This window comes from Rhinatrema bivittatum, chromosome 1 (assembly GCF_901001135.1).
Source record: "Rhinatrema bivittatum chromosome 1, aRhiBiv1.1, whole genome shotgun sequence".
Classification (NCBI taxonomy): Eukaryota; Metazoa; Chordata; class Amphibia; order Gymnophiona; family Rhinatrematidae; genus Rhinatrema; species Rhinatrema bivittatum.
In genome coordinates this window covers 382,478,578-382,550,666 of record NC_042615.1, presented here as the reverse complement: position 1 = coordinate 382,550,666, position 72,089 = coordinate 382,478,578, and the positions used below count along the sequence as shown (strand labels likewise).

General features: G+C 43.9%; 1 protein-coding gene across 1 annotated transcript; it reads left to right on the top strand.

Moving 5' to 3' along the window:
- The first annotated feature begins 27,854 nt into the window (after window positions 1–27,854).
- On the top strand, window positions 27,855–64,216 carry SPINK2 (serine peptidase inhibitor, Kazal type 2). The gene is made up of 4 exons (XM_029585333.1): window positions 27,855–27,916; window positions 36,716–36,753; window positions 58,452–58,561; window positions 64,030–64,216. The coding sequence occupies exons 1-4, from the start codon at window positions 27,874–27,876 to the stop codon at window positions 64,073–64,075; spliced, it is 237 nt and encodes a 78-aa protein (XP_029441193.1). The 5' UTR covers window positions 27,855–27,873; the 3' UTR covers window positions 64,076–64,216.
- The last annotated feature ends 7,873 nt before the right edge of the window (window positions 64,217–72,089 follow it).

The following is a 72,089-nucleotide window of genomic DNA, read 5'->3' as shown; positions in this document are numbered from 1 at the left end:
AAGATCATACAAGAGACTAAATGCTCAGTAGAATCTATATGGGTAGAAATCCCATGTGTGTTGGGTAAGAGTATAGTGATAGGAGTATACTACCGTCCACCTGGACAAAATGGTCAGACAGATGATGAAATGCTAAGAGAAATCAGGGAAGCTAACCAGTTTGGCAGTGCAATAATAATGGGAGATTTTAATTACCCCAATATTGACTGGGTAAATGTAACATCAGGAGTTGCTAGAGACATAAAGTTCCTGGATGTAATAAATGACTGCTTCATGGAGCAATTGGTTCAGGAACCAGAAAGAGAGGGAGCTATTTTAGATTTACTTCTTAATGGAACGCAGGATTTGGTGAGAGAGGTAACAGTGGTGGGGCCATTTGGCAACAGTGATCATGACATGATCAAATTTAAACTAATAACTGGAAGGGGGACCATAAGTAAATCTACAGCTCTAACACTAAATTTTCAAAAGAGAAACTTTGATAAAATGAGGAAAATAGTTAGAAAAAAACTGAAAAGTGCAACTGCAAAGGTTAAAAGTGTTGAACAGGTATGTAAATTGTTTAAAAATACAATCCTAGACGCTCAGTCCAGGTGTATTCCACGCAATAAGAAAGGTGGAAGGAAGACAAAATGATTACCGGCATGGTTAAAAGGTGAGGTGAAAGAGGCTATTTTAGCCAAAAAAAATCCTTCAAAAATTGGAAAAAGAATCCGTCTGAAGAAAATAGGATAAAGCATAAACATTGTCAAGTTAAGTGTAAAACATTGATAAGACAGGTGAAGAGAGAATTTGAACTGAAGTTGGCTGTAGAGACAAAAACTCATAATAAAAACTTTTTAAAATATATCCGAAGCAAGAAACCTGTGAGGGAGTCGGTTGGACCATTAGATGACGGAGGGGTTAAAGGGGCTCTTAGGGAAGATAAAGCCATTGCAGAAAGACTAAATTAATTCTTTGCTTCTGTGTTTACTAATGAGGATGTTGGGGAGATAACAGTTCCGGAGATGGTTTTCAAGGGTGATGAGTCAAAAGAACTGAACCAAATCACTGTGAACCTAGAAGATGCAGTAGGCCAGAACTAAAAAATGAATTTTCTGATCTATTAGTTAAAATGTGTAACCTATCATTAAAATCATCTATTGTACCTGAAGACTGGAGAGTTGCCAATGTAACCCCAATATTTGAAAAGGGCTCCAAGGGCGATCTTGGAAACTATAGACCAGTAAGCCTGACTTCAGTGCCAGGAAAAATAGTGGAAACTATTCTAAAGATCTAAATCATAGAGCATTTAGAAAGACATGGTTTAATGGAACACAGTCAACATGGATTTACTCATGGGAAGTCTTGCCTAACAAATCTGCTTCATTTTTTGAAGGGGTTAATAAACATATGGATAAAAGTGAACCAGTAGATGTAGTGTATTTGGATTTTCAGAAGGTGTTTGACAAAGTCCCTCATGAGAGGCTTCTAAGAAAAAGTCCCTCATGAGAGGCTTCTAAGAAAAAGTCATGGGATAGGAGGCAATGTCCTTTTGTGGATTACAAACTGGCTAAAAGACAGGAAACAGAGAGTAGGATTAAATGGACAATTTTCTCAGTGGAAGGGAGTGTGCAGTGGAGTGCCTCAGGGATCTGTATTGGGACCCGTACTTTTCAATATATTTATAAATGACCTGGAAAGAAATACAACAAGTGTGGTAATCAAATTTGCAGATGATACTAAATTGTTCAGAGTAGTTAAATCACAAGCAGATTGTGATAAATTGCAGGAAGACCTTCTGAGACTGGAAAATTGGGCATCCAAATGGCAGATGAAATTTAATGTGGATAAGGGCAAGGTGATGCACATAGGTAAAAATAACCCATGCTATAGTTACAAAATATTAGGTTCCATATTAGGAGCTACCACCCAAGAAAGAGATCTAGGCATCATAGTAGATAACACATTGAAATCATTGGTTCAGTGTGCTGCGGCAGTCAAAAAAGCAAACAATATGTTTTATTAGAAAGAGAATGGTGAATAAAACAGAAAATGTCATAATGCCTCTGTATCGCTCCATGGTGAGACTGCACCTTGAATACTGTGTACAATTTTGGTCGCCGCATCTCAAAAAAAATATAGTTGCGATGGAGAAGGTACAGAGAAGGGCGACCAAAATGATAAAGGGAATGGAACAGCTCCCCTATGAGGAAAGACTAAAGAGGTTAGGACTTTTCAGCTTGGAGAAGAGATAGCTGAGGGGGAATATGATAGAGGTGTTTAAAATCATGAGAGGTCTAGAATAGGTTAATGTGAATCAGTTATTTACTCTTTCAGACAATAGGAAGACTAGGGGGCACTCCATGAAGTTAGCATGTGGCACATTTAAGACTAATCGGAGAAAGTTCTTTTTCACTCCACACACAATTAAACTCTGGAATTTGTTGCCAGAAGATGTGGTTAGTGCAGTTAGTGTAGCTGTGTTTAAAAAAGAATTGGATAAGTTCTTGGAGGAGAAATCCATTACCTGCTATTAATTAAGTTGACTTAGAAAATAGCCACCGCTATTACTAGCATGGGATATACTTACGGGCGGATTTTAAAAGCCCTGCTCGCGTAAATCCGCCCGGATTTACGCGAGCAGGGCCTTGCGCGCCAGCGCACCTATTTTCTATAGGCCGCCGGCGTGCGTAGAGCCCCGGGACGCGTGTAGGTCCCGGGGTTTTTGGAAGGGGGCGTGTCGGGGGGCGGGACCCGATGACGCGGTGGTTTCGGGGGCGGGGCGCGGCGTTTCGGGGGCGAGACCGGGGGCGTGGTTTCGGCCCGGGCATTTCTGGGGCATGGCCGCGCCCTCCGGAACCGCCCCCGGGTCGAGTCTCGGCACGCCAGCAGCCTGCTGGCGTGCGTGTATTTACGTCTCCCTCCGGGAGGCGTAAATCCGTGGATAAAGGTAGGGGGGGGTTTAGATAGGGCCGGGGGGGTGGGTTAGGTAGGGGAAGGGAGGGGAAGGTGAGGGGAGGGCGAAAGAAAGTTCCCTCCGAGGCTGCTTCGAAATCGGAGACATGCTGCGCGGCTCGGCGCGCGCAGGCTGCCCAAAATCGGCAGCCTTGCGCGCGCCTATCCAGGATTTTAGAAGATACGCACGGCTACGCGCGTATCTTATAAAATCCAGCGTACTTTTGTTTGCGCCTGGTGCGCAAACAAAAGTACGCGAACGCGCTTTTTAAAAAATCTACCCCTTAGTTTTTGGGTACTTGCCAGGTACTTGTAGCCTGGATTGGCCACTGTTGGAGACAGGATACTGGGCTTTGAGGACCCTTGGTCTGACTCAGGATGGTTGTTTATGCCCTTATAATTATTTGTTGTTTACATAAGTTACCACCCAGATGGGCTAAAAACTGATAAAAGATTCTATGAAAGCAAAAAAAAAAAGCCTTTAATGTCAGTGATGATCTTATAACTTTAATAGCATATATATTTTTTTTTTTTGCTGCAGAACCTCAAACTGATATTTTTTCATGCTGTTTTCTATATATTGCATCTACCCAGAATATTACAATATAAATATGTTGGGGGTTTTTATGGTTGAAGCTCAGTGAACAGGAATGGTGTTCCATGCCATCAGTAAGGTGTGATGTAATATGTGTCAGCAGGGCGAAAGTGGGACAGAAACTCTTGGCCGCTCTTCATGTAGCTCTAAAAGTCACTGCATTGCACTGATCAGTTAGAAAAGGTCTTACTTTATCTTCCCATTCCAAAGAGCAAATATTCAGCCACGTGTGACTGCAGACTGTCTTTGGAGACCATCTGGGTGAAGGATGGAATTCACTTGAAGGTCAGTATTCATAGCAAGCCGGCTACACTGCCAAGGAGCCCAGAGTACGAAATGTGCCTGGAGATCCAGGGAACGGCAAAGCACATCCAATTGATATAACAAAGCAGGCGATGGTACCATTACCGGGTTGTGTGAGGCAGCCAGTTTAACTGTGACAACTAGATTTGTTTATAGACAGCTGCAAATATTTGCCTGATACAGACTATGCTGCCCTAATGTGCACCTTCCAGCAACCCCCCCCCAAAAAATACATTTTTATATATAATTTTTTTCCCTATAGTGGAGAATCAGTGAAAACTGCTTTGTGGCAGGAATAAGTAGTTTAAAAGAAACTCTCTCTCTCTCTGTTGTATTCTTATGCCAGGATCAAAAAAAGTTATGGATCATGAAACAGAAACAAAAATAAACACAAGGTGCTGCTGCTTGAGGGCTTTGAAGTGACTTTGGTGGCATAGCGCAGGGCTCAAAATATGGAGCTCTTTATATTCCGCTTAATATTTGGTTCTCTCAATGTTCTTATAATTGACAAGAAAATATTATTTCCTCCTTAATTAAGGATTTGAAATTCAGATATTGTAATGATTTTCTTCTTTATTTCATTGTTTAATTTTCAATGTAAATTGTTGAAACTTTAATAAATAAAAAATTAAAAAAAAAATATGGAGCTCTTTGTTTTATTTCTTTAACTCATTCTATAGTCTGATGCTCTGATAGCTGTATCAGTTCTTGAGAAAGCTGAATGCTTTTGCAATCTTTGATACCTAAAGCAGGGCTTTCCAAACCTGTCCTGGGGATCCCATAGCCCGTCGGGTTTCCAGGAAGTCCACAAAGAATATGCTTTAAAAAAAAAAGTCATACATTGGAAACCCAATATATGTAAATTTATCTAATGCATATGTAGGGTCCTCTAGGTTCCCACTAACTTTTTTCTTGTCCCTAGTCCAGGTAAGAGGTAGGAGTGGTTTGCAGATCATCCCTTGCAGGCCCCTCCTGTGAGCCTGCCTGAACTCATCTGCAGCCTGTAGGCCCAGCATGAGGAGGAGTAGGACATTCTGAGTTGGTATAGTGGTATTTATTTGCAGTTTCTCGATTCCCCATATTTTACGCCCCACAACCTGATATAGGGGATGAAACATCTTTCTGAACAATGTCCCCTTGGTCTGACAGGGAGTATCTCTGGGAGGGGAGTGGAAGAAGAGTTTTGAGAGACAGATTTTTATGAAGAGCATTGCTGTCGGAAAGGGGTGATCCACCTGGGCCATGGCACCACCAATTTTTCATGGCGCCATCCTGGAAGCACTCAGGTCAGTCTGGCACAAGTCTGCAAGTTTGAGCTGTGCAGTTAATGTCTGCATTCAGCGCAAGAAAACATGCATTGATTGCACAGCTAAAACTCGCAGAACTGTGCCATGCCTGTAGGAGTGCTTCTGGAACAGTGCAGGGTAAGTGGCTAAGGGCTGCAGGTTTGACGCTGGCTGCAGGGTATGGGAGATCTGAGGCTGGGGGTTGTGGGTGTCAGGCCGGGGTTTAAGGTTGGCTGGGGTCCAAGACTGATGGTGAGGGGGTCTATGACTGAGGCTCCAAAGCTGGGATTTCGAGGTTGGAGGTTGGAGGGGAGATCCAAGGCTGGCTTAAGGATCTGAAGCTGTGAGCTGTGGGTGTGAGGCAGGCTGGGGAGGATTTGATGCTTGGAGATGGGGTCCAAGTCTGATTGTGATGGTACCAAGGCTTGGAGTCTGAGGTTGGTACGGTGGGAATTTGAAGGGGGGGGGGGGGGGGGGATCCAAAGCTAGGATCTTCAGGGCTGGGGTTTGAAGCTGGGGACTGAGGATCTGAAGTAGGCAGGGTGTCCAAGGCTGGCTGGGGGTATCTGAGGCTGGGGGGTGTGTCTGAAGCTAGAGGATGGAATCCAAGGCTAGCTGTAGGGTTCTGGGGCTGGCGGTGTGGCGCTAAGGGTTGGGGTCTGAAGCTGGCTGGGTGGGTTCCAAGGCCAGGGAATGGGTTTCAATGATAAGTGTCTGAGATAGGCTAGAGGTTGGCATTCTGTCCCCATCCTTGGTCCCCTGGTAGGGTGGGAGTGGGGAGAAAGAAGAGGCAAGAGAGGGTAGCTGCTGAGCATGGGGAAAGAGACACGGTTTATTTATTTATTTATTTATTTATTTAAATTCTTTTAATATACCGATGCTCAAGACCAGGTCTTATCGTACCGGTTTACAGTAAACAAGGGGTAACCAGTTAACAGAGCAAACAACAACAAAAGTTACATTATAACAGGGAATGTAGAACTAGGCTGTTAGAGAGAAAATAGGTTAAACAAATTCTAACAAATTTTAAAAGTTAAGTTAAACAAATTCTAACTGGAGGGAAGAGCAAAAGGAGGAGAGGGTGCTTACAGGATAAGAATTATGTACGATTTTATCTAGTATATATGCAAAATTAAGCATATTTACAAATTTACATAGAGAATATGAAATTAAGCAAATTATAAGATAGTGCAATTGGTTGGACAACAGTTCCTTTGGTTGGACAACTAGTTGGACAACAGTTTAGGGAGATGATAAAAACATAAAATAATTTCACACAATAAAACAGTTATAAAATAGTAAAACAAATGAGCGAAATAAAATTTATACACAACTAAATAAATCGGGAACAAACTCTGCATGTCCAGTCAAGATGATAGTAAATAATACAAGGCCTGGTCAATTAATGCCCATGGTGATATAAATACACAAAAACGAACAAAACAAAATATTTAACAAAAACTCAACCAATGGCATTAAATAAAAGACTAGATATAAGGGGAGTCCATATTCAAATGCTATTTAGTACAGTATTAGCTCCGAATATCTGGCAGTCCCATGTCTCCCTGGCATTTAGGTCAATACAAGACAACAAGATTAATGTGTGCCACTCTATTATGCCATATGAAACTCCCCAGCTGTCCACATAAGGAGTCAAAAGCATGTTGTGGGACTGAACAAAGAACATGTTGAAATAAGTACATTAACTTGGGGAATATACACATCTTGATAAGGTTAATTTGACCTGACCATGAAATAAACAAGTCCATCCAATCCCTACAGTCTTTGTGGATGGCTGCTAGTAAGGGACCGTAATTTACAATATCTTTCAAGATCTCTCAGGTTGGTAGAGATCCTAATACCCAATAAGTAACATCGTCAGAGACAATTGAAACTGATGTAGACCATTGGGTAGAGGAGTCCCTTTGCCCAGGAGAACTTCTGATTTTGTATAGTTAATTTGATAACCCGAGAACTTCCCATACTCTTCTAGCACTAGCATTAATTGAGGGGCTGATCTGTCTATCTGGGTCAGAAAGAATAAGACATTGTCTACATACAACAAAATGTTATGGTTTACACCCTTTATTTTGATCCCCTTAATCTCTTCACATTCCCGTATAGCCTGAGCCAGGGATTCAATTGCCATGTCACATAGCAGGGGAGAGAGGTGGCATTCTTGTCTCACTAGAAATACAGAAGGGGCCAAGAGTCTTCCATTTACCAGGATATAAGCCTTAGGGGACATATAAAGGGTGTGTATCCTATTGAACTCCTCTGGAAATCGAAGCCTCATGAGCACCTTAAAGAGCTAGAGCCACTGGATTCTGTCAAAAGCTTTATGAGTATCCAGTACAAGAATTTCACCAGATATCTTATGCATTTGGTTAGCTGAATTATATTAAACAGTTGTCTGGTATTATACACAGACCACTGGCTCTTAATAAATCATAAAAACAAAAACATGTTGCTAAGCTAAATAAATCATACCATGAATGCAATGGTTGTTGTAAATGGACCTTCATACCACCCCAAATATATTTATTTATTTATTTATTTAGGATTTTTATATACCGACATTCTCGATACAAATATCAAATCAGGTCGGTTTCCATAGAACAAAACTGTTGCGGTTACAATAAACATATTTTCTGAACATAAGAACATAAACATCAGTTACAATAAAAACATAAGTTACAATAAACAGATTTTCTGAACATGAGAACATAAATATTAAATATAAATATAAATAGACAACAATAAGTATATGAACAATAATCTATGTTCTTAATAAACAGACAAGTCCTATATAATCATCAATCCGTTTGCCTTCAAATCATACAGTTTTAAGAATTTAAGTGCAAGTATCTAATAAAATGTCCTTCCCCTTGTTTTTTCTTTTTTCATCTCTTTATGCAACGTTGTCAAACCAACGAACAAGCCCAACACAATATCATGTTTCGCTGTCGCTGCTTCAGGGACTGTGGATAAGATTCTCAAGAAACTTAAACAAGCATAAATTGTATAGGGCTCCACAGGAAATTTACATAATAACTTTTTCTGAAAAGAATAATAAACAGAGCTTAAATGCCACTTCACAAGGGAAATTATTTTGTTACAGGATCAACTAAGAGATACTTACTGGATGCCAGATAGCTTCTCAAGTGCGCCAAAATGTTGTTTGACGGGCCCCTGCGTATAGATGCTATTTTTAACATTAATGTTGGTAGGCGTAAATCATGCCTGGTCTGGGTGGACAATGTGAGTTATAATGTCTTCTAAGCACAATTGCAGAGTTTTAGCCACAATTTTAACATCTGAGTTAATCAAGGAAATAGGTCTATAGGCGTGGACCTCCAGTTCATCACCTTTCTATTTTTTTTGGATTAGCGTAAAATGAGCATCATTGGGCTCACCCATAGAGACAGGTGAGTCCTGTAAGTAATTAAATAGATTCTTGAGTCTGGGCAAGAATAGAGCACTGCATTTTGTTTTTTAAAAAAAGATCAAAAGGGTATCCATCAGGTCCAGGGCTTTTACCAGATGCTTATTGCCCATTGAATCTTTAGTTCTGTTATTGGGGCTTTTAGGCCATCAGTTACCTCAGCAGTTTTGTTCAGGAGGGTGACCCTCTTTAGAAAGGAGTTAATTCTGTCCAAGTTGCAGTTCAAAGTCATAACATTGACATAGGCCTGGCGCAATCAGGTGTGCATACCATGCATTTGCATAGAGAAGTACACCTGGGGTAGTGGTGGTAGAAGCAAGCAGATCCATGGCAGCCTCATCCTTGTGAGTCCTGGTTGGCTGGTGTGTTGAAAAGAGGAGCTTGTGACAGATAGTAGAAGGGCAGACTAACAGTGGAACAATGAGTAGGAGAGCATGTTCCTCCCCCTCCCTCCATCCACCACTGAAGCCAGCTTTTTTTTTTAGATTTCCCTGCGCATCTCTGAGCATCCCTTCCATGTGCTTCTAGTGGAGGTGCGTGGAGCAGCGTCACAGAACACCTCTGAGTAGCTTGCTTTGTTCTAGCCAGTTCCTGCTGTGTGCCACTGGCACTGACAGCCGAGAACGGAAGGGGCTGTATCAGCAGGGTAGGCAGAATTGCCTTTAGGCCTATTTAAGCTGGTAGGGGGCTTGTCCTGCAGAGAAACTGATCAGAAGAGGAAAAAGAAATAGAAGAAGCAGCTACAGACGTTTTGAGCCAGGTGGAGAGTCCTGTAAAAAGAGGAACGGAAGCAGTGGTATGTCAGTGTGTGTTTGTGTGAATGTGAGCCTGCCTGGGGAAATAATTTTAACTTGCACCAGCATAAGGTAAGTTAAAGACTAGGAGCACAATTCATATGGGACTCACATTACCATTGCAAGAGACTATCCTTCCTCTAAAAAGTAGTGTGTGATTGTCTAGTTTAAAAATGAAAACACTCCCCCCTCCGCCCCATCTAACACCTTATTAATGCTCCCTCCCCAACTAGAATGCACCAATGTCCCCTCCCACAACCTATTGTAAGTAAAAACCTATAACACACCTGGGCAGTTAAACTCCTAAGAACAGAAGAAAAGCTGGCAACTACTGACACACCCAAAAGATTTACTTTATGGGCCATCTCTAAGTGGGTCAAAATGTCGAGACTTGGAGACCACCTGTAGCAGCTCCAAGCCTAGGGGACATGTCAAGATGGTGCCCTGAGCAGTTGCTTGAATTGAGACTCCTGCATTTTATGTCCCAAAATATTTTCTTAGTGCTTTTTTCTCATTATACGCACATTATGGGGTAAAGAAAAGATGTCGTGAGATCTTACCCATCAGCAGGAGCATCCCAGGCAGATTACTACGCTGGAGTTTTCGGCTGCTCTACCTTCATTGTCACTGGATGCCGACTTTCTCAGTATTGAGGCTTCCCATCTGTTGGCTGCTGAATTATCGCATAGCCCGGTGGAGTGGTCCACACCAAGGTCTCCTGGAGTTCCCACTCGAGGCGGGGCTGGATCGCCGGAGTTAGAGTGACATGCTGGCATTATTCCCGCTGTTCCGAGTGATGCCAGAGAGAGAAAGCAGGAATCTATAGAAACAACCCTTCTTCTCCAGGAGCCTGAGAGGTTTGCTGGAGCGATGCCTCTGGAGTATGATCGTTGCGTGAGATTCCCTCAGCATTTGGGGTTTCAGGTGCCGATCTGCAGGAGGTTCAGGTGGCTATCAACTCACTTCAGGTTAGATCTGCTGTTATTAAGCCTAATTTGGTGACCCTGGACAGTCTATGGGGTGTTATGGCTTCTATTGAACTGTCCGTGTCATCATTGGTTTCCGTTATACTGGATATTCATTAAAACATTTTGAATCAAGTGCAGTATTTACAGCTGTGCAAATTTAAGATATCTAACCTGAAGGACTCTGTTTCCAAGGTTAAAGATGTTCAAGCTAAGCAAATTGCAGATTCTCTGATGGTTTCCCATAGACTGATCATCCAGGCAGAGCTCAGCAAGAATCTTCACTTAATATAACTGATTTTCTTGATAACTCTGCTGCTCAGTCTTTTTCTCGAGTTAATTTATTAATCTCATTTGTTTTTCCTGCAAGATAGAAATAATATTCTTTGCTTGTTTTTCTCTCTTTGTGATGTTTTGTTTAAAGGAGAGAAAGTTTGGATTTTTCCAGACTTAGCTAAATCTACGTTGGAAAGAAGAAGAAAGTTTCTCATTATGAGACCTGAGGTTATTGCCTTGGGGGCATCCTACATCATTAGACACCCATGTAAATGTCTTGTGACTTTGAATTCTATACATTATCTCTTTTTGACCCTTCACAGTTGAGGGATTTCATTGATGCCTGACTTAATGCATCTCCCCCTTCCTCTTAATGGTTGGTCTATATAGAGTAGGTAGTACCTGTTCAGGGCATTTGTCATTATTATTTTAAAATTTGTTTAATAAGTATAGTCTTTGCCCTAAGACCATTTTCTAATTCCCGTGGTATATGATGATATATAACGAGGATACTGTTATTTATTTATTTATTTATTTATTTAACAGTTTTTTATACCGACCTTCATAGTAAATAACCATATCGGATCGGTTTACAATATAACAAGGGAATAACTGGAGTAGCAATTCAAGTAAAATGACAGATAACAATGGTAGGAATAAGTCAAAGTTTACAATCAACAGGGAGAGAGAACTTGGAAGCTTACAACAAGCTGGAAGGAAGAAAGGCCGGTAATAATAAGTAGTGTTACCATAGAACGTACGAGTGTAACAGCTTAAACGGTGCTTTGACCTGAAAGTCTCAGAGTCCATTTCGTGCAACATGATTGCCAGACCGGGTAGGAGTGAAGGGCAACTAGTAATTGTCTGGAGGATCAGGAAAGGCTTGGTGAAATAGCCAGGTTTTAAGTCTTTTTCTGAAAGTTAAAAGGCAAGGCTCCAGTCTGAGATTTGATGGGATGCTATTCCAAATAGATGGGCCTGCTATCGAAAAAGCTCTGTCTTGGTCGTAGCGAGGCGTGTGGCTTAGTGGGGGGAAAATTCAGAGTGCCTTTGTGAACATCTCTAATTGGTCTGTTAGAGGAGTAGAGTTTTGAATGGTATTTCCAGGTCAAGTTGAAGTTGATGATGGATGGTTTTGTGGATTAAGGTGATTGATTTGTATAGAATTCTGAAATTCACAGGTAACCAATGTAGGTTCCTGAGTATGGGTGAGATGTGTTCGCCGCGGTTGGTACTGGTCAACAATCTCGCTGCCGCATTTTGTATCATCTGTATAGGTTTGGTGGTAGATTTGGGGAGTCCTAGGAAAAGGGCACTGCAGTAGTCTATTATTAGTTTTAATTGCAGTTTTAATTGCAGTTTTAATTGCAGTAGTCTATTATTAGTTTTAATTGTTTTTTTTTTGTTACTGTAACTATGCAAGTATCTTTGTGTTTTCCTATCAAATGTTTGTATTCAAATTAATTTCAAATTGCAATAAAAATAATATAAAAAAAATTAAAAAGGAGACTACCTGTAGCATATCAATAACAAACATACACTTCCTAAACCTTTGCTCTCTTCCATATCAGTAGCACAACTTGCCCCTCCCTCATCTCTTCCTTTTAGTTGCTTTGATCCCCAGACCTCTCCCCCGCCTCCTTACCATCTCAAGCCCACCCACCCCACACCTTAAACCTAATACACAAATGAAATAAGAAAGTAACTTTGCATATGTAAAACCCCAATAAACAAGCCATGGCCCTTTCTTAAAAGGCAAGTCAGCAAAGAGCACCTCTATGTTAGGAATAGTACTGCTAGCAAAGAAAGTCCCTGCCCGAAGATCATGTAGAAAAAAACCCCAAAACACATATTGCTGTGTTCTCCAGGCCCTGAGGTTTAGATGGCTTGGACTGGTATAAAGGAAAACCCTCCCATCCTGCATGAGATATGGCCAGAGAGGCAGAGAGATCGGTGGAGCTACAAAAAGTCGCCTTATCCAGGGAAACCAAGCTTGATGGGGTTAGTCTGGTGCGATGAAGATATCCGAGCTTTGTCCCTTGCATATTTCAAGTAGAGCTCTGTCGATGAGAGGTAGAGGTGGAAACACATACATGAGAGGCCCTGACCATAAAATGGCAACTGCATGTTTATCAGTGCACCCTGGACAGGAAGATTTGAACAGTATTGGGAAGGTGATGATTCTAAAGGTCTATGTGTGAAACTGCCCAGTATAGAAAAAGGTGATGAACCAAATCTGGGTACATTCTCCGCTCGTGGGGCTGAAGCCGTTGACTGAGTGCATCTGCAAGGACGTTCGACTGTCCTGGAAGGTAAAAACTGCCAACAGGCAAATACCTTGATGAAAGACCCACTTCTAGATGATCAGGGCTTCTACACACAACTGAAGTGAACCTATCCCACCTTGCTTGTTTAGGTAGTACATGATGACTACATTGTCCAAACAGACCTGTACTGATCATTGAAGGAGCTGGGTCAGTCCAAGAGTCCATCAAGCCCAGCATCCTGTTTCCACAGTGGCCAAACCAGGCTACAAGTACCTGGCAAGTATCCAAACACTAAGTAGATCTCATGCTATTGATGCCAGTATTAGCAGTGGCTATTCCCTAAGTCAACTTGATTAATAGCAGTTAATAGACTTCTCCAAGAACTTATCCAAGCCTTTTTTAAACCCAGCTACACTAACTGCACCAACCACATCCTCTGGCAACAAATTCCAGAGTTTAATTGTGCATTGAGTGAAAAAGAACTTTCTCTGATTAGTTTTAAATGTGCTACTTGCTAACTTCATGGAGTGCCCACTAGTCCTTCTATTACCCAGAAGAGTAAATAACTGAATCATGTTTACCCGTTCTAGACCTCTCATGATTTTAAAGAACTCTATCATATCCCCCCCTTAGCCATCTCTTCTCCAAGCTGAACAGCCCTAACCTCTTAGCCTTTCCTCATAGGGGAAGCTGTTCCATCCCCTTATCATTTTGGTTACTCTTCTCTGTTACATTCTGCAGTGCAACTATATCTTTTTTGAGATGTGGCGACCAGAACTGTACACAGTATTCAAGGTGCAGTCTCACCATGGAGCGATATAGAGGCATTATGACATTTTCCGTTTTATTCACCATTCCCTTCCTAATAATTCCTAACATTCTATTTGCTTTTTTTGACTGCTGCAGCACACTGAGCGGATGATTTCAATGTATTATCCATTATGATGCCTAGAACTTTTTCCTGGGTGGTAACTCCTAATATGGAACCTAACATCATGTAACTACAGCATGGATTATTTTAAATCCAGCTAAGTTACTAATGGCCAGGTTTGAATATTGACCTCCTTGAAATTAGGAAAAAGGCAAACCTTCTATCTTTTCCAAACCCAGGCCTTAATCCCTAAGGCCAAAAGAGTCCGCTCCCAAAAGTAAGAAAAAATAAATAAAAAACAGGAGCAGGACAAACAATATCCTGCCTCCTTTGAAGTCTAACTAAAAATTCAACCCTTTCTAGATGACTTTTTTTATATAATGGTAAGAAGCAACTAATACTGCAGCCCAAATGGTGGAGCTGTAAACCACTTGGAATGCTTTGTCTCCACCTATCCTAATGGTCTGTTCATCTTAGTAGACCCTCAGTAGAGCTCTCTACATTAGTAGGCCACACTTCTTAGTAGGAATCCAAATTGGGCCCAAAACACACAACATTTGTGCAAAATACTGAATGTGTGTCTGCCCATATTCCATTATAGACTTGAGATTCATATGGTTCAAGTCCTGGCAAAGTCAACTTGGTTTTTATTCTTCCAAGATTGATAAAGTGGGACACTGTGTATAAAGTGGTCTAAGACATTAAGAACAATGTACTACATTAGCAAAACACAATTTCTGTCTGCATGTTGATAAAGCAAGGTGTTGCTCTAGAGTTGGGGAGCCCATTAGCATACTTACATGCTTGTCTCTGCTTAACAGCTGACAGAAATAGAAGATTTTGCAAATGGCTACTAAAGAATCATACACTACATATATGCTGATGACATTCAAATATTACTAGCCATCAAAGACACAATGGAAAAAACATGTACCTAGACATCATCAAACAGCTACTAAACCAAATGGAGCTAGTTATTAACATCAAAAAAACGGAATTCCTACATTTAGAACGGAAAAATCTGACAGTTATTCAAACTCCAATACTGCTTAAAAATAAACAGAAAATAGAATTAACTGAGAAAGTACGGAACCTCGGTGTGATAATTGACACGGAACTCAGCCTCAAACAACACGTTTCACTAAAAGTCAAAGAAGGATACGCTAAACCTATGGTTCTCAGGAAACTAAAACCTTTACTAACACTCACATACTTTCGAACAGTCCTACACGCACTATTTGCTAGTACCGACTACTGTAACGCCCTTTTCTTAAGATTACCAGACACAACAGTAAGACCATTCCAAAATACTGCAAAACTCTGCCGTAAGAATACTGACTGGCAAAAGAAAAAGGGATCACATTACTGAAACTCTAGCAGAAATACACTGGCTACCCATAGAACACAGAGTACAATACAAAACACTTTGCACAATACATAAATTAATTCACGACGAAGAAGCAGAATGGCTGAACACAGCACTACGTGTACATGTCCCACATAGAAACCTGAGATCAGCTAACAAAGACCTCCTAACTATTCCTTCTGTTAAAACTGCAAGATTGACCCAAGTTAGAGAACGGGCATTATCCTTTGCTGGACCGGTACTCTGGAACACCATGCCCCTAGAAATTAGACTACAGAAAGATTTCAAATTTTTCAAAAAGAGTTTAAAAACCTGGCTATTTAAACAAGCTTTTTATGAAGAGAACGGAGAATAGTGGAATAATGAAAGCTGGCAGCAGAACATCAGCACACAGCACATAGCTCAAAATGTGTGATTTTATTATTTTATTTCACCTTTAACATAAAATATACAATCCAATAGAGCCATACATGTAATTAATACTGATACATGAAGTAAAAGGACAAGATTTATAACATTCAGCAAATAGTCTTTATTATGAAACTATGTTACCGGACTTTAATGGCACTTCTTATAGATAAGTATTAACATATACAATTACCAAATTTATATATGAGCCTTTCTGTAAACTGTTGTGACGGTAATATAACTTAAAGACGGTATAGCAAAGATTTTAAAGAAAGAAAGAGAAGTTGTGATTGTTGAAGAGCCCTTGGTAAAATTCTGAGTGGGTAATTTTTGACGCATCAGAAAAAAAAATCATAAGATTTTTTCAGTTGTGTATAATTAACTTGGATGATATTGAATTTTGACAATTCTTAGCATCCATTAGCTCAGGAGCTGATTTCGGTAACATGCTTCTCTGTTTCTGGTTTATTGAGTAGCGACTTGCCAAAACCATCCCCAGGAATTCAGCAGCAAGAATAATGAATGGGATGGAAGCCAACGGGCACATCTCCTCTACTTATCTTGACTTTTAATCCATCAAAACTGCAATTACAAGATTTCACTCTCGGCCTTTGTTCAGCATTGTTTGGTGCCACTGTAATTAAAGGATTTGTAGTTATAATATAGGTGCATAACTACTGCTCTTTATTTTGAGATGAGATCACCAGAAGAAGTCAAACTTTTTATACAGTATATACAGTGTTTGGCCCCACTGCAACTGAGAACAAAACAAAATGGAATACTTTCAACAGAACACCTTTTAGAAATACAAGTTTTGACCTAATATGGGTGTTCCTGTGAGCACAAAATATATTTATTTTCAAAGCCATTTATACAGATTAACTAGTGATTTATCTATGCAAATCAGCTGTCTGAAAATTGCCATCCCTGAATTACAGCTAAAAGTATACATGGTGATTGACAATGTGCCTACTTTTAGCCTCGTTTAGGGGAAGTGTTCTTAGAGGCTTTCTGGAGTGGGGTTGGGAAATAATGTGCACAGACTGTATTTTCAAGTGTACTTGGATTTTCAGAAGGCATTTGACAAAGTTCCTCATGAGAGGCTTCTAGGAAAAATAAAAAGTCATGGGATAGGTGGCGATGTCCTTTCGTGGATTACAAACTGGCTAAAAGACAGGAAACAGAGAGTAGGATTAAATGGACAATTTCTCGGTGGATGTTCTGGATTTGCTAGGGAGTTAGCAATGTGTTCTGAATCTGATGCTTGATGGGAGGAGCAATCAGATAGTAGTTAGCAATCCGTTCGGGATTTGTAGTTATATATGAGAGTTGAGGGTGGATCCTTGGACCAGTGGCAGATGACCATGCCCTCAGGGAATGATCCCGAGAGGGACCACCGGTCAGGCTCAGAGTTAGGAGACAAACACACACTAGTTCTTTATTAGACAGTATACTGAACCACCAGAGATGGCAGTAGTGAGCTGGTAAGCCCGGCTGGGCTGTAGTCCCTCAGATACTGGAACAGCAATCCCTGGAGGCTGAGCTGAAGAGAGACTGAGATATAGTGAGTAGGCAGGGTATGCAGATGGTAACATTCACCCAATGTCCCAATGAAGCCCATGAGCTGGAAAGTATAGGCCCTCGAGGAACGAGTACCTGGTTCCAGGGAAAGCTCAGAGAGAATGATGCTAACTCACTGATATAGCTGATATAGTTGGTAGTGAAGACTTCCAGGCAGAGGAGTATACGAAGCAAGTCTGGGATCAGGGCCCTCGAGGAGCGAGTACCAGTTCCAGACTGTCACCTGAAAAAACAAGGAGAGAGCGAGGCCCCCGAGGAGCGGGTACCTCTGATAGGTCCGAGGAGACAGAGTAGCTTAGGTAGCGAAACCCCATGCTAACTCGACATATTAGCAAATTCCAAGACCTTAAATATCCGTCACGGGTGACGTCATCTTCGGGGGACGCCCCCGAGGTTCATGCCAATGCCGGTGCTTCAATCGGGGTGTGCCCCTAGGCCTCCAAGAAACATGGCGATTGCAGCATCGAGCCGGTCCAGGAACACTCGAGGACAAGTGGCAGGAGAACGCCGCGGTAGCCAGTCTTCCTGCGGACGGAGAGGGAGGCACCAGAGAGGTAAGGAGGGTGGAGAGAGGGCGTCGGGCACCGACGGACACAACAGTGGAAGGGAGTGGGCAGTGGAGTGCCTCAGGGATCTGTATTGGGACCCTTACTTTTCAATATATTTATAAATGATCTGGAAAGAAATACGACGAATGAGGTAATCAAGTTTGCAGATGATACAAAATTGTTCAGAGTAGTTAAATCACAAGCAGATTGTGATAAATTGCAGGAAGACCTTGTGAGGCTGGAAAACTGGGCATCAAAATGGCAGATGAAATTTAATATGGATAAGTGCAAGGTGATGCATATAGGGAAAAATAACCCATGCTCTAGTTACACAATGTTAGGTTCCATATTAGGTGCTACAACCCAAGAAAGAGATCTAGGCGTCATAATGGATAACACATTGAAATCATCGGTTAAGTGTGCTGCAGCAGTCAAAAAAGAAAACAGAATGTTGGGAATTATTAGAAAGGGAATGGCGAATAAAACGGAAAATGTCATAATGCCTCTGTATCACTCCATGGTGAGACCACACCTTGAATACTGTGTACAATTCTAGTCGCCGCATCTCAAAAAAGATATAGTTGTGATGGAGAAGGTACAGAGAAGGGTGACCAAAATGATAAAGGGGATGGAACAGCTCCCCTATGAGGAAAGTAAAGAGGCTAGGACTGATCAACTTGGAGAAGAGACGACTGAGTGGGGATATGATAGAGGTGTTTAAAATCATGAGGTCTAGAACGGGTAGATGTGAATCTGTTATTTACTCTTTCGGATAATAGAAAGACTAGGGGGCACTCCATGAAGTTAGCATGGGGCACATTTAAAACTAATCGGAGAAAGTTCTTTTTCACTCAACACACAATTAAACTCTGGAATTTGTTGTCAGAGGATGTGGTTAGTGCAGTTAGTGTAGCTGGGTCTAAAAAAGGCTTGGATAAGTTCTTGGAGGAGAAGTTCAATACCTGCTATTAATTAAGTTGACTTAGAAAAAAGCCACTACTATTACTAGCAACAGTAGCATTGAATAGACTTAGTTTTTGGGTACTTGCCAGGTTCTTATGGCCTGGATTGGCCACTCTTGGAAACAGGATGTTGGGCTTGATGGACCCTTGGTCTGACCCAGTATGGCATGTTCTTATGTTCTTACCCGCCGTAATTTCTGTTCAAAATCTATTCCCATAACAAAAAGGTGGCCCCTCCGAAAGTTTCAAAGGGAAAGGATGCAAAATCTTTCTCTTTGAAACTTGGCACAAAGTCTTTAGACTGTCCCAGGGCAGACAATCTGAACATTGTTCCATAAGCACTGGGGTAGATCTGCAATAAGCTGCTGAGTGATGACATAGACATCTAGATTTTAACCAGCTGAGTTTAAGTAAATTTTCAGCTACAATCTAGCCAGATAGTTTGTGTTTGGAAATAAGACTACATCTGGCTGGATAAAACATAGCCAGCTAGATTTATGCACTGTGCACGGGGATAATTATATAACTTGACTGGCTAGATCTGAGATTTAAACACTAGCCAGCTAAATCCCTCTTCCCTGGTATAACTATGCTTCCTGGAATGCTTGATTTTTTGGGGTTTGTTTGTTTTTTGCAGCAATACATTTTCAAAACCTCTATTCTAGCTACTTAACTCCCTAATTAGGAAGCTAGAATGTTTTGAAAATCTATCCCATTAAGGCCACGGTCCCTCCATGATCTCCTGTTGCTGCCATCAGTCTGAGGCCTGAGGAGACACAATCAGGGAAGGATTGGAGGAAAATTTCAGCCTGGGGGATTTTTCTCAAAACTGGCCCATGAGCTACCTGAATCCCTTATATACTTCAATAGCTAAGCCTTTAGAAAGATTTCATGTGACCTGGAGCCTGGCAGTTCCGAGCCAAAAAATCTCCAAAATGTTACATTTTTACTAAATAAGAAGTAGTGGACACACTTGAACAGGGATGAGCAAACAGAGTTGTAGACCCCTTCCATCCATTCAATTGGTTGGGTCCCCCCCTGCAAGTGTGATTACATCTCTTATATATAAATAGATATCATAGTACAGTGTTAAAGTTTCTTGTCAATCAATTAGCTCTTGAACCAATTGCCAAGTAATGAACCACACTGCCAACCAGTGTCAGACACACACACACACACACACACACAAACTTACACACACATATGCTCAGTTACTCAGACATATCTTCAGATTGAGGAAACTTTATTGGCACATAAACACTGATACACACATACTGTTAGTGTGAGGGTGTCGCTCACAAAAACACATGCATTCTCTAGCTCTCAGACACAAAAACACACCCACTCACTGACAGCAAGAAAAAGTGTGTGCATCTTTGTGTCAGAGTGACACACATACACTCACACAGTCTCTCTAGGCATATACACTCACTGCTGTTGTGGTACTGCTCCTCACGTGGTCACACAGTGAATGCCCCCCACCCCAGCAGTGCCACATCACTGTGTAAAGTTCTTGCTTGCTGCCAGCCTTTCCCCAGCCTGCAGCAGCCCCTCCTTTTCCCATTTGCAACCCTTCTCAACTCCCCCACTCTTCAGGAGACCCACAGGGTCCACAGCCAACTGCCCCATAGAGCTCAGCTCAGTCAGTCCTGACTCACCTCCTTCCTTTCTGTGCCTGTAGCTTACCTAGACTGCTTCGCTGCTCCTCACTCCACCAGCATATTCCCACTGACTGTGCACTACACAGTCTGCTGCTTTTATGATTCCCCAGGCTACAACTCTACATGCCTATTCCAGGGGGAGAACAGAAGCAATCCATGCTGTTCCCTGGACTCAAAAAAAAAAAAAAAGAAAAGAAAATTAAGCCCTGGCTGAAAGTGGGGAGAATCAGTGATGTACAGCAGCACAGCTCCAGATGGAACCTTGCTTTCCCCATGTGGAGCCAGCAAAGCCAGGACCGGTGCAAGAGTATTAGGAACCCAAGGCGAGTCTGACAGCCTTGCATTCCTTTCTCTTCCCCAGTCTTGCCCTTCCCAAACACAATTACAATTTATGCATTTATAATAACATTTTATCTGAAATTCAAAGTATTGTCTTCTGAGGTAAAAACATCACTTAAAACAATGTGTGTCTTATATTTATGTCCATTGCTTTGGTGCCAACCATAAAACCCTTGTAAAAACAAAAATGACTGTTGGAACTCATATGGCATTAGGCCTATTGTAACGCCTGTTGGGCTTGGGCGTAGCCATCAGAAAGTCATGAGTAAACCCTCCCATATGAAAACAGCACAAACTGCCAGCACTCAAGCTGTTACAACCCTACCTATGAAAAGGCAACACTTCAAATATGACACCAGGCCTTAAAACATCAATACACCTTCTATTAGGAAAACAGAACAAGCCAGGCTGCTATAGATCCCTACACAGAAACTATACAGTAGTAGAATACTTCACTTCGGCCATCCATGCAGAACACAAACAGATCCTCACCAAATACAGAATAAAGGGACCATAAAATATACACAGAAATGCACAGACAAAAACTGAACTGGAAATCACAATAAGTCAGACTCTATGTAATGCAATAATGGAAAAACAGAAAATACTATCATTCCTCATAAAACATCAAACAATAAAATCAATAACTATAAAACATCAATCACAATAAGAAAATCATATTAAAAATATATATTTCAACATTTTTGAAAATTTCCCAAACACCAATAAAATATTTCAAAAACAGCAGACATCAAATAATATCCAATAATTAAAACTGATAAGGATAACCATACCAGGAACTTTTAATTCCAGTCACCTTGAGATGGTCATGAATTAGATATTCTCTAGCACACATGTCACACACACTCATATGCTCACTCATGCACACACACAGTCTCCCTCTCTCACTGATGTGCTCGCTTGTCTGATACACATGCTTACTGTCACCCATGCTCTCACGCACGGTCTTACGCATGCTTACACACAAATGCTGACTCATCCACTCTCCCTCACACACATGCTCACTGACACACTTGCCCTGTCACACTCACACATGTTCATGGCACACAAACTATGACTCACCTGTCCATTAATAAATGAGATATTACATGCTCATTTAATGAGGGTCTCAATCATATAAGTTATCAAGATGTTGTGGTTCACAATTAGTGAATTTACTTGTGGGTTTCTCTCCAAGTTATTGTACCCAAATAGTAGCCAACTTAAGCCTTTGAAAATTGGCCCCTATATATTTATCTCATGAACATGTTGTGAACGGGGTGTTAGTGTGCCTTGGGCCTCAGCTCGGGCCCAGACCTTCAAGGCCGAGCTAAGGGTTGACGGTGGCTCTGCATGGCTGACGGTCTGACCCTCTGCCAGGCCGGCAAGCTCCCAAGGCCAACATCTGAGGATGTTGGAAGTTGAATGGTCCTCCGACCATTCCGAGCCCTTTCGGACCTGCTGCGAACAGCATGGAGCAGCAGGCCTGGCCTGAGGTTGAGGGCATACGGAGGCCTTGACACGAAGACAGGACTATGGTCGATGCAGCGGCATCGCAGACAAGACACTTGACAACAGCTGGGTTGATGCAACGACATCACGGACGAGGAACTTGACAACAGCTGGATTGATGCAATGGCATCACGGACGAGGAACTTGACAACAGCTGGATTGATGCATCGGCATCACGGACGAGGAACTTGACAACAGCAGGGTTGATGCATCGGCATCACGGACGAGGAACTTGACATCCAAACAAGCACACATAAGGCATGGACATTGGCACTGTCTCTCAGGGCGCCCTACTCAGGCCACCCGCGGGACTGAGTCGCGGACCACCCTGTCCCACTGCGCGCCCTACACAGCCCTTGCAGGCTGGTCACGGACCACGAGGAGAACGGAACAGCGCAGGGAAGATCCAGGCAAGAAGGAACTCCAATGACGGAGCCAGTGTCATCCAAAGCTTCCCCCAAGGCTGGCAGGAACGGAGGCTCAGGAGCACAGGGACACTTCCCACCTGCAAGCCACCTCATTCTCGGGCATACACCATCCGAGAGCACCGGCTTACAGGAACAGAAGGCTCGAGAGCACCAGACGAAGACACAGGGAAGAACATCCTGGCAGGCGGACACATCAGGATAAGGAGGATCATGGCGGAACATCAGGACATGGTCAGGGACCTCAGGCAAAACATCAAGACACCAAGACATGGTATAAAAGCAGACGAGACAAGGAGCTCCACGAAGAACAGACAACCTTACAAGGCTCTGGCAGGCAGGAGCCTCCAGAGGGAAGTCACCATGATGCAAGGCAAAGAACAGACTGATGAAGCAGCCCTATGTAGGGCTAAAGCAGGAAGTCCACTCCCTAGGTGGGGCCAGCACACTTCCTGTGCCTGGCCCTTTAAATCTTGAAGAGAGGCGCGCGCCGGCGCCTAAGAGAAGCAAGCAGGAAGCTGTGCAGGACCGCGGACAGCGGCCTGCACCGACGTACAGCGTCAGAAGAGGCAGAGCTGAGCCTGGACGCAGGCTCCGATGTCGGCAGTGGCTCCAGCCACTGCAGGAGGCCCCGGGGGCGGCTCCAGCCACTACTCCAGCCCGGGGCTGCGGCCTTAGCGCCGCAAAGATGAAGTCAGCGTCGGGGGCGGTCCCGGGCCCCGAAGAAGGCAAGAAAGTCCGCGGCTCCGGCCGCTGTGAAGAGGAACATCCAGGGCAGCCTCCGAGCCGCGAAGGGCAGGCAAGACCGCGGCTCCAGCCGCATGGAAGGCCCGACGGCGGCGTCCTGCCGCGTCGGGTGAAGAAAAGCATGGGGTGAGTGTCTGCTCGCGGGGAAACCCGCGAGCAGTGCAGTCATAACAGAACATTCATAGAAATATAGCAAATGAAAGCAGAAAAACACCATCTGGCCATCCAGTCTGCCCAGTTATCCTGTCCACATTGCTGCGGATATATCTCATCCCCTTCTTGTGGATTCGATAAATGTTTCATGGAAAGAACATAGTAAACTTTGGTTAAATGTGGTAAAGCAATGCTTTTAAAGGATCCACAGAGAATTTTAGGATCTCAAGAAAATATTTTCTCACAGTTTGGTGTCACTTTCAATCTAGGAAAATTAATACATCTGAAATGTTTGTATCTGGAATTATTTTCAAGCAATTCCAGTTTATTCCTAAGGGATACAATGTCTTTGATTAGAATAGAGTTCAATTTTTTAAGCACAGAAATATTATCAGAACATTGATTTAACGTAATGGAAGTAAACTCATGTTTTTCCGATTTCTAAGCCATTTCCATGGAAAACTTACGTAGCCAGGATACAAAACCAGGTGAGATATCCTCTACTCAAAGTAAAAGATCCTCCTGGGAGACTGGCTCAGACAGATGTCTATCTATCATTTTCTTCAGTCAGCCACACTCAGGAGAAGAAACAGAACCAGTCTGAAAGGCCTGACCCGCAGGCTCCCTCCACTCTCTGTGCTCCGCTCCCAACCCATCCTCCATTGTCCCACCTCAATGACGCTCCTCTGTTCTGCTGGCATCCACTCTAGACTGCTCTCCTTGCAGCCTTGCTGGAAAAGAGCACCACATCACCTTTTCTCTGGCATTTTCCATACCCAGGACTTAATTTGTGGCGGAATGACCGGGAACTGATTTCCACCTCTTCTTTTCAGACTTAAGAGGCAGAGAGGCAGGAGTGTTCTGCTCTATCCCCCTCCCTCCAGGCAACTTGCAGGGAGGAAGACAGGAGAGGGTGAAATGTGGTGGGTAAGGAATGGCTGGGGATTTAGCCCTGGTGAGGGCTGGAAATGGAAGAGCATTGGGATAAGGAGGAGGAAGAGTGTGTTCGTGTGTGTGTGTGTTTGAGCGAGAGAGTGTGTGTGTTTAGGGGGAAGGGGAAAGAGAGTTCACACCTGGCCCCAGTCCCTCACACCATTCACATATGGCCCTGGCCCCATTCCAGCTCCACAGTTCCAACTTCCTTTTTGTCTCCAAATTAAGCCCTGTCAATACCTCCGGGACAGATATTGAGCAGTAGAAACTGCAAAAGTGTTCAGCAGCCCAGAAACCAGTACTGAAGGGCCAGAAGGGTAAATCTGGACATTATCCTTCCTCTTACATATCATATTGATAAGAAAGAAAGATAAAAATATGGGGGGAAAAAAAGTTTGGGCTAAGACTCAATAAAGCTTTCATAACTGCTAGTACTTGCACTCAAGTGCTTTTCTGAATATGGACTTTCGGATTGTCAGGTAGAACTGAATTATAAGACAAATTAGGTCCACTTGATATTATCACAGCTCTGCCAACTAATCAGTTCACATCAGTACCTGGAAGATAACTCATGGTGGGTGGCCCAAGCCTGGGGTATGCAGCCTCAAAACAGGGTCAGAGGTGAACTGTGGCACAGTCATGCGGTTTGGAGTCTACAACCAGCTGCAGCTTGGTGTTGCTCTGTACTGGAACAGGCTTTCAGTGGGAACATCGCAGAACAAGGTGCATCAGAGCCCCTGAGCCTGAGAGCTCTCAAGTGTGGTTCTTGCATCCCATGCCTGCAGGAAGATCCTGCCCTTTGCTAAAAAATGTGGCCATTTATTTCCACATTGCCCCAAAAATAAACCCACCGTCCCAAAATAACCTTAAGCAGACATTTATCAGTGGTAGGCCACGCAGATCCCTCACAGCGCCACCTGCTGGTCTGGGTGATTGCAACTAACCTGGTCCCAGATAATATAATGGCACGTGGACATGCATGTTGCAATGAATTAATTTCAGCAATGAATGAACCAATAAGAATTCACACATTAATGGGCACCACATTCATGCTTCGTCCCCGTCTACTTCTTCTCTCTTTAAACCAACAATTACCCTTGAGAGCATGTACGACCAATGACAGTGTCTCCGATCAGCTACCTATTGCTTTTGGAGTGATGATAGGCTCAAGGCAGTCCCTGTCTTGTATAAACCATAGTGGAGAACCAAGATCCTAGATATGACTGCAGATTGAAATGAACGGCTCTATGGCTGTGCATAGCTGGTGTAGGATTCATGATCACAAATAATGAACAAGCAAAAAGGTTCCCATGATTATCTAAAGTCAAGTTGTAAGAAGCTGAGGGCCAAAAGGCACAACTAAAGCCCTTAACCCAATCAGGGATTAGCAGACAGTGAATGTTCAGTCCAATGGGGATTTTTGTTATAAGGTAAAAATGTTTTCAGGGTTTTTTTCTACTAAAGCTTTCATCATTAGATTAATAAGAAAATAAGTGGTTGGAACACTGTGAGAATTTAAACTGATAAAAGAAGAGTAACCTCCTGTATTCCAGCCAATATGATTACTTAAAATCTATACCATTTCTTATCATTTTACTGCTTTATTGGAGCAAAGGTTGTCCATCATGATTATGGCTACGCCCTCTGTTTTCAAAAATCTGTCTCCCAGTGTCCTCTTACCAGTTGTCTGTGTTTTGCATGTATGGCTGAATGATGTCTTCATGCAGTTGTGATCAGGAGTAGCACAGTAGCACCCTGATTTTCTGAGCTTCAGAATGATAGCTATGAATTAAGAGAAGACGCTTTCACTCATATTTTATTTAGAATTAAATATAAATCAAAGCTGAACAGAAATGAAAACCTCAAAGATTTGTGCACCTGCCAGCAGAATGATAGATATTTTATTTGGCTGGTATTGTTTCTTGTATTTCCCTTGCAACTTGCACTGAGAAGAACAGCATTGTTTCTGCAATGGACTTGTGTTGAGATGCCATCTAGAGGACAAAGCTGAAAATGAATGAAACATTGTCCTTAGATTCTGAAACCTCAACAAACTCGCTCCCTTCCACTGTAGAGTGGCAATAGGATTCGTGAATTCTAACCCTATAAAAGAATTATTGCTTTTCTCTGATTGTTAAAAAGCATTTGACCTCTGCCTTCTTGACTCATTATTGCAATTATTTCTCATACTAACATATCTTTCTTGTGCTTTATTTATTCCAAATGGAGAGGTCTGTCCAGTTAGCAACCAGGGATGAGCAGATTTCACACCTACAGGAACTATTTGCTTGTCGATGCAGGAGACATTCTTATTCATCAAAGAGCATCTCTTATACAAGAACCTATCCATAGGGAAGGAGGTGCTGTGGCTGTCCCTGCCAGAGGAGGAAGTGGTGACCGGGGGACACACTACATTTATGTCAGCATCACTGGAGCACTCTGAATGATTTGGTCATGGTTGTATTTGTGGTAGTGATTGGAGAACTGCTGTGCAGATCCGAAAACAAGACAAAACAAAAAAGAAGAAAGATCAATTTTAAAAACGGCTAAGCAGCAAAGCTAGTACCCTAACGTTAATCATTTATAATTAGCCAAAATTTCAACTAAACCAAACTGACTAGGCTTTTAACTGAAAATTCCCCTAACTTTAGCTGGCAAAATTTGGCTGGTTAGATTTAGGACTGTTCTCTGTGCAGCTGTAGTTAACTGCTTAAATTTAGCGCTAATCAGATAAGTCAAAAACACTTCTGAGAATATCTCTGGTGCCTCCCATTTTTTACCCAGCTAAATCTATGTGCTTTACACATTAGCCAGAAAAATGTAACCAGTTGGGTGGGAAGGGGTTCAGTTTTATCCTGTGAGTGTTAATCAGTTAACGCCAGAAGTTAATTGGCTATATGTTTTTAAACTCAACAAAGACACGCAACTTACAACTGGGTAAATTTTTAAAGGGATCTAGTTACCCAGCTAGTTTTTAGCTAGATTAAGGGCTGAATATAGCTGAGTAGTCGTTTAAATGGATAGCTATTACATTATCTGTCTAAATGGCTTTTGAATATGGACCTCTGTATATTTATTGATTTTCTTATTTTAGTTATGTTATAATATTTGTGTTTTCAAAAGGGGGTTTTGTGTATATTTTAACAATTTATGGACATGTAACATATATAATCCACTCTCTAAATAATTTTAGAAGTAGCATAATATAAAAAATTTTAAATTAATAAAATAAATGTGGTCTCCTCACTTAAGAGAGGCTATAACAGAAAGTGGGATGGGTGAGCTATGTTTGACAAGTGAATTTTACATTTTCTTCCATACTAGCGCTGTAGGGTCCTCTGAGGCACAAGCAGGCTCAGTGATGTAACTGAACCCTACGGGATGTTCTATGCTTATGACATAATGTGTGTTGCATACCAACATTTAGAATATTTCAGGAAATATGAGTTCCAGAACATTGGGAACAAAGGAACAGTACTGCTCAGGAGTTTCTCCAAACATGAAGCTGCCACTTATCTATGCTCTGTTCATCCTTACTGCAGGTATGGACCAAGTACAAAAAGGGAAGTGGGTTTCATACACAACAACAGAAAATGTGCAGTAGACATTTTTCCTTGTCAACAGAAGCTTGCCGAGCAGCAGCCAGTGATGGTCAGGTTACTTTCTGGGGTTTCACGTTCAGGTCACCCAGGGCAGTGTGACTTGTGCTGTGGGGTTAATTTTCTTGGTGCAGTTTATTATATATGTAATCCTTTTCACCTCAGGCTTTTGTTATTTATGCCACTTGCCACATAATATGTTATCTCCAGTTGCTGGAAAGTGGCAAAGTGTATTCTAGTTGAGAGCAGCACACTGTCCCAGAGCAGCAGGCTGAAGCTAGGAATCACCCCTGCAGAAGTGGCACAGGGCTGCAGGGCAGGACTGACATTGATCTTCTGCCTAACCAGCCCCCTTCCCCACAGGTTGAGCCCTTGGGTTCTGAAGGCCAGTAGGACTTAATCTTTTGCAGAACATCATGACTGGAGCAGGCACAGAATGGGAGCTGTGTCCAGGCTGGGAGCTGAAATCAGGTACCAACTGGGAGCTGGAGTTTGGCACTGGAAGGCACAGACTGGGAGCTGAGACCCCTGGTGGAAGGGAGGCTGCACAGTAGGCTGAACCATAACACTAGCCCCCCACCTTTAAGACCCCCTCCTCCTGCCTTGCCTTGGGGGCTATGGCCAATAGATTGGTTATTCATAAGAACATAAGAAAATAAGAACATAAGAAATTGCCATGCTGGGTCAGACCAATGGTCCATCAAGCCAGGATTCTGTTTCCAACAGAGGCCAAACAAGGCCACAACAACCTAGCAAGTACCCAAACGCCAAGAAAAACCCATGCTACTGACACAATAGCAGTGGCTATTCCCTAAGTAAACTTGATTAATAGCAGTTAATGGACTTCTCCTCCAAGAACTTATCCAAACCTTTTTTGAACCCAGCTACACTAACTGCACAAAGCACATCCTCTGGCAACAAATTCCAGAGCTTTATTGTGCATTGAGTGAAAAAGAATTTTCTCCAATTATTCTTAAATGTGCTACTTGCTAACTTCATGGAATGCCTCCTAGTCCTTCTATAATTCAAAAGTGTAAATAACCGAGTCGCATCTACTCGTTCAAGACCTCTCATGATCTTAAAGACCTCTATCATATCCCCCCTCAGCCGTCTCTTCTCCAAGCTGAACAGTCCTAACCTCTTCAGCCTTTCCTCATAGGGAAGCTGTTCCATCCCCTTTATCATTTTGGTTGCCCTTCTCTGTACCTTCTCCATTGCAACTATATCTTTTTTGAGATGCGGCGACCAGAACTGTACACAGTATTCAAGGTGCGGTCTCACCATGGAGCGATATTGAGGCATTATGACATTTTACGTTCTATTAACCATTCCCTTACTAATAATTCCTAACATTCTGTTTGCTTTTTTGACTGCTGCATCACACTGAGCCGACGATTTTAAAGTATTATCCACTATGATGCCTAGATCTTTTTCCTGGGTGGTAGCTCCTAATATGGAACTTAACATCGTGTAACTACAGCAAGGGTTATTTTTCCCTATATGCAACACCTTGCACTTGTCCACATTAAATTTCATCTGCTATTTGGATGCCTAATCTTCCAGTCTTGCAAGGTCTTCCTGTAATGTATCACAGTTCCCTTGTGATTTAACTACTCTGAATAATTTTGTATCATCCGCAAATTTGAACCTCACTCGTCGTATTCCTTTCCAGATCATTTATATATATATTGAAAAGCACCGGTCCAAGTACAGATCCCTGAGGCACTCTACTGTTTACCCTTTTCCACTGAGAAAATTGACCATTTAATCCTACTCTCTGTTTCCTGTCTATTTATTTATTTATTTATTTATTTATTTATTTATTTAAGGTTTTTTTTATACCGGCATTCATGATATCGATCACATCATGTCGGTTTACATAAAAAACAGGGGTGCGAAGAATACAACCAAGAACATAAATAAATGTGATGAAGAGATGCAGTTACAATTAACAGGGGCTGATGAACTGGGGTGGAGGAAAATAAAGAGAGATAGAGGAGGTTAATTATATACAAGTGTACAAAATATATATGGAGTCCAATATATACAGCTGCTGTGTAGAGTATTTATTGGTGGTGAGTTTTAACCTGTTTGTAATCCATGAAAGGACATTGCCTCCTATCCCATGACTTTTTAGTTTTCGTAGAAGCCTCTCATGAGGGACTTTGTCAAACGCCTTTTGAAAATCCAAGTACACTACATCTACCGGTTCACCTTTATCCACATGTTTATTAACCCCTTCAAAAAAATGAAGCAGATTTGTTAGGCAAGACTTTCCTTGGGTATATCTATGTTGACTGTGTTCCATTAAATCATGTCTTTCTATATGCTCTACAATTTTGATCTTGAGAATAGTTTCCACTATTTTTCCCGGAACTGAAGTCAGGTTCACTGGTCTATAGTTACCCGGATCACCCCTGGAGCCTTTTTAAAATATTGGGGTTACATTGGCCACCCTCCAGTCTTTAGGTACAATGGATAATTTTAATGATAGGTTACAAATTTTAACTAATAGATCAGAAGATTTCATTTCTGAGTTCCTTCAGTACCCTAGGATGCATCCCATCCGGTCCAGGTGATTTGCTACTCTTTAGTTTGTCAATCTGGCCTACTACATCTTATTTATTTATTTATTTATTTATTTAAGACTTTTCTATACCGGCATTCGTTGGAGACATCATGCCGATTTATCCATCACCCCTGAAAACCATCTCCGGAGCTGGTATCTCCCCAACATATTCATTAGTAAACACAGAAGCAAAGAAGACAACAATTTTTGCTGTTAAGATCAAAAGTTAATCAGATTGGAGGATCATTTCTATTAAGATATCCATGCAAATGTTATGTAAAATACAAAAGTGAATCATATGTCTTTTTTACTTCAACTCAGTTATCCTTATTTTTAAGTGATAAAATACCATCGGTATAAACATTAGTTAGTTCATCCCCTCTAATTATGATCTAGGCAACCCTGATACTATAGTAAACCGCTGTATTCACTGCTTCAATAATTACTGATTATTGGATTTTTATAATTGCATTAATAATTTCTAATAATTAGATCAGTATTCATTTAATTATTGTGGACTACTTGAAAAAAGAAGAGGCTAAATAGATTGCTGAAAAATTGGATATTTGATTTATAATATTCTTCTTTCTATTTAGAACAAGAATGTTCTTTTAATACATTGTTAAAAAGTCTATAAATAAAGAATTATAAAAAAAGAAGCAAAGAATTCATTTAGTCTTTCTGCAATGGCCTTATCATCCCTAAGAGCCCCTTTAACCCCTTGGTCATCTAATGGTCCAACCGACCCTCTCACATGTTTCTTGCTTTAGATATATTTTTAAAAGTTTTTATTACGAGTTTTGCCTCTATGGCCAACTTCATTTCAAATTCTCTCTTCGCCTGACTTATCAATGTTTTACACTTAACTTGAGAATGCTTATGTTTTATCCTATTTTCTTCAGATGGATCCTTCTTCCAATTTTTGAAGGATGTTTTTTTGGCTAAAATAGCCTTTCACCTACCTTTTAACCATGACGGTAATCGTTTTGCCTTCCTTCCACCTTTCTTAATGTGTGGAATACATATGGACTGCACCTCTAGGATTGTATTTTTAAACAATGTCCACTTTAACCTTTGCAACTGCACCTTTCAGTTTTTTTCTAAATATTTTTCTCATTTTATCAAAGTTTCCCTTTTGAAAGTTTAGTGTTAGAGCTGCAGATTTACTTATTGTCCCCTTTCCAGTTATTAGTTTAAATTTGATCATATTATGATTACTGTTGCCAAGTGGCCCCACCACCGTTACCTCTCTCACCAAATCCTGCGTTCCACTAAGAATTAAATCTAAATTAGCTCCCTCTCTTGTTGGTTCCTGAACAAATTGCTCCATGAAGCAATCATTTATTTCATCCAGGAACTTTATGTCTCTAGCAAGTCCTGATGTTACATTTACCCAGTCAATATTGGGGTAATTGAAATCTCCCATTATTATTGCACTGCCAAATTGGTTTGCTTCTCTGATTTCTCTTAGCATTTCATCATCTGTCTGACCATTTTGTCCAGGTGGACGGTAGTATACTCCTATCACTATACTCTTACCCAACGCACATGGGATTTCTACCCATATAGATTCTACTGAGCATTTAATTTTTTATGATCTTTATTCTGTTGGACTCTATACCCTCCCGGACATAAAGTACCACACCCCCAACAAATTGATCCTCCCTATCATTGTGATATAATTTGTACCCTGATATAGCACTGTCCCATTGGTTATCCTCCTTCCACCAAGTCTCTGTGATGCCAATTATGTCAATCTCATAATTTGCTGCTATACACTCTAACTCTCCCATCTTTAGGGATGTGAATCGTTTTTTGACGATTTAAAATATCGTCCGATATATTTTAAATCGTCAAAAATCGTTAGGGCCACGATACAATACCAATTCCCCCGATTTATCGTCAAAAAATCGTAAATCGGGGGAAGGGGAGGGCAGGAAAACCGGCACACTAAAACACCCTAAAACCCACCCCCGACCCTTTAAATTAAATCCCCCACCCTCCCAAACCCCCCCCCCAAATGCCTTAAATTACCTGGGGGTCCAGCGGCGGTCCGGAACGGTCTCCTGCAATTGAATCGTGTTGTCTTCAGCCGGCGCCATTCTGCGCCGCCATTTTGCAAAATGGCGGCGCAAAATGGCGGCAGCCATAGACCAACACGATTCGACTGAAGGAGGTTATTCCGGACCCCCGCTGGACTTTTGGCAAGTCTTGTGGGGGTCAGGAGGCCCCCCCAAGCTGGCCAAAAGTCCCTGGGGATCCAGCGGGGGTCCGGGAGCGATTTCCTGCCGCGAATCGTTTTCCGTACGGAAAATGGCGCCGGCAGGAGATCGACTGCAGGAGGTCATTCAGCGGGGGTTCCGGACCCCGGCTGAACGACCTCCTGCAGTCGATCTCCTGCCGGCGCCATTTTCCGTACGGAAAACGATTCGCGGCAGGAAATCGCTCCCGGACCCCCGCTGGACCCCCAGGGACTTTTGGCCAGCTTGGGGGGGCCTCCTGACCCCCACAAGACTTGCCAAAAGTCCAGCGGGGGTCCGGAACGACCTCCTGCAGTCGAATCGTGTTGGTCTATGGCCACCGCCATTTTGCGCCGCCATTTTGCAAAATGGCGGCGCAGAATGGCGCCGGCTGAAGACAACACGATTCAATTGCAGGAGACTGTTCCGGACCGCCGCTGGACCCCCAGGTAATTTAAGGCATTTGGGGGGGGGTTCAGGAGGGTGGGGGATTTAATTTAAAGGGTCGGGGGTGGGTTTTAGGGTGTTTTAGTGTGCCGGTTTTCCTGCCCTCCCCCTTCCCCCGATTTAGCTACGGACCGCCGCTGGACCCCCAGGTAATTTAAGGCATTTGGGGGGGTTCGGGAGGGTGGGGGATTTAATTTAAAGGGTCGGCGGTGGGTTTTAGGGGGTTTTAGTGTGCCGGTTCACGATTTTAACGATTTTCACGATACTCTAAACACCCAAACGGCGACGATACGATTCCCTCCCCCTCCCAGCTGAAATCGATCGTTAAGACGATCGAGGACACGATTCACATCTCTACCCATCTTACTTCTTAGACTTCTGGCATTGGCATACAGACATTTCAAAGTGTGTTTTTTGTTTGTTTTAAAAACCTGCTTTTCAGTTGTTTGGGATAATTCGGAAATCATTAGCTTTGGTGATTTTTTACATATAGGCATATGGACTATGTTTGCTTTTAATGGAACCTCTCTGTTGGGATGCCCCAACTCTCCTGTTTCATTAGTATCCTTCAAGGATACATTTCTCAAAACCATGCACTGCTGAGTGACTGTCAGCTTTCCCCCTTGTTCTAGTTTAAAAGCTGCTCTATCTCCTTTTTGAAAGTTAGTGCCAGCAGCTTGGTTCCACTCTGGTTAAGGTGGAGCCCATCCTTTCGGAAAAGTCTCCCCTTTCCCCAAATGTTTTCCCAGTTCCTTACAAAGCTGAATCCCTCTTCCCTGCACCGTCTTCTCATCCACGCATTGAAACTCTGGAGCTCTGCCTTCCTCTGGGGACCTGCACGTGGAACAGGAAGCATTTCAGAGAACGCCACCCTGGAGGTTCTGGATTTCAGCTTCCTACCGAAAATCCTAAATTTTGGCTTCCAGAACCTCTCTCCCACATTTTCCTATGTCGTTGGTGCCTACATGTACCACGAGAGCCGGTTCCTCCCCAGCACTGTCTATAATCCTATCTAGGTGACGCATGAGGTCTGCCACCTTCGCACCAGGCAGGCAAGTTACCAGGCGGTCCTCACATCCACCAGCCACCCTACTATCTACATTTCTAATAATCAAATCACCAACTATGATGGCTGGCCTAACCCTTCCCTCCTGGGCAGTAGCCCTGGGAGACTTGTCCTCAGTGCGAGAGGACAATACATCACCTGGAGAGCAGGTCCTTGCTACATGATCACTTCCTGCTACACCAGGGTGATGTTCTCCTACTGGGAGACCTTTCTGATCCAAGCCAGCACTGGGGCTGCCAGACTGGATTTGGGACTTGGCTAATATGTCCCTGAAGGTCTCATCAATGTACCTCTCTGTCTCCCTCAGCTCCTCCACGTCTGCTACTCTAGCCTCCAGTGATCAGACTTGTTCCCTGAGAGCCAGGAGCTCTTTGCACCGAGTGCACACATACAATCTCTCACCGGCGGGTAAAAAATCATACATGTGACACTCAATGCAAAAGACTGGAAAGACCCCCTCTTGCTGCTGGACTGCTGCCTTCATCTTAGTTTTATTGAGTTCCTAGTTAAGTTTAGGATACTAAGGGAGTTGGAATGAGAGTACTTTAAATTTACAGGTGAATTTATTAATTAATCAGCTAGTGTTCTACAAGGGGATGATTAAACTTTCAATAAGGGCTGATTCAATAGTATGATTTAGATAAGACCCTGATTGATTTTTAATGAGAAAGTGTCTCGTGCCTAAAAAATCAAGGGTTGTGTGGGTGGGAAAGACAGACACTAGAATTAACTATCTCTGGCTTGCTTATTACCTCAGACACACAAAAACTCTACAGAATATATCCCTTAATTTCACCTTTCACCAAACTTTTACAAGCCCAAAAATTTCTGAAATCTATACTTACTAATACTCTTTAACCACCGTTAAATGAATCTTCACTTGGTTAATGGAAGGATTTGAGATTCACGTGCCATGAGGCATGCGCTTCCGGTCCTCCTCTACTGCAAAGGGGACGGGGCCTCTGGAAGCTGGGGCTGTGGAAGTCAATCCCTGGATCACTTGCGGTGACCTCTGGACTCCTCTCCCGGGGGATGCTGGGAGCAGTATGCAGATGAGCCTTCCGGTCCTCCTCTACTGCCTGGGTTTTGGGGCTGCTTGCATGCCTTTTGCATGTGAATGATGGGGAAGGAACTTTAGTTGGGTGCTTCAGGTGAGGGAATAAGAGGCAAAAGAATGCAGAAGAATGTAGAAGAATCTAGCAGTTTACACTGGGTTTTTGGGCTGCTTGCATGCCTTTTGCTGTTTTTGGGGTTGCCGGATAACAACAGCAACCCCAGAAACTGCAAAAGGCATGCAAGCAGCTCCAAAACCCAGTGTAAACTGCTAGATTCTTCTACATTCTTCTGCATTCTGGATTCTGGATTCTTCTCCATTCTTCTGCATTCTTCTACATTCTTCTGCCTCTTATTCCCTCACCTGAAGCTCCCAACTAAAGCTTCCCCATCATTCACCCTCTCCCCTGATTCCAGCCCTTTCTTCTATCCCTCTTCACCCTCTTCATCTCTTATCCCCTCTACAACTTCCTGCATCCTCATGTCCTCTCTGTGCCCACTCACCTTTCTCTCCAGATTTGGTCTGCCCCAGTTCGATCTCCTGTATACACTCAATCTTCCCCTTATCCAAATGCAGTCCTCTCAACCTCTCTGTTCCACCAGTCCCTGTCCTCTCTCCCTTTCCATCCAGGGTCCTAATCCTCCATCCTTGATCCTCTCTCCCAAGTCATGCCCTCTCCCACCCCATTTACAGTCTCCCTCTCCACGCCTTCCTAGGTTGGTCTCCCTCTCCCTGTTCCCATATGGTGTAGATCTCCTGCTTTGTGCTCCTGATTCCTGATACTTTCATCCCCTCTCCCCCCTTCCCCCATAGCTGTATCCCTAGCTCTTCTTTGGACCCATCTCCACAGTTGCCAGAGGTGGCACATAATAGTGCATCAGCTTCCTCTGCTGCATGGGGCTTGTCTCTCGTTTTGAGCTGCAAGATCCCATTAATCTCCTAGCTCATACTGCAAGAGTAGCCTAGCATGGTAGATGACATCAATGTGCTATTACACAGTGCTGCTTCTGCTAGCTGTATGCATGGTGGGAATGGCATATAGGCAAACCCGGCCTACCTGTCTAAGAGCCTATGACAAACACTGCTGCCTGGCCTGCTGGCTGACTAACTCAATGGGGAATGCTGGCAGTGCTGAGGTGACCCTCATCTCATGGTGCCATGCGCAATCTCCCAGCTTACCTTACCCGAAGACTGGCTCTGAACGTACGACAATAAATTCAGTTGTACAATTTTAAATCCAAATATGTATTGGTGTGTTGAAATTGCTGTGGCAGAAACTTTAGAGATAATCTTTAGTCTTTGCTATATTTTAAAGTGCTGTAGTGAGATATCAATATTATCTCTCTCTCTAATCTTTGATTTCTAGGAATGTTCTTTGTCCCCAGAACTAAAGGCGAAATAACTGTAAGTAAGGATGAATATGTCATTAGCTGTTCTGTGTTTTCAGGAGATAACAGACAGAAAGTGAGGATGCTCTACTTTTGCTCAGCATTGAGATTTTTCATGCAGCTGCTTCCTAATATCATGAAGCCAATCACAGCCCATGTCTTGCAGAAGTAGCAAAGTGGCATATGCCATCCTGCTGCACGGGACTAATATGTCATAATGTAACCAATCAACCACTATAGAGAGTGTCAACCACTATCTAATGTGACAAATCAAAAAATGGAGATACTGCCCATGCTCTCTGTCTTGCATAAGTACTGATGCAGTATATTGTTTGTATTTACAAAAGAAAATTGAAAGAGAATTGAGTTGGTTCTGAGTGTTCATGGGACATTGCACACACTTAGGATGAATGATTGAGTAGCCCGGGTTGTCCAATTTCAGACCAATTTTGGTCATATATTAGGACTTAAAAGTTCCCAGCTTACAGACATCCCTTTACATATACCTTTATTGTAAAGATTCATGGATGTAAATTGTAGCTTTGTGGGCACTATCTCAATTTTTTGATAATGTATTAACAAACTGTTATATTTGGAGGCTCAAGGGAGGCGCCCGTTGAGTCATCACACTCACTCTGAGCAATGCCAGGTCTCTTCGCACGGGGACACTGCTGGTGGATGTGTGCCACATAGAGCAGCTTGCAAAGCTCAAACGCTGTCGGCTTCCTGCTCCTCCATGGGTCTCTCTACGCATGCATACATGGAACGCACCAAGCTTTAAAGGGCCCATGGTGGGAAAAGTCCCCGCAGTGCCCTTTGATGACATCAGCTGCTTTCCCTATATAAGGATCTCCAGGATCTTCCATCAGTGCTTCAGCAAGAGGTCTCATTCCTGAAAGCAGTGCGTGTTGTTCCTGTATCCTTGATTATTCCTGCATTCCTGGCTCCTTGCTTCTAAGTCCTGTCATCTAGCCTTGCCTCGCCCAGCCTCGTCTTGCCCAGCCTGCCTCATCCAGCTTTGCCTAAAAACAAACCTTGGTCTGTCTCCGGTATCTCCAGTCTGCTGCCTGTTCTGAACCTGGCATGCCCTTGGACTCTTGCTCTCTCTACCACCCTTGAGACTCACCTAAGTCCTGCTGGCTGCCAGATTGCAAAGGCTCAACCTTTGGGGGAGGTGGCTGGTATAGGCGAAGCTCTAGTCTGTCCTGCTTTAGGGCACAATTGCCAGTTGTCGATGTAGGTCTTGTGGGTTCGCTTATGAGGCTGCATCAACTTTGCCACAGCATTAAGGGCTTACTCTTGCTCTGCTCATCACAGTTTGCTGATGCCATGAGCTCGGCGAACTCATCCCGGGCCCTCTGACATTGCTGGGTTAGCTCACTAGCTACTACAGCAGTAAGACCAACTGAATAAGATGGCCAATTATCTTCAGGGTATGGCTGCCCATCCAGCCCCCATGGCACCTGCTCTGGCACCTCCAGTATGGCCTGTTACTTCAATGCTTCATTTGCTTTCGCCTAAAGGTATGAGAGGGATCCCACTAAGTGTAGAGGCTTTTTGAATCAATGCTGGATACAATTTCTGTTGCAAGCACCGCTCTTCCCTTCTGATTGTGTCAAAATTACATATATCTTGACCTTTTTGGGTGGTTCTGCCCTAGCCTGGCCTCATCCCCAGGGGCAGATTGCCCTATCAGGGGATCGGACTTCCCCCAGTGGGCCAGTTGCTCCCATCATGTGGTTTTTTTTTTTCCCGACTGAAAAGAAGAGGGGCTGCTGCGGCCCGAAGAGAAACATACAGGGCCAAGGAAGAGCTCATCTTGCCACGGCTGGAAGACAGCCAAGAGAGAGGCCTGCAAGGCCACACCAGAGCCCATGTTGCTGCAGCTGGAAGAAAGCCATGTGGGCCGCAGCAAATCCCATCCTGCCACAGCTGGAAGAAAGCCATACACGTACATCAACATATGAGGATTGATATTCACTACTTAAAATGTAATCTATTACTGTTAAAACTCCAACCTCCCTGAGAGAGGTTGGAGTTTTAACAGTCACAAAATATTGGATGATAGTACTGCCTTTTAGGCAGGCAATTTTGAGGTTTCGGGATAAGTTGTGGAGAAGTTTTCACGGAACGGCGTGGAGTGGTTTTAACGAACATGGAAAGATAAGTAACATAAATTATAAAATAAAATAACTTAAAATATAGTTTAATAAAATAAAAGTGTTACTATATGGAAATTGGTAAATGAAGTAAATTTTTTATGCCATTGTTACCATGAAAGTGGTTGTAGCCCTGTATAGGGCAAGAGCCTAAACGATTGAGCAGATATTCTGATACCAATTCCCTGGGTTAGAACAAGGAAAATAGATTACATTTTAAGTAGTGAATATCAATCCTCATATGTTGATGTAGGTGTATGGTTATACAGAGTGAGGATAGTAGCCCTTTAATTTTGAACAGCTGGAAGAAACCCATGTGGGCCAGGGCAGAGCCCATCCTGCCGCATCCAGGAGAAATGCCCTAACCCCCCAACTTTGCAGGAGCTATGCAGTAGTAGTGGCCTCCTTCCACCTCTCTTCCAGCAGTGAGGTGCACTGCTGCCATCCAACAACGGCAAATACAAGGCCCAGAAAAAGGGGGAGGCCTGAAAGCTGTAGGTGAGTATGCTCGTGTGTGTGTGTGTGAGAGAGAGAGAGTGCCTGCATGTATGTATGAGACAGCCTGCATGTATGTGTATGAGAGTCTTCATGTGTGCACGAGAGAGCGAGTGAGCCTTTATGTGTGTGACAGAGCCTGCATGTGTGTGTGAGATCCTGCATGTGTGTAAGAGAGCGAGAGAGCCTGCGTATGTCTAAGAGACTTGTATGTACGAGAGCAAGAGATCCTGCAGATGGGTGAGAGACTATGTATGAGAGAGCAAGACAGCCTGCATGTGTCTGTGAGAGTCTGTGTGTATGTGAAAATGAGAGAGATTTTGTGGGTGGGTGAGAGAAAGAGAGTCTGTGTATGTGACAGCATATATGTGAGTGAGAGAGAGCCTGTGCGTGTGACAGCCTGTGTGTGTTTGTGTGTGTGTCTGAGGAGAGAGAAAGGATAAAGATTGTGAGGTCCTCCTTGCCCAATCCACAACAATCTGTGGGTGACTGGAAATCAAAAAATCCCAAGTATGGAAAGCTGGAGATTATTTTAAAGTTTGGGGCATTATTTTATGTGTCTGCTGTCTGAAATATTTGGTATTTGAGAAAGGTTAGAAAAAATGTGTCATTTTAATTACTGGATGTTCATTGGCTGATGTCTGCCTAACTAATCCATGACAATCTCAGGGTGACTGGAGTCTAAAGTTCCCAGGTATGGAAAGCAGGGTATTTTTTTTAGCCTTAGTTTTAATTGTTGGGTGTTATTTGATGTGTCTGTTATTTTGAAATATTTTATTGATGTTTGGAAAATAATATAAAACAATGTTATATGTTTTTTGGTTTTTGTTATGAATCAGAAGGTGGACCCCTGTTCCGAGGTAGAGTTAGCGCTACCCAAGAGGGAGTCAATCCTCTTAGATCCCTACAGTCGGAGGGCAAGGCCTGATGATTCAGACGTTGAATGAAGACTTCACTCTAGAAGCTCGTGATCCCCCCAGGAGGAGCCCATAGGGACATGGCTGCTGGGACTTAGGAGACTCCCTGAAGACTGAAGGTTGGTCTGGATGTAGGCGCCTCCTGCAGGTTGTGGATTCCAGATGGCTGGCACCTCCAGCAGGTCGTAGTCAGTCCAGGAGTGGGAGTCGAAGAATAGTCAAGAGCCGGTCCAAGGGTCGAATTCAAGAGAAGGGTCATAAGCCAGTCCAGGAGCAAGTCAGGAGAGTGGTCCGAAGCCAGTCCAGGAGCAAACCAGGAGAAGGGTCAGAAGCCATTCCAGGATAAAGCCAAGAGAAGCACAAAACCGGTCCGAACGTCAAAGCCAAGAATCAATCCAACGGGAAGGAGGAGCAGAAGCAGGATGAAGAGCAAAACAAAACCAGGAACATGGAGCTCAGGAATAAACCCAACAAGGTGCCGCAATACCAAGGCAAGATCTGAGGAGCAGACTTTGTCTTAAATACCCAAGTTGAGGGAGGAGTCTTCAGGAAGGAGCCACGACAACTTCCTGTTGTGGCCCCTTTAAATCAATTCTTCAGCCGTGCGCGTGGCTCTAACAATCTAAAGTGGGAGGAGTCAGCCCAGCCGAGCAGGAACCATGCAGCCGGGCTCAGCAGTGGCAGCGGCTACGCAGGGAGCGTCTGAGAGGGCTGCCTGCACCCGCAGGAGCCCCAGAAGAGGACCATGGTGGCCTGCCCGTACCTGGCCCTGGTTGCGGACCACCGCGGCCGGCAGCCATGACCGCAGCAGCATATGAGGCATTCCGTCGCCTTGGGTAAGGAGCCGGCCCCGGTCGTGGACCACCACGACCGGCGGCCATAACATTTTTAATCACTGGATGTTCTATTCATCAGCTGCTTTGAAATATTTATTCTTTTTATGATTATGGTTTTACTATTATGATTGAAGGTGCATATATCTTGATTTTATTGTATAATGTTTAAAGAGTAATGGTGATGTTTCTTTTTTTTTTCCATTGTTGCACTGCATACGGAATCTGTCTTGTTATGGTTTCCAATTTAGTTTTTGTCTGCATGTTTCTAGTTATACGTTATTGTTTCTTTATTCTGTATTTGGTGAGGGTCTGTCTGTATTCTACATGTGTGACTGAGGTGTGAGGTATTTTGCTAGCATGCAGTTTCTGTGTCAGGCTTTTAAACTTGGCTTGTTCGGTTTTCCTAATATTAGGTGTATTGTTATTTTAGAGCCTGGTGTAATATTTGCAGTATTGCCATTTTGTAGATAGGGTTGTTACTGTTTGAGTGCTGACAGTTAGTGCTGTTTTTGTATGGGAGCTTTACTATATTAATTATAATTCAGTTTATTTAAAGCTTTCTGACAGCCAACATGCTTTACAATAGTCCCAATAACATATGGCTGCAGGTGTCTTTTTTTTTTTTTTTGCAGTTTTCTGGATGGTACCACAGTGGTACATGTAAATAATACACATATTATAAGTGATATTTTTACCTTAGAACACTGAATATTCTTTTTCATGTATTTTCTGTTACTATAAATGCATATTTTTAAATTATTTGTGGGAGGGGTGGGGCTAGGAGTGTGTGCAAGACTGTAAGGTTTGCCTATGATACTTGATACCTTGAACCAGCCCTGGCTCCACTGGCTCCACAAGAAAAAGCAGAATTCCTTTTGGAGCTGTTCTGCTTTGTGTTAGTGGCTTTCCCCAGTCTTGACCAGAGCTTAATTTTATCTTTTTATAAGCCCAGGGAACAGTATGGATCACTTCTCTGTCGTCTCCCCATCTTCCCTGGAGTTGGTAGACAGTGCACAGCCTGGGAACCATAAAAGTAACAGACTGTGTAGCCTGCAGTCAATGGGAATGCACTAGAGTGGTGGGAGGGTTGCGGAGAAGTGGAGGCAAGCTACAGGTACAGGAAGGAAGGGGGTAAGCCAGGAGGAAGTATCTGTGCAGTGTTGGGGAGGCTTTAGTCTGAGGTGACTGTACTGAGCTCTGAGGGAAGCAGCTGGCCCTGGAACCAGTGAGTCTCTTAGAGAATGGGATTGAGAAAGGGAGGGGGCTACTGCAGAATGGGGAAAAGCTGGCAGTAAGCAAGAACTTTACACCATGATGCAGCAGTGCTGGACACAGTGGGCACTCACTGTGTAAGCTAAGCAGTACCAAAGTAGTATGTCAGAGTGCATGTGTGTCTGTGTCAGAGAAAGTGAGAAACACACACCCATGCACACTTTGTGAGAGAGAATGTGTATGGGGGTATCTTTTTCTCTGTGATACACACACACACACACACACTCTCAGTGTGTGGGTGTGTTTCTGTGTCTGAGAAAGAGTACGTGTCTTTGTATGTGTCAGTGTGTATGTGCCAATAAACTTTCTGCAATCTAAAAATCTGTTTATGTCTGAGTATGTCTGACACTGGCTGGCAGTGTTATTACTTGCAACTGATTCAAGAACCAGACCGGGAATCCAGGATATATCTCTATAAGAGATATAAGCAGATGTGTAGGGGGCCCAACCATTTTGCATGGATGGAACATAGGCTGTTGCTCTGCTCACCACTGGTCTAGAATGTCCTCAACTTCTTAGTTATTTAGGAAAGATGATGTTTATTTTGGAGATATTTTGGTTCAATTCTATCAGGTTACAGTGTTGACTTGGCATGCTTTTGGGAACTGTTGACACATTGTTGCAGGGAAAGTACATGAGGGCGACAGATATTCCATGGGCCAGTTTTGAAAAAATCCCCCAGCTCATATTTTCCTGCAATCTATCCCTGCTCACCACTCTGGGAGAGAGATGATCCACTCCTAAGGGATTTGAACAACGTCCTGCAAGAATTTCATATGATTTTTCATGAGCCAGGCCACACGTCTTTCATGGCCACTGAGCTTCTTCAATCAGACAAGGTTCCCAGCCTGTTGAAGAATACGTGGCTCATTTTCGTACACTGGTATCTGAACTCCAGTGGGGCAGTGATAGCTTAATAGCCATCTTCAGGCTTTGATATGGTCTCAGAGCATATCAAAGATGAGCTGGCTGGCCGGGATCTGCTTGATAATTGGAGGGGCTAATCAGTTTGACCACACACTTAGACCTCCGATTTCAAGAATAGGCGAGAGAGAGGGGCCTAGTTCATCATCCCATTCATCTTGCCCCTAATTTCCAGCTCCTGGTGGTTTCCAGGTCACCTCCTGAGTCAGGACCAGTGCATAAGGAGCCTCAGTAGAAACAGATGCGCTGACGCTTCAACTTGTGCCAATATTGTGCCGCATCTAGGCACTTCACAAATCACTGCCTGGCCAAGCTGGAAAACTCCAGAACCTAGGTCTGGTGGGAGAGGCCACTCTAGGTCAACCATGTACCTCTTCACAAATTCTAGCACCAGTACGTCTCTCATTTGGGGACACTCATGTGGATACACAAGCCTTCCTTGATACCGGCGCTGGAGGCAGTTTCATTCACAAGTCCTTGGGCAATCACTATGGAATATGGACCATTTCGTTGGACACGGCGCTCACAATCTTATCTGCTCATGAAGAACCCTTTATTAAGATTTGTGGCTCTTGGGTCAGTCTTGCAAGCTGCTGCACTTACTTCTGATGCTGTCATGACCATGCAGGCCCCAGCCTCTGATGCAGCTCAGATGCCGCCAGCATGCCGTCATTAGCTTGCTCCCTTCTGAGGCCCCATAGGCACACAGGCAAGTCCTGGTCACTGGTACTTAAAAGGGCCATGGTATGAAAAGTTCCCACAACCCCCTTTGATGACATCATAGATTTTCAATATATAAGGCTGCCCAGAACACTGCCTCAATGCCTCAGCAACAGGTCTTCTGCCATAACAGTGTGTGTTGCTTCGAGTTCCTGGCTCCTGTTATCCTGCATTCATGATTCCTGCCTTGTCCAGCCTTGTCTCACTTTGCCTCGGCTCCCCAGCCTTGCCTCGTCCAGCCTTCCATGCTCAACCTTACCTTGTCCAGCATTACCTTGTCCTATTTGTCTCATCCAGTGTCTTCAGTGTGTCTTCATCCAACCTTGGCCTGATTTCCGGATTCTGACCTCTTATAGGGTCCTGGCCATGATTGCCTGCTATCTGGACCTGGCCTCTTGCTTGGACCTGACTACAATTGCCTGCCGCCTGGACCTGATCTCTGCCTGGACCAGACCACCCCTGTCTGCTGCTTGCCACGACCTTGTTCTGTCTCCAACTCCTTCAGTCTGCTGCCTGCCTGACCTCGGTGTTCCCTCAGACTCTTGCTTTCAAGACTGCACTAGGGACCCACCTAAGCCCTGCCAGCCACCAGAACCCAAGGGCTCAATCTGTGAGGGAGGCAGCTCCAGCCTGTCCTGCTACAGGGTGCATTCACTAGCTGTTGGCTTAGGCTTTGTAGGTTCACCTACGAGGCTGTGTCAACTATGCCACAGCAATAAGGGCTCACACTCATGCCACTCATCACACCCTTACCTGGACGAGTCATGACGGCCACCAATCCAATTGCTATGTAGCCAGGCCTCTTGCATGGAGAGCAGATCAGCTTATATGTGCTGCTCAAAGCAGTCAACACGGTCATCTTAGGCTTACCTTGGTTCATGCTGCACCAGCCCCACATTGATTGGGGTACTGTTGGGTTTGTGGCATATTGTGGACTCTTGGTCGAAGTGGCGATGACTCCTCCCACAGGGAGGGGCCGCGTGGGAGCCACAACGATAGGCTAGACTCTAGTAAGCAGACACTGAGGAAAGAAAGCTTTATTGTACTGCTGATGTAAGTTGAACCTTGCTTCAAGGAAGGGATAGTACTGTAGGCCAGCGATATCACAGTAAGCTCAGACAGTCTCTATATATGATGGTCTCACCAGATGTAGCAAGGTTGGTTGGGTAGTGTTCCACAACGTGGGAGAAGCCGAACCTGACGGATGGAATAAGGAGAGCTGGAGCATAGTGATACTCACAGAGTGGCAGTGCTGGTAACTTCCTTGGTAGAAGAATGGAGAGAGGGACCCGAGGTCCGAGGTGCAGGATACCCTGAGCAGGATAGGCCCTCGAGGAGTGCGTACCTAGGAGTGCCGAGGGATCCTGGAAGAAAGTAGATAGGAATAGGACCTCCAAGGAGCGGGTGTCCTTAGGTTAGGTAGTTGAACTCCGAAGGGCAGATAGAAGCGAGAGGCCCCTGAGGAGTGGGTACCCAGAGCTTCCGTAGGAGCGAGTTACCCCAGAGGGTAGTGAGGAATCCAAGGGAGCAGCTTAGAAGCAGTCAGAGTAGCAAAACTGAAGTCCTTGCTAACTCGTTGGGCTAGAGTGGAGTGGAGGTTTAAATACCTGGAGGTACTGACTCATGCGGTGGGGTTGCCCCCAAGGTTCTCGCCATAACATATTCAAAAGTATAGGTGATGTGTGCGCACGTGCCTAGGAGGCCTCAGGAAGAAGCATGGCGGACGGGGACACCCATGCTGTGTCGGAGACGCCGAGGGTTTCGGCAATCAGCACCGGAGGCAGCCATCCTTCCCAGGGAGGAGGAAAAGGGTAGAAGAGAGGTGAGGCAGAGCGGTCGCAGCCGTCTGCGACCGACAGACGCAACAGGTACTATGCTGATCACCAGATGGAGCTCCTGCTGCAATGAGCAATGTCTCACCAAGGTCTTCCCTATGGTGCTCCTCACTTGAACAGTCATCTACCAGATCTGCCACCACACTACACAGAGTATGCAAATATCTTTAGCAAACAGCAGGTGGAGGTCCTGCCAACACATTGCCCCTATGACTGTCCCATTGACTTAATTTCAGGGAAGGTACCACCCATGGATAGAGTCTATCCACTATCAGCATCTGAAACAGATTATATCAAGAAAAATCTGGACAGATTGTTCGTTGCCGGCCGGGACTGTCTTCTTTTCGTGAGAAAAAAAGACAGTTCACTACACCCTTGCATTGACTACCATGGACTCAATGCAGTTTCCAAGAAGAATCGATACCCTATCCCATTGATCAGCGAACTCTTCAACTACCTCAGAGGGGTGCACATATTTACCAAGCTTGACCTTCAGGGAGCATACACTCTTTTTAATATTCAAGAGGGAGATGAATGGAAGTCTGCTTTTAATATCAAGGATGGATTTTTGAATACCTAGTGATGCCCTTCAAGTTATGCAATGCCCCTGCGGTCTTTCAATTTATGGTCAATGAGATTTTTTGGGTTCTTCTCTACTCTCATGTGATGGTATATCTGGAAGATATCCTAGTCTTTTCATAATCTTTGCAAGAACATCAAGATCATGTGAAGCAAGTTCTCCAGAGGTTAAAAAAAATGTATCTTTGAACAGGAGGAACTCCCGTTCCTTGGCTATTATTTCCTGGTAAGGCCTATTCATGGACTTAGAGAAACTAAAAGCCATCCTGGAGTGGCCTCAGCCTGTGGGCCTCAAAGCCCTGCAGCACTTCCTTGGGTTTGAAAATTATTACAGGCAATTAATTCATGGCTACTTTACACCGCACCATTCACCACCCTCACTTAAAAAAGGGCTCAGATACCAAAAAGTGGTCCAATAGTGCTATTTAAGCATTTCAGCATCTCAAAGAGGAATTCACCTATGACCCATGCCTGCACCACTCAGACCTTTCCAACTCATTCATACTGGAGGTAGATGCTTCTTCCCTCGGGGTAGGGGGCTGTCTTCCTATAGCACAAGAATCACGGAACTCTCGTGACCTGCTCCTATTTCTCTAAACATTTTACTTCCACAGAAAGGAATTACTCTATTGGAGAGTGTGAACTGCTTGCAGTGAAGCTAGCCCTAGAAGAATGGTGACATCTGTTGGAAAGGGCCAGACACCCTGTGACTATCTGCATGGACTACAAGAATCTGGAGCACTTGACACAAGCACAGAGACTGGATGCACGGCAAGCCCTCTGGTCATTATTTTTCAAATAGTTTAACTATTCACTGTGATATCCTGCAGAGAAGAACTAAAGGGTGGATGCTCTCTCATGTTCCTTTGATCCTGAAGGCTCCCTGGAACCCCCATGGCATATCATCAGCCCCGCAAGTATCATGGTCGCTGCTGCGGTGACAGTTCCACTAGGGAAGACTGTAATTAGGTTATGAATATTGTATTGTTTGTATTAAGTAATTTTAATGATATACTTTTAGTAATTTTTATGTATTTATGATTTAATTATGTAAACAGTAGTGATGGAATTTTACTGTGCAACGGTATATAAAAATTGTACAAATAAATAAATAAATAAAATAAAATAGTTCCTCAATGACTATGGCAGAAAGTTCTTCAGTGGGCCCATGACTCCCGTTTGGTGGGGCATCCCAGCATCACTCGAATTCTGGAGTTAATTTTCTGTTATTACTGGTGGCCTCAAATGAAAACCGACATGAAGCAATATGTAGAGTTCTGCCCCACATGTGCCATGAATAAGAGCTCTTGGGCTTGACCTTAGGGAATGTTACAGCTGCTGCCAGCCCCCAAGGAACCCTGGAGACATTTGGCAACTGACTTTGTCACTGACCTTCCTCTCTCAAATGGCAACACCACTATATGGGTGGTGGTGGATCATTTTTCAAAGATGGCCCATTTCATGCCTGTCCCTGGCATTCCTTCAGCACCTGAATTGGCCAATCTCTTTATCCAGCACATCTTCCACCCAAATGGGCTCCTTCTCCACAACTGTGCCAAGGCATACAGTTTACAGTCCACTTCTGGAAAAGCCTGCACAAGAAGTTTGGGATTAGATTAGATTTTACTTCATGTTACACTTTCCGCTTGTGGGACAGGCTCGCAAGTGACTTCACTTACCTAGACGCTGCCATCACTGCCATCTTTGTGGCAAGGAAATGCCATCGACTCACAGCTGCCACTGCCACTCCTGCTTGGCAACTCCCTAGGTATGTGCACGATGGCACTTCTCTTAAAGAGCCCACAGCACCCTGGGGTGACATCACTGCTGGTTGCCCTATAAAAGGGCTCTTGTTACTCTTCAGCTTTGCCTCAGCAAGGTCTCCTGGTTTCTGTCTCATCCTGGTTCCAGATCCAGTCTTGCTCAAGTCTTCAGCTCTGCTTCAGTCTTCAACCTGTTCCAGTCCTCATCTCCACATCAGTCCAGCCTGTTCCAATCTTTACCTTCACCTCAGTCTTCAGCCTGTTCCAGCCTTCAGCTCCACAACAGTCTTCAGCCTGTTCCAGGCTTCAGCTCTGCATCAGTCTTCAGCCTGTTCCAGTCTTCACCTTCACCTCAGTCTTCAGCCTGTTCCAGCCTTCAGCTCCGCAACAGTCTTCAGCCTGTTCCAGTCTTCTCCTTCAACTAGGTCTTCAGCCTGTTCCAGCCTTCAACTCCGCATCAGTCTTCAGCCTGTTCCAATCTTCAAATCCACCTCAGTCTTCAGCCTGTTCCAGCCTTCAAATCCACCTCAGTCTTCAGCTTGTTCCAATCTTCAAATCCACCTCAGTCTTCAGCCTGTTCCAGCCTTCAAATCCACCTCAGTCTTCAGCCTGTTCCAGTCTTCAGTTCTGCCTCAGTCTTCAGCCTGTTCCAGTCTTCATCTCCGCTTCAGCCTGCAGCTCTATTTCAACCTTCAGCTCCACCTCAATCTTCAGCCCATTCCAGTCTTCAGCACTGCTTCAGTCTTCATCCTGTTCCAGTCTTCTGCCGTGCACTGTGCAAGCCATGAGCCTTGTCTCAAGCCATCAACCTTGCCTTTTCCGAGTCTCCAGCCTTAGCCTTGTCATTGTATAAACCATTGGATCTTGTCAAAGTCTGGCCCATGCCAAGACTTGCTCACCTGCCATCGGTGCAAATCTTAGGCCCTGCCCACAAGGTTGAGTCAATTGTGCCAGGGCAAGAGGGGCTCATGTTCACTTCATTCGCAACAGATTGCTGAAGCCATGAGCTTGGTGAACCCATCCCCACAATGAACTGTCGCTGCCTTGGCCCACCAGATACAGGAACAAAAAACAGAATTGATTGGTCTCCTGCACCAGTTCAAGCAACTGGCCCAGCAGCAACTCAATCAAGTAACAGATTCACTACAGACTTTGTCTCAGTGCCTAGAAATGTTACAAGCTCCACATCTGGCTTCTGTCCCAGTACCTGTCCCGGTGAAACCTGCACCAGCACTCATCCGGACCTTGGAATCCCTGATTCAACTTCTGCCACCTCTGAGGTATAGTGGCGACCCTAACGGGTGCAGAAGATTCCTCAATGTGTGCAAGATGCAGTCTGAATTACAGCCGACTCATTTTTTTAAGGACCGTGTCAAGATTAAGTATATTCTCTCCTTGTTGGATGGCTCTGCTCTCGCCTGAGCTTCCCTCTTGTGGGAACAAGACGACCTAATTCTCAGTAATTTGGATAACTTCATACAACAGTTTCACTTGATCTTTGACTCTTCCGGATGCCTCTCATCCGCTACTACAGAAATTCTTGGTATTCATCAAGACCCTCGCTCGGTTGGTGAGTACACAGTAGAATTTTGTGTCCAACTTCTGAACTCTGTTGGGGGTGAGGATACCCAAACCACCATTTTCTGGCAAGGATTATCTGGGAGAATAAAAGATGAATTAGTGGCTTGGGATTGTCCTCCATCCCTCGGAGCACTTATTGCCCTGGCTACTCATATAGCCTTAAGATTCCAGGTACAAGCGTGTGAAAAAAAGAGCTCCCAGCGATCGCTCCTGTGGTTCCCAGACTTCCATATTCCTCACAATCCATCTTAGAACCACCAAAGGTGACCACCTTCAAAGAAACCATGCAATTTGGTAATAATCCAACTATCCTTTGATGAGAAACAAAGGCAAAGATTGTAAAACCTCTGCCTCTACTGTGCTACACAAGACCATTTTGTCTGTTGGTGTCCTGTGAGACCAGAAAACTCTGTAAATAGAAGCCTTAGTGGGAAGGTAGCCTTTGCACCAACCTGCTTCTTCTCCACAACTAATGATACCAGTGTTACTCACCTATGGAAAACACTCAGTTCAGACCAAAGCCTTAGTAGATTGGAGCCGGGAGCAACTTTATCCAAGAGTTCCTGCACATCAATGTGATTGCCCTACTACCAGCTTAACCATCCCCTGTATCATTTCGTCCAGCTACAGAGAACCCCTACCTGGTCATTTGACCACTGCTTCCTTGTCCATTACAATACATATTGGGTCTCACCAAGAAAACTTTCAGTTCTATGTACTATCTAAAGTGTCCAGCCCTCTTACATAGTAACATTGTAACATAGTAATGATGGCAGAAAAAGACCAAAAAGGTCCATCTAGTCTGCCCAGCAAGCTTCCCAAGGTAGTAACTGCCGCTCTGAGCAGGTTACCCCCATGTTTCTGTTAAGGGTAGTAACTGCCGCTCCATGCCGGTTAAGCTTTATTTATTCCCATCCTCTAGCCTTTAGGGATCCACAACATTTATCGCATGCCCCTTTGAAATCCTTAACAGTTTTAGTCTTCACCACTTCCTCCGGAAGGGCATTCCAGGCATCCAACACCCTCTCAATGAAGAAATATTTCCTGACATTGGTTCTAAGTCTTCCTCACTGGAGTTTCAAATTGTGACCCCTAGTTCTACTAAATGGTTTCCAATGGAAAAGGTTTGTTGACGACCATGGATCATTAAAACCTTTCAAGTATCTGAAGGTCTGTATCATATCACCCCTGTTCTTCTTCTCCTCCAGGGTATACATATTCAGATTCTTCAACCTCTCCTCATAAGTAATTCAATAGAAACCACCCGCCATTTTGGTCACCCTTCTCTGGAACACCTCCATCCCTTCTCTGTCTCCTTTGAGATACTGACTCCAGAACTGAACACAGTACTCCAGGTGAGGCCTCACTAAGGACCTGTACAAGGGGATTATTACTTCCCTTTTCTTACTAGATATTCCTCTCTCTATGCAGCCCAGCATTCTTCTGGCTTTGGCTACTGCTTTGTTGACTTTAGGTCATTAGACACTATCACCCCAAAGTCTCTCTCCTGCTCCGTGCACATCAGCCCTTCACCCCCCAACGCATATACTTCTTTCAGATTACCACACCCCAGATGCATGACTCTGCATTTCTTGGCATTGAATCCCAGCTGCCATATCTTTGACCACTCTTCCAGTTTCCTTAAATCCTGTCTCATTCTCTGTACTCCTTCCGATGTGTCCACTCTGTTGCAGATCTTAGTATCATCCGCAAATAGACAAACTTTACCTTCTATCCCTTCCGCAATGTCGCTCACAAAGATGTTGAACAGAACCGGTCCCAACACCGATCCCTGTGGCACTCCACTTAACACCATTCTCTCTTCAGAGTAGGTTCCATTTACCATCACCCATTGTCTTCTATCCGTCAACCAGTTTGCAATCCACTCCAACACCTTGGAGCTGACTCCCAAGTTTCTCATTTTGTTGATGAGTCTTCTATGTGGGACCATATCAAAAGCTTTATAAAATCCAAGTAAATTACATTGAGCACTCTTCCCTGATCCAGTTCTCTAGTCACCCAATCAAAGAAATCAATTAGATTCGTCTGACAGGACCTTCCCCTGGTGAATCCATGCTGCTTCTGATCGAGCAACCCACCGGATTGTGGATGGTTCACTATCCTTTCCTTCCACAGAGTCTCCATTAATTTTCCCACCACCGAGGTGATGCTAACCGGCCTGTAGTTTCCAGTCTCTTCTCTGCTCCCACTCTTGTGAAGTGGGACCACCACTGCTCTTCTCCAGTCACTAGGCACTACACCCTTTTCCAGGGATCTATTGAACAGGTCACACGGACCCGCCAACCCATCTCTAAGTTCCCTCAGTATTCTGGGGTGAACCTCATCAGGCCCCATGGCTTTGTCCATGTTCAGTTTTCTTAGCTCTTCCCATACATTATCTTCCATAAATGGAGTTTCATCTACTCCACTCCCTTCTACAGTCTTGATAACAAGTGACGGTCCTTCTCCATGGTCTTCTACTGAACTGAAGTATTTGTTTAATATTTCTGCCAATTCATCATCTCTCTCCACCCATTGATCCTTATCCCCTTTCATTTTCACTATACCACTATGTACCTTTCTCCTTTCTCTGATATATCTAAAAAATGTTTTGTCACCTCACTTTATCTCCTTGGCAATCCTTTCCTCTGCCTTACTTTTTGCTTTCTTGATTACTTTTTTCATCTCCCTCCATTTTGCCAGATAATCCTCCTTGTATTCCACTTTTTGCTTATCGCTCCATGGTGAGACCACACCTTGAATACTGTGTACAATTCTGGTCACTGCATCTCAAAAAAGATATAGTTGCGATGGAGAAGGTACAGAGAAGGGCAACCAAAATGATAAAGGGGATGGAACAGCTTCCCTATGAGGAAAGGCTGAAGAGGTTAGGGCTGTTCAGCTTGGAGAAGAGACGGCTGAGGGGGGATATGATAGAGGTCTTTAAGATCATGAGAGGTCTTGAACGAGTAGATGTGACTCGGTTATTTTCACTTTCGAATAATAGAAGGACTAGGGGGCATTCCATGAAGTTAGCAAGTAACACATTTAAGACTAATCGGAGAAAATTCTTTTTTACTCAACGCACAATAAAGCTCTGGAATTTGTTGCCAGAGGATGTGGTTAGTGCAGTTAGTGTAGCTGGGTTCAAAAAAGGTTTGAATAAGTTCTTGGAGGAGAAGTCCATTAATGGCTATTAATCAATTTTTCTTAGGGAATAGCTACTGCTATTAATTGCATCAGTAGCATGGGATCTTCTTAGTGTTTGGGTAATTGCCAGGTTCTTGTGGCCTGGTTTTGGCCTCTGTTGGAAACAGGATGCTGGGCTTGATGGACCCTTGGTCTGACCCAGCATGGCAATTTCTTATGTTCTTATGTTTCTTAAAAGCTGCTTTTTTTTTGCTTTTATTACATCAGCCACCTCCTTTGTGAACCAGATTGGATTCTTATTTCTCTTACTTTTGTTTACTTTTCTTGGACTACCCTGGCAGAGTCTCCATTGACTATCCATTGATTGGAGCACCTTACAGATTAACAAATGGGGTCCATCTTGCCAGGAGCATTGTGCTGTCCAAAATACCCTGTCTGAACTACCAAATTTGCCATTCCAATGTATATCACGTTCTAACACAAGTTCTGATTCACGTTGTTCTCCTACTAAAGAATCCTCGTCCAGTGACCAGGACCAGCCTTCAACCTTACCCTTGTCTAAGCCTTTAGCCTTGAATGGTTCTTCACTTCAGTCCCGAAACCAAAGAATCTATGGATCCTGTGTTTGGCCCCCCAAGCCCCCAGCTAGTAAAGAAGTACCTTTGTCTCCTCAGAAACTGAAGACAAGAGGCTTGAGGAGGGGGCTTAGTGGAGAGGGTCCTGTTATGTTTGCCACTCATAAGACAGGCCCACAAACGGCTTTACTCGCCCCGACGTCGCTATTGCTATCTTCACGGCATGGAAACACCACTGACTCGCAGTTGATGCTGCTGCTCCTACTTGGTGCCGCCCTAGGTGCGTGCAATGGCACTTTTCTTAAAGGGCCCATGGTGGGAAAAGCCTGCAGCATCCTGAGATAATGTCACTGCTGGTTACCCTTTAAAAGGGCTCTGTGAGGATGGCTGAACAATCTCTTGTGTGTTGGAGCAGTAACCACACGGGCTCCAACCTGTTTCTCTTATAATACTACTTTATTACTACACAGGCAATGAACACAAACATAATAGTAACTGCCTACCTTTGCAGTAAGGACACACTTGCAAAATGCCCACTCTCTATCTCCCAGAAAGGAATTACAAAGCAGATAGCTGTATTCCCAGAGAAGTTCCAGGAGCTCCTACTCCTCAGTCACAGGGCCCATCTACTCCTTCTGGGCTCAGCGTCTCATTCCCCTTTAGCTGGGCACGCTCTCTGAGCTCCTCCTGTTCACCAGGGTCCCACCCATAGATCATTTTCCGTTCAGGGGATTTAAAAGGGACCAGGCTCCCAGCCTGGTCCTGTATGTACTCCAAGGGTACACTAGGGGCACTACCTCACAGGCACTACTGACTCTTCAGCTTGTCAGCGGTCAGGATAGGAAAATGTTCAGAATATGAGCATCCAGTTTCCTAACTTGTGGCTGTGCACGGCTTAGGAAAATGGATGCTCAGAAAACTGAATGTCTGTTTTCCTTCCCTGTACACAGCCAATTCTCCTGGGCGCTCGATAGCATGGACGCGCTAGGGGCGTGCAAATTATCTATTGCACTTCCCTTTTAGTGCACCAACTCATTTAAATATTAGGTCAAGTGCCCAAGAGAGGGGATGTGCGTGCATCCAAAAAATGTGTGTCCAAGTTGGACGCACATTTTTTGGCATGCATGATATTGCATTGGCCCCATAGTCTTCTGCTGAAAGAGACTATGGGATAGGAGAAGGGATAGTAATTGCCCCTGAGGAGAAGTCATGGAAAAAGAATGAGGGGAAGTGAACTGGAGCCACAGATGTTAAAAGTGTTCGCTGTGACTGAATCTCGTTTTTCTACAGCGACGGCTGAACTTTGTGCGATACTTGAGGACGTGCCTCAGGGACTCTGGGGAAGGGGAGGAAGGGGATATAGTGGGAGGGGGATAACATCTAGTCCATATGTGTGGTATGCATTTTCTTGGAATGACTAGGAGGTGCCAAAGTAAACAGCACTTCCTGGGTGTCTGTACCTTGTTTTTTGGGGGTTTTTTTTGGAAATGCCAATAAAAAATGGTTATACATAAAAGTGTAATATCTAAATACGTTAGGTTATTAGAATTTTTCAAATAGACATAAATGGTACCGATTCATAAATCATTCAATATGCTCATGAGTAAGTGACTCTCATACCATCCCGCAAGCTTTTCGGCAATATCTGCTCTCAAGCCGCATTAGGGATCCTCTTTAATCATTGGTCACTATTTTACCCATGTGTTTTCAATTTGTATTTTGCTTATTTTGCTTTTTTGCGTCCTGTGCTGCTTCAGGAACCTGTCTGACTGTATTTGCGTGTGCCAAATTGTCTTCAGTTACACTTCAATGTAGCCTTGCAAACGTGAACATTACTTCGTCGCGGTCCGGGAGAAAATCTCCTGAAGCAGCACAGGACGCGAAACGTGCACGTCGAACTGTACTCTGGACTGCATTTAAAACTATTTGGAAGGGTTGCACCCTCCACGGACATTGATTTTTGAAAGGGAAGTATCTCTGTCAAATTTTTACTTAAAAAGAAAAAAAGCAAAATAAGCAAAATACAAATTGAAAACACATGGGTAAAATAGTGACCAATGATTAAAGAGGATCCCTAATGTGACTTGAGAGCAGATATTGCCGAAAAGCTTGCGGGATGGTATGAGAGTCACTTACTCATGAGCATATTGAATGATTTATGAATCAGTACCATTTATGTCTATTTGAAAAATTCTAATAACCTAACGTATTTAGATATTATTATTGTTGAGTTTGTTGGTTTACAAATAACGATTGAGTCTATCAAATATTATATACATAAAAGTGTAACATCTCAGAAGTAGAAGATTTAGGATTGTGATTTTTTTGTGATCTGACCAATATGGTGAATGAAGTGACTAGGAAAATGGACTTGATTTTTCTATTGCTATTTTTTGTGTTTAAAATAATCTATTTTTTTGGAGCTCAAGTAAGGTGTAGATATTGGACTTTTTGGGAATGTCTTCAGCCCAGTTTGGACCCTACAGATGGCTCTGCCCCCAGCCCCCAACACCCTGACAGACTGTGTGATCCCCCGCCCTGGCAGAGCCTCTCCATTGCCCCCCAGAGCTGGGTAGGTGGAGCACAAGAACCATATGGGATTTTGATAGGGGAGGTTAACCTATTGTTTAAATGTATTTTTGCATTACTTGCAAAACTGAAGAAGTAGCTTAGTGGTTAGACCATTGGGCAGAGGTCCAGGTAAGTCAGAGTTTCTATCCTGTTCCTCCCACTGCTACTCCTTGTGACCTTGGGGAAGTTACTTCACCCTCCATTATCTCACAAACAAACTTACAGGGTCATTTATCAAATTTCTATAAGGCATTTTTGCATGCGTTAAGCCCCTTTAACGCCTACGAAAGCACCATAAAGCATGGTGTGATGTAAATCAGAAAAAAAGGAGAGAGAGAGAGAGAGAGAGAGAGAGAGACTAGCTGTAATGCTCTCACACTAGATAGGTATTTATATCTCTATGGGAGGCCCATCTAGTAACTCGAGGTGAGGTTTAGATGTTAGTGTAGGGGTTAGGGACCACTTTGACATTCAGAATGAGACATATGAACAGAACAGTGCTCTCTTGTGAAGATTTGATGAAACTCACCCAAAATGAGATTTGTGCAATGTTCTCTCAACCTAGCTTGATGTTACCCAGGTAGAGAGTCCATCAAGCTAGGTTGAAAGAACATTGCACAAATCTCATCTTTGGGTGAGTTTCCTCACTCCGAAGGTCATCAAATCTTCACAAGAGAGCACTGTTCTGTTTGTACATCTCATTTTGAATGTCAAAGTGGCCCCTAACCCCTACACTAATACCTAAATGTTACCCAGGTAGAGAGTCAATCAAGCTAGGTTGAGAGAACATTGCACAAATCTCATCTTTGGGTGAGTTTCCTCACTCCGAAGGCCATCAAATCTTCACAAGAGAGCACTATTCTGTTTGTACGTCTCTTTTTGAATGTCAAAGTGGCCCCTAACCCCTACACTAATACCTAAACCTCACCTTGGGTTACTAGGTGGGCCTCCCATAGAGATATAAATACCTATCTAGTGTGAGGGCATTATGGCAAGTCTCTCTCTCTCTCTCTCTCTCTTTCTCTCACTCACCCTGATAGATAGGCTGGCTCTGCAGGACCTTAAAACTACTAAACATGGTCCCACCCAGTGGTTGTATATAGGAAATACAATTCTGGCACTTAGATAGTGCTTCACATAGGATTTAGCACAAATTGCAATAAACTTCCTATTACCATAAAACACACCCCTTTTCCTATCGCATGGAATATTTAGTGCATTTTGATAAATCCAGGCCTTATTTATTTAACATAATTATCTACTGCTGTTCCAGTGATCACAGCGGTTTCCAATTAAAACATTTATAATTATAAAAGACAATACAAACCCAATCAAATTAATTAACTTAGACCCTATTTACAAAACATTTTTCCTATAGACACAAAATGAGAGAAAACCTTTAGTAAATAGACCCCTTTAGATTGTGAACCTTCTGGGATAGGGACCTACTTACTAACTGTACCTGAATTTGTAACTCGCCGTCAGTTTGGATTTTGTAAAGCAAGGAATTAAATTTAAATCCATTTTGTTTTCCAGCCATGTTGCTACAGAATTTGCACTGCATAATAATTCTGAGGTTAATATCCAGCTGCTGAATGGTTCGGTAAGTTAGCTGGATATACTTATTCAGCTAACTTAACTGAGATATCCAGCGGCAGGGTAGCTATCCATCTAAATGGCTTTTGAATATTGGCCACTCTATTTTTTTTACACCATGTAGTTTATTCATTTATTTTCTTTTTACAGAAGCTGAAATTCAGAATTGTAATTTATATTTGAAAAAAGATCTAAATCTTTATAGATAATTTTTTACATGTTTCCAAGTGGTCTCATTTCTGTTTCAAACATGGGAATGTTCTTTATGTTCTGATTTTTTGTTTATATTATATGGTTGGAGTCCTTTGGAAAATTGTCTGTGACATCACAGAATCAGTTGATAGAGGGGATTCTCATTCTAATGCCTGTGCTTATAAGATCACCAAAACCCAATGGGAAAATGAACTGGAAAACATTTTTGTAAAACCTTTCAAAGAAAACATCATTCAAAAAATGATTGAAAATAGGTATTTGTATATTAGCTTTTCCCATGGCATTGTTAAAATTAGTTAAGATTTCCCTTCAATAGCATTACAGTCCAACATATGTATAAGAAAGCATAAAGAGTTAAAGGTGTGCATCATGCAGCATTATGTTCACTGGTGATCCTTACCAACGTTGCAAAGTGTATGAACACTTCAAAACACCTATTTAAGTTGATTTACCACCTGCTTTGAGAGGGCTTAATTTATTGCTTCAGATTAATTTTCGCATTTTTAGAATAATTTTTTTCTGTCATAGCCTAACTGTGAGCAGTATGCTTTGCCAGGCTGTCCAAGGAACCTTAACCCGGTATGTGGGACCGATGGGATAACCTATCCAAACGAGTGCGTGCTCTGCGAATCAAACAGGTAATTGTCTCTTTGACATACTTGATTATAAAACATTGGTAGCACACTGAATAAAGTACGCATCTTACATTTTGGGGCTGTGCGTCTCAAATGAGTGAATTTTGACTTTCAATTCCAAGTGAAAAATCTGAACTTTTCTCACTGGCCAGTTTGAAAGATTCAAATCTAAACCAATTCAGCCCACAGGGATGGTATAGGCAAGTTAGGGTGAACCTTTCATCTTGTGCCCTCCCCCCTTACCCCAGCTATCGGTGGCACCTCTGGCACAGCATCCTCCTCTCTCCCCTTGCCCTTAACCAGTTCCTGCATCATCTTCCCGTTGCCCCTGCCCACAGTGCCCAGCATCCCTTCCTTCTATCCCCTGCCAGTATCTATCTTCTCTTCTCACCCCAAGATTCTCCTTTTTTCCCCCTTCTCTCCCTGTTCAGCACACCAGCAGCATCCTAATCTCTATGCCCCCTTTTTGTAGTGCCCAACACCCTTTCCCTCTCCACCCACTCAGCAACCTCTTTTCACAACTGCCCCACATTCCCAGTTTCCTCTCTGTCTCTGCCACCCACATCTACCCAGCATCCATTTCTTTCTCTCTTGTGATGCCGTGCTTTAAAAATGGGAAGGCAGAACCTGGAGGAGGTTTCCAGAGTTTTTGTCCCCCCCCCCCGTCCCCCCCCAAATTTTGGCATTCTATGTGACTGCCTAGTTCACCTAATGGAAGAACAGGAAGAACAGGAAGAATAGCTGAAACTCCTATTTAGAAGTTGCCCAGACATCTGCTTTTAGTTAGAGCCATGCCATTACCTGCTCAATGAAGCATTATTGGCACAAACTATTAACCCAGAAGGATAAGCCCTCTCTATTACAGGGGAGCTCAGAGTTATCACTACATGAAATTCATTTACTCTCCCTGCTTACTTTCCTGGATGAAATTTGGAAGATTGTGAACAGGGAAAAGCAAGAGGGCTGGATTGGTACAATTTCCAGGATGGAAGAAACAGGAAACAAGAGCCAGGGAGTTAAAATAAAAAAACACTTAGAATGTCATGTGTACAATTTCTGTTGCGGTCTCTGCCGCTTCCCCTTCGCTAGGTCTGAACAGTGCCTACCTCCGCTGCTGGAAACGCCGCGTTCCGCGTGGCTGGGACCCCCGGCGGCGCTGCCTGCTCCACGTGGCGGCCGCCATTGCTTGCCCGTCTCCCCGCTGCCTCGCACGCGCGCGAGGACACCCACTTTGTGCGCACAGCTTCCGGAAGTCAGGCCCCGCCTGCGCTGATGATGTCACGCCCTAAGCCCGATATAACCGGCGTCTGGACTCCTTCTCCTTGCCTTGCAACGAGGTTCACTACTGCCTAGTAGTTCTGAGTTGCGCTTCGTCTGTTCTTCGTTCCTGACTTGACCTTTGGACTGCCTTTGACTTCGCTTCAGCCTGCCGCCTGCCTCTGACCTTGGTTCGTTCCCGACTTTGCTTCAGCCTGCCGCCTGCCTCAGACCTTGGTTTGTTCCCGACTTCGCTTCAGCCTGCTACAGACTCCATTCCAGTCTACAGCCTGCTTCAGTCCACAGCCTGCTACAGACTCCATTCCAGCCTACAGCCTGCTTCAGTCCACAGCGTTCTACAGACTCTGCTTCAGTATCCGGTTAGCTACAGTTTCCGCTGCCGCCCGCTGCCCTGTCATCAGCTGGCCCTCGGCCTGTACAGCCGGTCCACGGACTATCTTATACTATTGGACTTCCTATACTACACTCTCGGCCTAGGCCTTTCCAGCCACTGGACATTGAGCCTATTCCCCAAGTCCCAAGGTTCCAGGACCCTACGGGCTCCTCCTGGGGGGTTCCTAGTTCCCGGGTGAACACCGCCAGCCTGTGGCTCCGCCTCCCGGCCTACTCTGTCATCCTAGGTGGGCCGGCCCAAGGGCCCACTACCTCGCCTGCAGTATCCGACTGCAACAATTTCTTGTAGTCTGCTCAACAAACTCATTGACCTAGAAGCCACCATGGTGGATGAGGTCATTAATGTGGCTGCAATAACTGAATCAGTGAAAAGAAAGGACAAGATAGGTTGAAAAAGGGAAAGGAATAATTTTATATGTTAGAGACAAAATAAAAGCCATTGTAACACCAAGGGGCGGATTTTAAAAGGGTTACGAGCGTAAGTTATGCGCGTACCCCTTAAACCCCTCCCTGCGTGCGCCGAGCCTATTTTGCATAGGCTCGGTGGCACGCACAAGCCCCGGGACGCGCGTATGTCCCGGGGCTTGCAAAAATGGGTGGGCCGTGGGTGGGGCCGTGGTCTGGGGGGCGTGTCTGGGGTGTGGTGGCGGTCCAGGGGCGTGGCCGAGTGCCCCGACACAGCGGCCTGTGTCGGGGCCTGCCGCGCCGGCAGACAGAGGCAGGCGTAACTCAACAAAATAAGGTAGGGGGGGATTTAGGTAGGGCTGGGGGGTGGGTTACATAGGGGAAGGGAGGGAAAGGTGGGGGGGGAACAGGAAACAAGAGCCAGGGAGATAAAAAAAAAACACTTAGAAAGTCATATGTACGGCCTTGGAGGGAAAGTCATGTGTGCGGCCTTGGAGGGAACGGGGAAAGCCATCGGGCTCCCCTAGGGCTCGGCGCGCGCAAGGTGTACACGTGTGCACTCCCTTGCACGCGCCGACCCTGGATTTTATAACATGAGCGCAGCAGCGCACGCATGTTATAAAATTGGGTGTACATTTGTGCGTGCTGGGTAGCGCGCACAAATGTACACCCCGCGCGTAATTTTAAAAATCTGCCTACAAGTGAACAAGGAGCAACTGAATTACTGTGGGTTGACTTGAAGAAACTTGAGAGGTCAAATATCTATGCAGGTGTAATCTGTTGGCTGCCATTACAAGGGAACAAGATGGTATAGATATTATAGTAGCCAGCCAAAGAATAGCATGTGAATGCGATACGTGGCTAATAGGAGACCAAAATCTATCAAATATAAATTATACAGTATTAACTGCTGTATCAACTAGAAGTAGGGGAATACTGGTCTCAATTACAAGAAGTCTCTCTCAAGCAATTAGTTGAGTATCCCAGTAGCAGCAAAGTAATACTGGGCCTGATACTGATAAATGGAGATAATATCACTGAGGTTATGGTGGGGGACAACTAGTGTAAGCCTTTCTTTGGTTTAGAGCCAGAATGTATGGGCCACACAGCCTCCAGGGCCAATCTCACTGTTCCAGACATAAAGAGCCACTCCTCCCCCTTTTCTGTCCTCTCTGTCCTTCCTTAATAAGTTATATCCCGGTATGGTAGTATCCCAATCATGTGAATCCGTGAACCACGTCTCCGTGACAGCAACAATGTCCAAGTCCACCTCCACCATTAGGGCTTGCAGGTCTGGGGTTTTATTGCCCAAACTATGAGCATTTGTGCTCATAGCTTTCCAGCTATTCTGGTACAGGTTAATGCTTTTCTTGGACTTTCTTTGTGACTTATTTTGCTGTCTTTTGTTATCCACTTTGCCCTTTTTCATTGCATTTGTATTTGTATTTGGGGGGTGACATTCTAATGTCCTACTGTCACCCCCGTCATCTAGTTTAAATGCCTTATGACATAGGATTTGAATTTATCTCTTAGGATCCTTTTTCCCTCCACAGACAGATGAACGCCATCTTTGACAAAGAGCTTTTTTCTGTTCTATACACGGCCCCAGCCCCCAATATATCCAAAACATTTTTCTTTACACCAGGATTTGAGCCATACATTGAAGTTATAAATACAGCTTAGCCTCTCCTTCCCCTTTCCATGAACAGGTAACACTGTATATCCCAAAGTATGACTATAAACTACAGAGTCTAAACTTAGTCTTTTTGGGGGTTTTTTTGTCTTTGTATTATATTTTATTGTGATTTTATTTTTTTTTAAAGTTTTTGTTTCTAACATATTTATGATATGATTAGATTGTGATAACTTTATTTTTATGTTACTTTATTATGTATGTTTATTTGTAAACTACTAATGATCTCCTTTTTTTGGAACAACAGTATATAAAAGTTTTTTTTAAAATAAATAAATACAATAATAAATACAATCACCCTACTACCAGACTTTTACATAAGTCTTTTATTTGGCTCTGCTACAAAATGTATACTTATAAAACTTGCACATTATAATGCCCATCCCCTTCTTTTAAACCATGCATACACACCTCAAATGTACCAAATACACTACACTAAAGCCCTCACCATCAAACACACTTATAAAAGTCAAACCATCATTATCATACTTCCAAAATCCTCTTGAATATAACACCTTAAAGAGGCTATCTTAGCAGTTTTCACTGGGTAACATACTACTCATAAATTATTACATTATCCCAACATAGGCCTATGTTTTGCCATGTAATAGGCTTCTTCAGGGGAACTCCATATATTGCACCAAAAGATTCCCTTCTTTTAACACTATCACATTGGAAAATGTCCAATCATTTATTTTTAAATGTGACGCTTTTCCACTTTCAAGTGTATTTCATCCACAGTCTATTAATCATGCCATATCTATCTTGCTTTAGGTGCTCTGTTCCTACTCTGTGGACTGGATTAAAATATATTTCCAAATGGCAGGGGTGGACAATGGTTGTCATGGACAACCCAGCTTCATTGTAGCCATAGTTTAACTACTCAACCATGCACTACTCCTTTTTCAGGCATGTGAACCCAGACGTCCAGCGTGAGGGGGTAACGTTTTCAAATGCAGAGAGGTGCGGTGCATGTAAGGGATCTATTCTCACCGCAAGGGAGATACTATGATTAGAAGTAAGTGGTAATGTGAGCCCCAATCAGTAACCGTTGTGGTCCCATAAGATACTGCATGTGTGAAAAAGGAGTAGTGCATGGCTGAGTAGTTAAACCTGTGGCTACAACGAAGCTGGGTTATCTGTGACAACCATAATAGGGGCAGTGGGCATGTGGGAATACTTGAACAGTATTATCATCTCTGATTACTTGTGAGATAGTCAAGCAGATTCCTAGATATTTTTTCACTGGAATAAGTCTTCTTGGAAGCTAAATACATGAGTGCCAATGGATGACTGGTAGGAGAGCTACCTGATCTTAATCTTGAGTGGGGAGGAAGGGCTTAGACACTATATCTCCACTGTATAACCAGACCTCACCAACCCCATTCATAGCTGGCGTTAGACACACTGGGGATCAAGGCAGAAACTAAGGTGTGAGCTCAGCCAGTGCCAGGTACCCTGATGCTCTGCCTCAGTGACATGTCTCAGCTTCGCCAAGGGGGCCCTTTGTAATGCTGGAGCCCTAGGCAATTGTCCTACTTGGCCAGTCATCCACCAAAACTGGCCCTGAGCTTATTTCATATTTTTGGTTGCTTGTACTGCAAATACCAAGTCACAGAACTAAACAGAGAAATATATCTTCTGAACCTTCAAATGAAGGTGAGAACCATATGCTGCACATTAATATTTGCTCTATTTGCAGGTCCAATAATAAGAATGTGAAAATTGTTGGAAGTGGACCCTGTTGATGTGACTTTATCAACCTATAAAGACACTGGGACATGTGTCTTAGATAAACTAGCTTCAAACCTGAATGCTTACTGCTAATTTTGTATAAATCAGAAAAATGATTTTGCGAACCTGTTTGAATAAATTTTTAACCACATTTATGTATGTATGTATGTACGTATTTATTTATTTAATAGTATTTCTACCTGCCCCTCCAAATAAAATTTCAGGGCAGAGTACAAAAACATAAACAATCATAACAACTAAACAAATATCAGTTAAAGGCAAACTAAAAAGCAGAATGTTAAACAATACAATATTCTTATTGTGGTTCAAAAAGGAATTTTTTGGAATACTTCAAGGAATAAGTGTGTTTTTCGGTTTCCTGAATTGTTTGCAGACTTGAGTGAGCTGGAGTGATAACGGGAGAGAATTCTAAAGAGTGGGGCAAAAAATGGAAAAGGAGTGTTCTCTTGTAGAATCTAGTCTAACTATTCTGCAAGAAGGTATGTCTGGTAACTGTTGGCTGGAGGAACGAAGAGTGCAAACAGGAATGTGTTTATGGAGAGTTGAAGTTATCCACGGAGAAGTAACATGGTGAAGAAGATTATGAATGATGATTTGTAGTTTTTATATTTAATGTGAAAAGAGATTGGAAACCAATACAGGTCCTTCAGTATTGGGATTATATGTTCTCGAATGGATGTACCAGTTAGTAAACGAGCCACAGTGTTTTGGATGATCTGTAGAGGACAGAGAGAATATTTAGTAAAGTCTGAGTATAAGGAATTACAATAATTGATAGGTGAAAAAATAGAGATTGAAATACAGTTTGAAATTAATAGGTTCCAAAATGGGTTTTAGATGATGTAACATGCATAATTTGAAAAATGAAGATCTAATAACTGATTTGATATGGGGAACCATCGGAAGAGGTAGAGTCTAGAGTTACACCTAAGTTCCGAACATTTTGTGAAAGGTAGTGGAACTAGCTAATTGAAAAGACTCAGGAATAGAAATGGGTGGACAATGACCCAAGACAAGAACTTCAGTTTTGCTAAGATTGAGGGAAGTTTATTGCTGTGTAACCAGGTATTAATAATAGTGAGACAAAGGGAAGCAAAGTGGACAGTGGCAGACCAAGTGTTATTATTTAGGAGAGTTGTGGGTGGATCCTTGGACCGGTGGCAGATGACCACGCCCCCAGGGGAAGATCCCGAGAGGGACCACCGGTCAGGCTCAGAGTTAGGAGACAGACACACACTAGTTCTTTTATTAGACAGTATACTGAACCACCAGAGGTGGCAGTAGTGAGCTGGAATGCCCGGCTGGGCTGTAGTCCCTCAGATACTGGAACAGCGATCCCTGGAGGCTGAGCTGTAGAGAAACTGAAATTTAGTGAGTAGGCAGGGTATGCAGAGTTCATGGAAAGAACCTCGGACTGGAACTTGGACTTGTTGCTTGCCGCCTGCCTTGGACCCCTCGCCTGAAACTTGGACTTTGTTGCTTGCCGCCTGCCTCGGACCCCTCGCCTGGAACTTGGACTTTGTTGCTTGCCACCTGCCTCGGACCCCTCGCCTGGAACTTGGACTTCGTTGCTTGCTGCCTGCCTCGGACCTCTTGCCTGGAACTTGGACTGTGTTGTTTGCCGCTTGCCTCGGACCCTTGCCTGGAACTTCTCATTGCTGTACTGCAGTACATTCCACCTTCCGGAGACGAGCACACCTAGGCACTGCTGGTGGGTATCATCCCTCGTCCCGGACCAAGGATCCACTAACATAACAAAAAATGATTGTAGTTTTGTATTTAATGTGAAAATGATCTGTGACATTTCAAGATGAGAAACTTCAGAGAAATTTCAGAGAAACTTCAGAGAAATTATCCCTTAGCGATAAGGCAGTAGAGGAAGCTGGTGAGGGCAAAGATATGGGAATGATCAATACAGAACAAAGCTTATCAATCTTGGATATGAAAAACAGAGCAAAGCTGTCAGCTCTTGATTGATTTGGATCAGATGGAATAGGAAAAGAGGTGGATGATTTACTCAAAGTGAGAGACTTAACAATAAAGAAGAATTCACAGGAATTATTGACAGAAGCCATAATTCCGTTATTGTAGTATAGACGCTTAGCAGAATTGATAGCATTATGATGCGACAATAGATGCTGCCTATAAGAATGTAAGGCAGATTGCGATCTGTTTCCACTAAGAGAACTCAGATTGACGTAACAAGCATTTCTGATTTTTTAATATTTGGGAAAACCAAGGGGCATGCTTTGTACATTTAGGATACCAAGTTTTGATAGAAGCCAGAGTATCAGCGTTGTGCCAGTCAGTGGTAGGCAGGTCAAGATTGTCAGAGGAGGGTTTAAGTAGGGATAGTAACATCATTTTGAAGTGGGAGGAATCTATATGTCCATACCTCGAGATGGAGTAAAGTGAGGTGCGGGAATGTGTAGAGGAAAAAGAAAAATTAATGACAAACTATATCAGGTAATGGTCAGACCAGGGGATAGATTGAATAGAAATATTAAAAGAATCAATAGAGAAACAGAATGATTAATGAAAAACTAGATCAGGAGTATGACCTGCTCAGTGGGTGGGGCCAGAAAGAATCTGGCTCCATCCACAGGTCTCCATAGTTTCAAGCAAAAGTTCTCCAGTGTGGGAAAGAGGCGTAGCATCAATGTGAACATTAGTCACCTAGAATTATAGCTTTGGAGAGATCAATATTTGGGAAAGAAGAAATTTTAAAAAAGAGATATTATGGACTAAACAACCAGGAAGATAATAAACCAGACAAACATTCAAGTCATTGGGAATGAGTAAGAATAGTTCAAAAGAGGAATTATTTAGATTTTTTATATTCTGCTTTTGGCACTTCAAGTAGATTACATTCAGGTACTGTAGGTATTTTCCCTATTCCCACAGAGTTTACAATCTAATTTTGTACCTGAGGCAATGGAGGATAAAGTGACTTGCCCAAGGTCACAAGGATTGATAGTGGGACTTAAACCCTGGTTTCACTAGGTCAAAGCCAATTGCTCTAACTACTAGGCTACTCCTCTACTCCAAATTAGCATTAGAAACACAATGCAATTTAAATTGAAGAAAGCTCTTGTGGATGAGCAGCAAACTACCCCCATGTCGATGACTCCATGGCTGGGAAATGAAAGTCTAACCAGAATGACAGTAATGTTTGAGTAGAAGTGTGTCACTGTCCAGTAGCCAGGTTTCTACAATGCAGAGTAGATCAAGCTGTTATAAAGAAAATATGTAAAAAATAATCAGTCGTCTTTGAAATTGACTGAGCATTAATTAGCAACACAGTAAGTGCAGTAGTATAAGCTACCAAATAAAGGTTGTAGAGGTATACAACATAAAGCTTCCATCTTACCTGCAGGGCCGCGAGCCTTCGCCTCCAGCTGACCACGATCCCGGCCGCGAGCCTCCGCCTCCAGCCGACCACGCGCCGGGCCCCGAGCCCTCGCCCCGAACCGACAGCAACAAAGAAGCACCGCCCACGAAGCTGTCGCAGCGGTGACATCAGAGACGCGACCGGCGGGGTTTTTAAACCCCTGCTCTCCCCGGCGTCGCGCACCAAAGGGGCCCGCCCCTTTGTGCGCCCCTTCGTGTGAACCTGTGCCTGTGGTTGTGGACCCCCCCCCCCTTACAAAACGCACAGGAGACAACACAACTTCGGCTCCCTTCATGGTCTCCAAGCCACACGCCACCATCGCAGACCGACCAGGGCCAGGGCCCGCACCATCCAGCCCACCCAGATACTACGGAAAGACTGGCTGAACCTTCCTCAAGACTACTTTATACTCTCCACAGTCTGGTACTATCATCATTACTTAGCCATACTACCGTCTCTGTATCTAACACTGCTGATTCAAATACCTACTGCCCCTTTCCCTTTCCCTCACCTTATAGCGTCTCTACTCCGCATTCCTGATACCACACCTACTGTCTACAATCGGCAGCCACTGTCTTCTAATTGTCTATCACTGTTTACAACAACAAGCAGGTTTTGCTATTTACTACTTATTGCCATTGTTAATTACTACTTATAATCATTACTATTGTTGATTACTGCCTACCACTGTCTATTGCCATTTGTTTACTACCATCAATATCCCCTGTGCACCTTTACCCATTCCCTACCAGGCTCTCCCCTGAGGCTCTCCTCAACCACACCCCTTCAGTGTACCAGCTCCACATACCACCATGGAATCATACCCGATCCGACGCATTCACACCCCCTTCCACAGACGCCTTCCCCCCAACATTCTCTACCCCCCCGTACCTCGCAAATCCCTAATCCCCATTCTAATTTCTCCACTGACCCAGTTCCTCGGCCTCACCACCCTCTCCATAATACTCTACTCTTCAATGCACAATCCCTATCCAAAAAGACACCCATTCTTAATGTCCTTCTCATTGACTGCAAGCCCGACATCTGCGCTGTTACGGAGACTTGGCTTAAAGACTCCAATACTGTCCTCATTAACCAACTCCCCACCTCCTCATACGAATTCTTCTCAATCCACAGACCCAAAAAAAGAGGGGGAGGCCTCCTGCTAGCGGCCAAGAAATCTCTAAACCTCAAACCCATCCCCATAGTCCCCCCCCCCCCCCAGATTAGAAATAGGCCTTTTCAGATCAACTGCCCTGCAAACCTGTTTGATATATTCCCCTCCCACTTACCTAGAAGCTGACCCCTCTCCTCTAATCGAATTCATTGTAGATTGGATAAAACCTGACATCCCCTCCATCATCCTTGGAGATTTTAACCTCCATGTTGACTCCCTCCCTCAAACTACCTCATGTGAATCCCTACTACAATCCATACAGGCTTTAGGATTCCGGCAAATCATTACATCCCCCACACACAAGGCTGGACACACTTTAGACTTAATGTTTATCAACTCCGCCATCCAAGCCACCAACCATCCCACTTCCACCCCCATACCATGGTCTGACCACTTTCTGATAGAGGGCCAGCTCTCCATCAACACCCCCCCCCCCCCCCGCAACAACAATAACAGTAAGACCGTAACATTCAGAAAATTCCCCACTAGTACTGACATGGCGAATGCACTAACCACCTCACTACACAATTTAAACTGCTCAGATCCGGATACAGCACTTGCATCCTGGAATAACCTCACAGGAGTCATCGCCAATAAACTTTGCCCAGTCTCCAACAAAGTTATAAGGAACTCCTCAAAACCTACCAACCCATGGTACACTCCAGAACTCAGAAGCTTAAAAATGACTCTAAGGCAAAGGGAGAGGACAATGGCGCAAAGACAGACCCCTCGAAACTCCGCCATTTTCAAATCAGCTCTCCACAGCTACAGAATCTCCACCCAAAAACATAAACGAGACTATTACTCTAAAAAAATCCATGACCTCAGATTCAACCCCAAAATACTCTTTTCCTATGTCTCAAGTCTCACCACCCCTATCTCTCTTACCACACTGGACTATGATGCCTCCACCAAATGCGAGGAACTAGCCAAATACTTCTACAACAAAATTGCAACCCTCCTAAAAAGATTCCCCCCCATCCTCGAACAGTCCCTTACCCATCCTGCCTGCTCCTCCCACCCCCTGCCAACCTTTAATGCCCGCTCTTGACTTTACCTCCACCATAGAAATCCAAGCTATCCTCAAAAAGCTCAAACCCTCCTCCCATCCTGAAGACCTTATACCCTCCAAAGCACTACTAGCCGTTCCTGACGCTATAGTCAAAGCCATAGCAGACATCATCAACTGCTGCTGGCGCATGGGTCCGTTCCAGATGCCACTCAAGCACGCAGTAGTCAGACCCCTCTTCAAGAAACCCTCACTTGATCCCAAAGATCCCTCCAACTTCTGCCCCAATCTCCAACCTCCCCTTTATTGCCAAACTATTGGAAAGAGTTGTCAACTCACAACTCATGGCTTATCTCGAAGACCATCTGATCCTCCACCCATCACAATTTGGATTCCGGAAACACTTTAACATTGAATCCTTACTTCTCTCCCTTTCTGACCATCTCCTCCGAGGCATGGGTCAAGGCCACAGCTACCTCCTTGCCCTCCTCGACATCTCTTCAGCCTTCGACACCATTAGCCATCATCATCTTCTAACCCGTCTGGAAAACATTGGCATCTCAGGTCTAGCTCTTGCCTGGTTTAAATCCTTCCTCTCTAACAGAAAGTTCTTCGTTAAAATCGGGAACGCCACTTCCACCCCACAACCCCTCCAGCAGGGAGTCCCCCAAGGCTCCTCACTTTCTCCCACCCTCTTCAACATTTATATCACTCCCCTATGCCACCTCCTCTCTGACCTTAAACTCAAGTTCTACCTGTACGCTGATGACGTTCAGATCATCATCCCTATACAGAACTCTCTTGCTGACGCCCTCGAACACTGGGAGAAATACCTCACAGCCATTAACTCCCTTCTCATTAATTACCATCTTGCCATCAATACGAACAAAACGGAGCTGCTACTCATCTCCCCCCACTCATCCGCCTCCTCTCCTCTGCCTTATACTACTAAACCCAACCTCCCCTCTACACAACCCTTTGTTAGGGACCTTGGAGTCATCCTTGACCATCAATTAAGCATGAAGAACTACGTAAACTCTATACTCAAAGCCTGCTTTTTCAAACTTAATGTGCTCAAAAAACTGAGACCTCTCCTACACACCCATGATTTCCGTACAGTTATCCAAGCCACCATTACTTCCAAATTGGACTACTGCAATGCCTTACTCATTGGACTCCCCTACTCTACCATTAAACCCCTACAAATGCTACAACATGCTGCAGCGAGACTCATTGCAAACTCCCGCAAATATGATCACATCACCCCCATCCTCAGAGACTTTACACTGGCTCCCCATTACATCTCGCATTATCTACAAAACATTCACCATAATCCACCAAAGCAATCCACACGCACAACTCCAACTGGTTAGACCTCCCTTTTACAACTCCTAAGTCCAGTCGACCACCAGAACGGCAAAAGCCGGCACCCTACTTGTGCCCTCCTTGAAAACAGCCCCTCCCTCCTCCACACGTGACCGTGCTCTCTCGATTGCAGGTCCTACCTACTGGAACACACTACCGCCTGACATACGCCTTGAACCCTGTATGAACAACTTCAAAAGAAATTGAAAACATGGTTGTTCAACCAAGCATACCCAGAATAAAAAAGTCATCAACCCGTGCCAATGTAGACCACAATTTGTCTACCTCCCTTTTTGGAACTTTGTGGAACTATGTTTTGTTATAATCCATCTCCTCACCGCGAGGATCCTTGTTTTGTTTACCCTGTCTTTTCCTAGCTGCCTATCGTTACCCCCCCCCCTCTCCCAGTTTGAACTTCCTGTTAAAATGTAATTTTCCAAACTTAACTTGCTGACTGTAAACCGACATGATGTCCACAACGAATGCCGGTATATAACTGTTTTAAATAAAATAAATAAATAAATAAAATAAATAAATAAAGCTGACCTGCTATGGCAAGAGCACCATAGGAGAGGAAGAACACAGGGAGAGTAAGAGGGGATGGGTCAGAGGTGAGAGCCATCTTCAGAGAAGAAGTAGAGTGGGCACTAAGGTATAGGGTTGCCAACTGGCTCCAGATTTTCAGGGCAGGTTGATCCAGTCCTGGTTTTTGCTCCTCTGCATGCAGATACTTAAGTTTTGCTTTCTTAGGGAATGCAATATGGAAATCAGAATAAGTTCCAGCATGCAATGGGGTAAAATCAGGACTGCATCAATCTGTCCTAAAAATATGGAACCATCGCAACCTTACTTATGTAACGCATGAAGGGGCGCACAAAGGGGCCGGCTCCTTTGTGTGCGCTCCTTTGTGCGTGTGACAAGGTGTCCTCACTGTTGGTGTGAGCGCCTTCGGCATTCGCTGTCCACTTAAGTGCTCAGTGCCCCTGGAAGTTGAGGTAAAAGGGTGGGAGGAACTCCCACTGAGCATGGTTAGTACAGTGCAAGCATCAAGAGGCAGTCTAGCTC

Bases quoted from the DNA above. Each gene is read 5' to 3' on its own strand.
- SPINK2 (XM_029585333.1), top strand. From the start codon at position 27,874: ATGAAGCTGCCACTTATCTATGCTCTGTTCATCCTTACTGCAG. The intron at 36,754-58,451 runs GTAAGTAAGGAT...TTTCTGTCATAG, and splicing joins GAACTAAAGGCGAAATAACT to CCTAACTGTGAGCAGTATGC. The intron at 58,562-64,029 runs GTAATTGTCTCT...CTCTATTTGCAG, and splicing joins GTGCTCTGCGAATCAAACAG to GTCCAATAATAAGAATGTGA.